The following is a 72,089-nucleotide window of genomic DNA, read 5'->3' on the forward strand; positions in this document are numbered from 1 at the left end:
TGTGTGGCCCAATTTTTGGAAAAAAGGGAGACTCCGCTTGGAGTAACCCTTGCTTACATTGTTTTTAAAAATGATCCAAGATGAACAGAGCTGGGATCAGGAAAGACTTTGCTACCTACCCTGGGGTCATCCTGGGGACGGTTAAGTATGGCGAATTTTTGAATGTGCTTGATGCAAATCTAGCTGTGAAGTGTACAACTGGGGCAAAAGTGCTGCCACTGAAGTGGTGGGTGTGTGTGTGGCCCAATTTTTGGAAAAAAAGGGAGACTCCGCTTGGAGTAACCCTTGCTTGCTGTGTTTTTTAAAAGGAGCTAAGATGAACAAGTCATGGTTCAGCAAAGACTTTGCTACCTACCCCGGGGTCATCCTGGGGATGGTTAAGTATGGCGTATTTTTGAATGTGCTTGATGCAAATCTAGCTGTGAAGTGTACAACTGGGGCACAAGTGCTGCCACTGAAGTGGTGGGTGTGTGTGTGGCCCAATTTTTGGAAAAAAGGGAGACTCCGCTTGGAGTCACCTTGCAGTGTTTTACATGATTTTAGAAGGGTGTGCCATGCCTATATCTGTGTCTCCTCCTCTTTTTCCTTGTCCAACTCTTTTGTTTTCGCATGAGTATATGTCTTTGTCACTTTCTCATGTGTTTGTGTTGTGAGTTGTTTGTCACCTTTTGGATACATTTGAGGGTGTTTTCTAGGTGTTTTTCTGTGTTTCTGATTGCCTGCCATTGTTTTCTATGCGGTTCGAGTACGGTTCGTCGAACCGAACTCGAACGAGACCTCCGTTCGGCGAACCGACCTCGAGCCGAACCGGGACCGGTTCGCTCATTTTTAATGGGGACCACAATCCGGAGATTAAAAACATTTGTGGCAGGGATACGGTAGGAGTGCACGCGGTATACTCACCCTAGGATGTGTCATGGGAGCAAACTCCTTCCGGGTCACGCTTTTCCCTTCCGGAGCCGACAATTCAATATTTATTGTTTTGCCCGCCCACCGGCGCTTGCATTTGGTTGCAGCTAGACACACCCGTTCCTGTCACACGTTGTAACGCCTGCCTGGATCAACAGACTCAGACAGGCTGTAATGGACAGTCTAGGGGGAAGCCCCTCACCAAGCTGGACCTCCAGAACCCTGAAACCCTTTAACCCCTATACAGGGATTTGGAATTGCACAGGGTACTGGAGATTTCTACCTGTGGAAGGCTGCAGTCCGAGAGAGTAGTCGTCAGGCAGGGTCAAACCAGGAATAGCAGAACAGAGACAGAATCGGCAGGCAAAGACGTAAACAGAAAACGTAGCAGTGGTCAGATCCGGGTCAGGCAGCGAGGTACAAAAACAGCAGGCAGAAGGGTAGTCAGGAAACACGCAGAAATCACAGGAATCAAAATACAAACAGCACATGAGCCAGGAGTACAGAACTATCTCTGGCAGTGGTCATGTGACAGGAGGGGGAATAAGAAGGGTGTGGTGTCTTCCCATTGGCTTTAGCTGAATGCTGGCAACTTCAGCTGGAAGACACTTGCCACCCACAGTCAGCCAGCAGTACTGCAGATCCCAAGATAACCCAGCCCAGTGGATGATCAGAGCCTGCGCCCACCGGTGCCGCTGGCATCGACTCCTCTCCCATCACCAGCACCATCCACAGCATGAACACGGCGTCGCCTGGCGATCGGAGCAGAAGTCGCTGGAGCAGACTCCGGCGGTGACGTAACACTGTGAACAGCTGTGCCGGTGATGCTCTGTCAGACTTGTACAAGTCTGACATGTCATAAGCTGGCACAGCCTGTCGCTCTCTGAGCATGAGCGTGCATGTACACAGAAACACATGCACGCTCCTGTCAGAAGTGTGCGGCTGTGTTGGTGATGCGCTGTCAGACTCGTACAAGTCTGACATGACATTAGCTGGCACAGCCTGTGCTCTCTGAGCATGAGTGTGCATGTACACATAAAAGTTGAAATACTCATGTACACATAAACACATGCTGGCTCCAGTCAGAAGTGTGCGTGGCTGTGTCGGTGATGTGGCTTTTTTTTTATTATTTAAATAAATAATTTTTAAAAAAAACAAGTGCGGTCTCCCCTAATTTTCATCCCAGCCATACTACTACTGGCTGGGGGCTGGTATTCCAGCCCGCAGCTGCCTGGTATTGCTGCAACTATTAGATGTGACAATCCCGTTATATCAGCTCTTCTCGATTGCCCTGGAGCAGTGCCAATTGCAGTAATAAGGTGTTAATAGCAGCGCAAAGCTGCTACAAAACCCTAGGTCAGTGATGGCACAGGCGTCTATGAGATACCTGCATCACACTTACCTGTAAATTAATGTAAAGAAACACAAACAGAGAAAAATCCTTTATTTGGAAAAAAAATACAAAAACAGACACCCACCTTCACCTCTTTATTAACCCACAACAGCCTACAGATCTGGTGTAATTCACATGAGGTCCCACGCCGCTTCAGCTCTGCTACATAACCAGCGACCATAGAGCACGACCGCAGGCTATGCAGACAATGACAGCCGCAATGACTGCACAGCAGGCAGATACTATCACAGGCTGGGGGCACGTCCGCCTGCAACCAATCACAGATGAGAGGACAGCCGGTGGGCGGGGAAAACATGGAAAGCTGTATGTATACGATCCACAGTACAGGAAGTGAATGCACGACCCAGAAGCAGTGTGCCGCCATGACACCAAGTCTCGATAAGTATGAAACGCTGTTTTATTTCTGTTTTTCTTTATTTTTCAATTATTTTCCCCAGGACTTTTACAGTTCGGATCTGCTCAGCCCTATTCATTAACAATATGATAGGGAAATAAAACACACTCCAGAGAGTTTAGCTTTTTGTTAAAAGATGTGTATGTAACATCCTGGGGTCGAGGGGGTTAATCCGACTTGTCGTCGGGCCGGGGATGCAGATCCTCTTCGCCGTCATAGAGTGGTCTGGCCCAGTTTTGTGATCCTGAGGCATACAGGGTTGGGAAGGTGAGGGTGATGGGAAGGATGGAGGTGATGAAGGATAGGGTGATGGTGAGGAAGGTCTCTTATCGTGATGCCACCTGCGGTGCGAGGCCAAGAAATAGCCACTGCTGTTTTTGCTGTCCTCTGGGGTAGATGTCACTGCAGTTAGTGTGGTCTTGCTTCCTGCAGGTTAAGCTAAGCACCAGGAATATGATGATGGTAGAGGGGAGTAATACGTTGGGGGTGCAGGACTGAGGGCAATGACAAGAACTGGACGACACAGGTTGGAGTCTCCTTTTACCTTTTACTTGCACTCGGTGTAGTCCAGGAGATAATGGCCCGGTCAGCCTGGAAGCAGCAAGGGGGTTTTCTCTCTGCCTGGTAGTTGTAAGCCTTCTTCTGTGTGCAAGTGTAGGTCATTGTGGCCTGAAGTTGCACAGCTTCCCTCTTTCTTTGTGTGTTTGTAGCTTCCGTCTGACGGATAGCGCGGGCAGGTAAGGGGGCCCACTCTGTAGCAGTGGCCCCGGGCTCTTTCTTGCCACTTCGCCTCCAGATTTCAGATGGGCCAGAAGAGGTAGAATCCTCTGCCCTCCAGCGTTACTAATCGGTCATTAGCACCCAGCAGTCTGGGATGCCGGTATCCCGCTCTATGTGCTGGGCAGCAGATCTCAGACAGCGTCTGTTCTCTTTGCTTTGTACTACTGTTCTGAGGTCTGGCTTCCTGTTGATCCCTAGTCCCTCCTCCAAGTCAGTATGTCCAGAGAGGCTCCCTTCAACACAGGTTATGAGCTCCCCCTACTGGCCCGGAGGAGGAAGTGGAGTTGAATGTTAGTGTACCTGGCAGAGATTTCCCCACTGTTTCCAAGAATGGCATTGCTCCCAGTGAGGAGAACAACACCACTGTGGCTCCCAGGACTACTGGGGTGCCACAAGTAAACTGATTTAGTGATAAGACAATAGATCATTTATACATGGAGTCTATTAAAGCACACCAATCACCAGGATTTTCCTATATAACCTAAAGCCAGTGCTATCTTGGCACTATCATGCTGATTCTTTACATACCTTTAGTTGTCAGCTAGGATGTTTAGATTTTGAAACACAAGCAAGTAAAGTTTGTAAAGTGAGAATCTTTTTGAATGACAGCAGCTGCCTGTCAGCTGATAGCTGTGGTGGATATTCACAGTGATTCCCACCCCCTTGCCGGTCCGTCCTCCCCCTGTTATTTATGCTAATTCAATTATAGAATAATTTTGCTAAGTGACTTGAAGAACCTGTGCTGATGTCATACCCGCATGACCAGTAGGTGCGGGGCCTCAGTCAACATAGCTGATACCAGGAAACAACATTATTTTTCTCTTGGCTGAGGCCCCACCCCTTGTGGTCACATGGGTAAGACATCAGCACAGGTCCTTCTTGTCATTTAGTAGACCAATTCTATAATAGACTATAGACTTATTTGAAAAGGATCTGTGACTGGATCAATTTTTGCTCTTTTTTTGATCTCGCTTCTCCCCTGATTATTAATTTTTTTATTTTTATTTTTTTTTACATTTGCTATATGGTTCTAGAGATATGGAACTTCTTATTTAATGCTATTTTTTCTTGTCTGTACCTTTGGGGAATAGTTCACATGATTTTCTTTGGCCATGTTGTTAGACATCTTGGCAATTTTGCCCCCTGAGCTCGGCCCACTTGTTAAGACCATAAAATATAGCAGCAAACAAAAAGGACCATATCTCTAACAATATTTGATGGATTTAAAAAAAAAAAAAAATCTGAATAGTCAGAGAGCAGTGGGAATATAACAGGAGCAAAAAGTGTCCACCTTTGACCGGATGACAGGTCCGCTTTAGAGCTATATTTACTTACTGGCTGTCCCATGTAAAAGTAAATTCATTACTAGTACCACATATTCGTAGCGTTCTACTTTTATAAATAGTTCCATAATCAATCTTATTATTTTTCACTATATAAAACAAATTAACTACACAAAATGTAACTATTTTTGAACTTCCTATTAGCTACCATCTTTTCTATTAGCTATTAAAAGGCATCAATTTTAAACTTGTCTATTAAAAGGCTAAATTAGTATCTTATTCAGTTTTTATTTATTAACATAACGGTCTCTCTCCTATCACCTTCCCAAAATACAAATAATCTGTACTCAAATGTGGCATTGGCTCAGCCATTTGTCTCCCTTGCCTAAAGCAGCTCTCCATGGCCTTGTAATTTAAAAGAGATTCCCTCCTCTAACAAAGAAGTGACTAATATAATTTAACTGCGGTGTCTCTTTCTTCCTAATCTATATAAAGTGAAAGCTGCACACCAAATTCAGAGAAATATGAACAAGCATAACTGCTTTATAATACATAAGGAATGAAAAATACAATTAGCCATATGAAAAATTGAAAAAATTGAAATGTGACATTGCATAACTGCTGAGGATTGTTTGAAAAAAGAGATATTTAGCTAATGTATTGATCAATTCATTACTGCCCCATTCATTGCAAATGTGAACAGGGTTCTAGCTAAAAAATACACCATCTATATAAATAAGAGACTACCGTGAAGTGGGTGTGGGGCAGTAATGAATTGATCAATACATTAGCTAAATATCTCATTTTTTTTTTCAAATAATCCTCAGCAGTAATGCAATGTCATATTTAATTTTTTTCAATTTTTCATATGGCTAATTGTATTTTTCATTACTTATGTATTATAAAGCAGTTGTGCTTGTTGATATTTCTCTGAATTTGGTGTGCAGCTTTCACTTCATATAGATTGTGTATTTTTTGGCTAGCACCCTGTTCACATTTACAATGGTGTTCCAGCAGTCTTTTTGATTGTTATGTAACTTTTTCTGTCTGAGAAACCAGTCCCGCCCTTTAGCCATGTTTGTTCAATTTCCTATATAGCCAGTTCCCTGGCTTCCTATACACAAGCAGGTTTTAACTGCATATTAGAGATGAGCGAACCGGTCCCGGTTCGGCTCGAGGCCGGTTCGCCGAACGGGGGTCCCGTTCGAGTTCGGTTCGTCGAACGTTCGACGAACCGAACTCGAACGTATAGGCTAGAATGGGAGGCAATCACAAACACATAAAAATGCATTATAAATGTACACAAACAGTTAATAAACATTGCCATAACACTTACCGGTCCTCGCGATCCCTTCTGCACTCTGTCTCCTGCCGCTATTCCATCCGATGATCGCTGAATCCTCCCGGTGACCTGCACTGCCAGCAGAGAAGCAGGACCTATCGTGACGTCAAAATAGCCATGTGACCAGTCACGTGGCTATTATCTCATTGGCTACAGACTGGTCACATGACTATGACACGTCATGTAGGACCTGCGAGTGCATCTCTCCGGTACACGGTGCACATATGTGTATCGCCGTGTACCGGCGACATGCTCTAGCACACGGTCGACTCCCCGTTCCGTTAGGGACCGGCTGACACAGCCGGTCATTAACGGAGATCACCGTTGCCATAGCAACGCAGTTAGCGGTGACGTCACCGCTAACCGCGGCTCCGGGAGCACCGTTGCTATGGTAACGCGTCTGTCAGCGTTACCGCTAGCAGCCAGCAGTGATCACTCACGGAGTGAAGGCTGCACGCTGCTTCCCGATTGTAGTGAGCATTGTAGTTAGGATGGAGGTTCCCCAGCCCCAAGTGATGCCCCTCACTACAATCGTCACTACTACTACACTAGAAAGAAAGAAGACAGAAGAGCAGGATCGTGGAGGGCTGACAGGGGTAATAAAGATGGAGTCTCTAATGTGTCTGTGTATTTATTTCTATTAAAGTATTTTTTCTCTGTGTGGTGTCTTTTTTTAACCCTTTATTGGAGATTCTTAATGGCCGGGTCAAACGTGCCTGACATTAAGAATCTCTGGCTTAATACTGGCTGGTAAAACAAAGCCAGTATTAACTCATGATTACCCAACAAGCCACCCAGCTCCAGGGCTGTTGGAAGAGTTGGATACAGCGCCAGATGATGGCGCTTCTATGAGAGCGCCATTTTCTGGGACGGCTGCGGACTGAAATCCGCAGCAGAGGCGCCCACAAACCTCGGGCTAACCTGTGCTGCGGATTCCAATCCCCAGCTGCCTAGTTGTACCCGGCTGGACACAAAAATAGGGCGAAGCCCACGTCATTTGTTTTTTAATTATTTCATGAAATAAGTGAAATAATTAAAAAAAACGGGCTTCCCTATATTTTTGGTTCCCAGCCGGGTACAAATAGGCAACTGGGGGTTGGAGGCAGCCCGTGGCTGCCAGCTGTACCTGGCTAGCATACAAAAATATGGCAAAGCCCACGTCATTTTTTTGGTGGGCAAAAAACTTCTGCATACAGTCCTGGATGGAGTATGCTGAGCCTTGTAGTTCTGCAGCTGCTGTCTGCTCTTCTCCATACAGACAGACAGCAGCTGCAGAACTACAAGGCTCAGCATACTCCATCCAGGACTGTATGCAGAAGTTTTTTGCCCCCTGAAAAAATTATGTGGCTTCGCCATATTTTTGTATGCTAGCCAGGTACAGCAGGCAGGTACGGCTGCCCCCAACCCCCAGTTGCCTATTTGTACCCGGCTGGGAACCAAAAATAAAGGGAAGCCCTTTTTTTATTATTTCATGAATTTCATGAAATAATTAGAAAACAAATGACGTAGGCTTTGCCCCATTTTTGTGTCCAGCCAGGTACAACTAGGCAGCTGGGATTGGAATCCGCACCACCGGTTGGCCTGAGCTTTCTGGGCCCCACTGCTGCGAATTGCAGTCTGCAGCCACCTCAGAAAATGGCATTTTCATAGAAGCGCCATCTTCTGGCGCTGTATCCAACTCTTCCAGTACCTGCCTGCTATACCTGGCTAGCATACAAAAATATGGCGAAGCTCACGTCCTTTTTTTGTAGCTTTTTGGCAAAAAAAAAAAAAAATGCTTCCCTGGATTTTCCATTGCCAGTGAAGGTAACACCAAGCAGTGGGGGTTAGCAGCCAGTAGCTGCTTGGATTACCCTTAGCTAGCAATACAAAAAATGCAGTGGGAGCTAACATATATTTTTTTTAATTATTTATTTAAATAACTAAAAATAAAATGGGCTTCCCTGTATTTTGATTGCTGGACATCACAGTGCTGTAAAAATAAATCTTTAAAAAAATGACGTAGCGCTCCGCGGTATTTTTGATTCTCAGCGCAGATAAAGCAGACAGCTATGGGTTGCCACCCCCATCTGCCTGCCGTTACCTTGGTTGGCAATCAAAATACAGGGTAGCCCATTAATTTTTTCTATTTAAAAAATAGTTAAAAAAAAAAAATTACGTTGGGTCCCCCCATTTTTGATAGCCAGCTAGGGTAAAGCAGACGGCTGTAGCCTGAAAACCACAGCTGGCAGCTTTACCGTGGTTGGGGATCCAATGTGGAGGTCCCCTCAGGCTCTTTTTTATAATTATTTTATAAATATTAATAATTACACAATAAAAGTAGGGGACCCCCCAAATTGGATCACCAGCCAAGGTAAAGCGGACAGCTGTGGTCTGGTATTCTCAGGGTGGGAAGGTCCATAGTTATTGGGCCTTCACAGCCTAAAAATAGCAGGCCGCAGGCACCCCAGACGTGGCGCATCCACTAGATGCGCCAATCCTGGCGCTTCACCCCAGCTCATCCCGTGCCCTGGTGCAGTGGCAAACGGGGTAATAAATCGGGTTGATACTAGCTGTAAAGTCACCTGAGATCAAGCCCAGCAGTTTGTGATGTCATGGCGTCTATTAGATACCCAACATCATAAACTGTCAGTACTAACAAAAACAAAAAATCGACAAAAGAAATTTATTTGAAAAAACAGTCCCCAAAACATTTCCTCTTTCACCAATTTATTGTAAGAAAAAAAATAAAGGGGTCCCACGACGACTCTGGACCATCTAGAATATGGGGGGAGACACTCAGGGAACGTATCCCCCATTTTCTAGGAGTGCGGACCCTTCATGTGAGGAGTGTGGGTGCAATGAATCTGCACTCACTCTCCCCGGGTCCACAGCAGCAGAGTCCATGTCGTAATGGTTGCTACCAAAGCTGCAATGCCCTGCTCATGAGGTAAGGGCATGCCTAATCAGGAGAACTACTGTAGAGGAAGCTCTGCTCACTGGTATATAGGTGCTCAGAGGTAATAATAGATAAAATTAGTGAGTAACCTCGGCACTCTATATCTCCCAGACTAAGTCAGTAAGTCACAACGGATAGTAATGCAAAATCACTCTTTATTGGTCCGTATTAAGAAAATTTTTTTTTCATAAGCATATATGTTTTTGTCCAAAACAAGTTACAAATGACGTTTCGGCCTGAGCCTTCGTCAGATTGGACTTATCTGCATGTAATCATGAAAAATGACAATAATCAGTATCACATAAGAGTGAGAGAACAATAACATAAACTCGAACAATGTAGAGGTACAATTGGGATGCAGCAAAAAAATTGCAACACAGCAAGAAATGAAACACATGATACAAATGTCATAATACAGTACAAGGACAATATAGTAATGACAAATATGGGGTCAGAGTAGACTTAGACAGCTCTGGTACGAAAGAGATGTCAATCATAAAGTAACATGTGCAGTAGGTGTAGAGCTACACTATGCATGGCAGAGCTAATGGGTAGACCGACCATAGAAAAAGTAGAGAAAAAGTGGAGAAAAAGTGGAGAATAAGTGGAACATAAGAGGAGAAAAAGTGGAGAAAAAGTGGAGAAAAAAGTGGAGAAAAAGTGGAGAAAAAGTGGAGAAAAAGTGGAGAAAAAGTGGAGATTAAGAGGAGAAAAAGTGGAGAAAAAAGTGGAGAAAAGGTGGAGAAAAAGTGGAGAAAAAGTGGAGAAAAAGTGGAGAAAAAGTGGAGATTAAGAGGAGAAAAAGTGGAGAAAAAAGTGGAGAAAAAGTGGAGAAAAAGTGGAGCATAAGTGGAGAAAAAGTGGAGAAAAAGTGGAGAAAAAGTGGAGCATAAGAGGAGAAAAAGTGGAGAAAAAAGTGGAGAAAAAGTGGAGCATAAGAGGAGAAAAAGTGGAGAAAAAGTGGAGAAAAAGTGGAGCATAAGAGGAGAAAAAGTGGAGATTAAGAGGAGAAAAAGTGGAGAAAAAGTGGAGCATAAGAGGAGAAAAAGTGGAGAAAAAGTGGAGAAAAAGTGGAGAAAAAGTGGAGAAAAAGTGGAGCATAAGAGGAGAAAAAGTGGAGAAAAAAGTGGAGAAAAAGTGGAGAAAAAGTGGAGCATAAGAGGAGAAAAAGTGGAGAAAAAGTGGAGAAAAAGTGGAGCATAAGAGGAGAAAAAGTGGAGAAAAAGTGGAGAAAAAGTGGAGAAAAAGTGGAGCATAAGAGGAGAAAAAGTGGAGAAAAAGTGGAGAAAAAGTGGAGCATAAGAGGAGAAAAAGTGGAGAAAAAAGTGGAGAAAAAGTGGAGAAAAAGTGGAGCATAAGAGGAGAAAAAGTGGAGAAAAAGTGGAGAAAAAGTGGAGCATAAGAGGAGAAAAAGTGGAGAAAAAGTGGAGAAAAAGTGGAGCATAAGAGGAGAAAAAGTGGAGAAAAAGTGGAGAAAAAAGTGGAGAAAAAGTGGAGAAAAAGTGGAGAAAAAGTGGAGCATAAGAGGAGAAAAAAAGGAGAAAAAAGTGGAGAAAACGTGGAGAAAACGTGGAGAAAAAGTGGAGAAAAAGTGGAGAAAAAGTGGAGCATAAGAGGAGAAAAAGTGGAGAAAAAGTGGAGAAAAAGTGGAGAAAAAGTGGAGATTAAGAGGAGAAAAAGTGGAGAAAAAGTGGAGCATAAGAGGAGAAAAAGTGGAGAAAAAAGTGGAGAAAACGTGGAGAAAAAGTGGAGAAAAAGTGGAGAAAAAGTGGAGCATAAGAGGAGAAAAAGTGGAGATTAAGAGGAGAAAAAGTGGAGAAAAAGTGGAGAAAAAGTGGAGAAAAAGTGGAGAAAAAGTGGAGAAAAAGTGGAGCATAAGAGGAGAAAAAGTGGAGAAAAAAGTGGAGAAAAAGTGGAGAAAAAGTGGAGAAAAAGTGGAGATTAAGAGGAGAAAAAGTGGAGCATAAGAGGAGAAAAAGTGGAGAAAAAAGTGGAGAAAAAGTGGAGAAAGTGGAGAAAAAAATGGAGAAAAAGTTGAGAAAAAGTGGAGAAAAAGTGGAGAATAAGAGGAGAAAAAGTGGAGAAAAAGTGGAGAAAAAGTGGAGAATAAGAGGAGAAAAAGTGGAGAATAAGTGGAGAAAAAAATGGAGAAAAAGTGGAGAAAAAGTGGAGAGAAAGTGGAGAAAAAAATGGAGAAAAAGTGGAACACCCTTTGGTACCTTTCATGTGGCACTAAGGGGTGCTTAGCTTTGTATTTAGCCAAAAAAATGAAAAAAAAATGACATAGGGTTCCCCCTAGTTTTGTAGCCAGCTAGGGTAAAGCAGACGGCTGCAGCCTGCAGACCACAGCTGGCAACCTCACCTTGGCTGGTAATCCAAAACTGAGGGCACCCCACGCTGTTATTTTAAATTAAATAAATAATTAAAAAAAAAAACACGGGGTCCCCCAAAATTGGATCACCAGCCAAGGTAAAGCAGACAGCTGGGGCCTGATATTCTCAGACTAGGGAGGTCCATGGTTATTGGAATCTCCCCAGCCTAAAAATAGCAGGCCGCAGCCGCCCCAGAAGTGGCGCATCCATTAGATGCGCCAATCCTGGTGCTTCGCCCCAGCTGATCCCGCGCCCTGGTGCGGTGGCAAACGGGGTAATATTTGGGGTTAATACCAGATGTGTAATGTCACCTGGCATCAAGCCCTGGGGTTGGTGAGGTCAGGCGTCTATCAGATACCCGACATCACCAACCCAGTCAGTAATAAAAAAAAAATACACGACAAACACATTTTTATTTGAAAAAACACTCCCCAAAACATTCCCTCTTTAACCAATTTATTAGATTGAAAAACAAATCCAGGTCTGGTGTAATCCAAGGGGTTGCCATGACGATGCACACTGTCCCAGTCAATGAAGAGAAGGATGTTCCCCATTGGCTGGGAGAGCAGTGCAGTGACCTGAGCTAACATCAATGGGTCAGCCCAGGTCACTGCAGGGGGGTGACAAGTGCTGCTGTCAGTGAGGTACATTACCTGCGCTGATCTCCAGCACACTGACAGCCCCTGTCACTGAGGTCAATGACCGGCGCCTTCACATCAAGTATCGCGAGAGGTCCGTGACGTCACCGCCAGTGTCAGTCTCGGGTCGGAAGCGATAGGTGATGTGACAAGCGGCGGCCATGGAGGACAGTGACAGCGCTGAGGTCGGGATGGCGGGACTTCATCACCGCAGGTAAGCCGAGCGAGCGAGCGGGCGGGCGGGCGGGGGGGGGGTGGGGGGGGTGGATGTGTGTGTGTGTGTGTGTTTGTGTATGTGTATGTATGTGTACATGCCGCGGGCAGGAGGGGGTGGAGCGAGCTGAGCGGGAAAGTGTGGGCTTCCTGCACGTAACTAAGATAAACATCGGGTTACTAACCAAAGCGCTTTGCTTGGATACCCGATGTTTATCTTGGTTACCAGCTTGTGGCAGGCTGCCAGCGATGGCTCCTGCTCACTGTAGCTGTAAAAAGCCCTGCTTTTTGCTGCTAGAACCGTTCTCGAACGTATCTAGAACTATCGAGCTTTTAGCAAAAAGCTCGAGTTCTAGTTCGATCTCGAACAGCCCAAAAATCTCTCGAGCCTAGAACTGGAGAACCACGAACCACGAACCACGCTCAACTCTACTGCATATAGAGGTACCATTTGGTTAGGGACCCCATAAATAAGATATTACCGTGAAGTGGTAATAGAGCAGTAATAAATTGATCAATACATTAGCTAAATATCTCTTTTTTTCAAATAATCCTCAGCAGTTACGCAATGTCAAATTTCAATTTTTTCAATTTTTCATATGGCTAATTGTATTTTTCATTCCTTATGTATTATAAAGCAGTTAGGCTTGTTCATGTTTCTCTGAATTTTGTGTGCAGCTTTCACTTTATACAGATTGTGTATTTTTTAGCCAGCACCCTGTTCACATTTGCAATGGTGTTCCAGCAGTCTTTTTGATTGTTATGCCTCTTCCTAAGGCTGAGGCCACAAATGAGATTACTGTATGTCCTCGCATAACACTCGGGAGCTGAGTGTCATGTGACTTTCATGTGACTGTGGTCCCATTGTGCGATCAGACCACAGCTGCAGAGGGGGTGGGGCGATGCTGCGGAGGGGAGGGCCATCTCTGCGGAGAAGAGGGAAAGATTTATCTCCCTATCTCCTCCGTTGCCAGCTATTGCGATTCTCGCACAGCACTCGAATTACACCAGTGCAATGTGAGTGCAGTGCAATGTTTTTCTCACCCCAAAGACTTGAATGGGTGTGAGAGAAACAGGATCGCATTTATAGCACCCCTGAAGCCATCAGGAGCTATAGGGCACTGCATCCCAACCAGGATGCAGGGCCTACCCCCAGGGACCCAGAAGACCAGTGCCGGTAACAGCAAAACATTTAATTTAATCCCTGTTTTTCCCCATGCCCAAAGACTGGTGACAGGCTAGGGTTGGACCCAATGGATGGCCACCTAGTGGTGGAGCCGATTCAGTCCACTAGACGACAACCAGCAGGGAGGGGTCAGACTGTCAGTAAGTGGAAGTTAGAGGAGACGGACGTAACCGTACTGACAGGAGAGTGTAACGATGACCTGAGGGCCCAGGGGTGTGGTTGCCGGTGGAGTACAGTGGAGTACTCCCAGAACCATAGCACAAATGTGATACAGAGCCCTAAGTCTGGCAAAAGCTCCAGGCAGACCTGATAAAATCTGCACCATGATGGGACCATCAGGACCTCACTGACCGTGAAGTCCGGGGGCACCAGCAGTGATGGGAGAACTAGGGACCAGAACAGAGCACTGACCCTACAGGTTTGAAACTGCCCGCTGTACGGACTACAGACTGAAGAGACAACCGGGAGGGGACCCCCAGACGCTCCAAGCCACGGGGACACACTAATTAGAGACGGGTGCAGGGGAAAGAAGCCACCAGGTCATCACACCGGCACTGGAACTAAGGGGACCAGTGGTGAGGACCAACCTTCATCGGGTTGCCAGCCTTTACAACACCTTTCCAACACCGTGAGTAAAGAGACCAGTTGCACTGCAATTCCTTGTGTGGCCTAAATTCTTTCCGCGCCCAGAAACATCATCTATCCCGTGGGGCCTGGCCCTACTTGCGGAGGGCCCAATATCCAGGTTGCTACTAACACCAGCCCCAGTGAGAAACTGTGCAGCGGCAGCTCCACTAAAATAGCAGGAACCCGCAAGTGGTGTCACAACAAAAACTCTCTTAACAATTCCCTGTAAATACCCCTTTTTAAAGCAACCCCCATGGTCACGGAACTGGGCAATGGCCACCCAGTGAACTCTCGCAACGTAACCAGTTCCTGGACCAAATACCCATAGCTCTGGGGTGAGTCACATTACACTCACAGCATGCTGTGACAGTTTTCTTGGTCTGATTAGGGCTGAGAAAATTATCGCTCATTGAAACGGGCCCATAGAGTAATATTGGTCTGAGTGTAATGCGATTTTTTTTTATCACATTCCACTCACTCCGATTTTCTCGCCGAGTGTCCTAGGCCTAAATCTATCACTATGTCCAAAAACATGTTACTTATCTGCAAGATATTTGTTTTTGTAAAATTAGCAGGAAGACAACACAGCTGTGTGCAAATGCTGCGGTTTTTTTCTGCACTTTTGAGTGCAAACCTGAAGTATTTGCTGTTGCCAGCAAAGTAAGAGAATATCCTGATGTCTCATGCACATATTGAATATAATAATAATAATATTTATTCATTTATATAGCGCTGTTAATTCCACAGTGGGTACACATACAATGGCAACACTGTCCCCATTGGGGCTCACAATATAGGTTCCCTGTGAGTAGGTTTTTGGAGTGTGGGAGGAAACTGAAGTTCGCGGAGGAAACCCATGCAAACACGGGGAGAACATACAATCTCATTGCAGATGGTGTCCTTAGTGGGATTTGAACCCAGGACCCTAGCACTGCAAGACTCCAGTGCTAACCACTGAGCCACTGAGCCACCATGCCACCCCAGAATTTTCTCTTTGCAGAATAACTGAGATTTAAATTTGCAACATGTCAATTTTTGCAGTGTTTTTGCTGCAGATGTCACACATTCTAATGAATGGAAAAACTATGCGCCAAAAACACATGGCAAAAAATGTGTGTTTTTGCAGCTGTATCTTTCCTGCCATGAGATACAGAAATGGTGCAGAAATTGTGATGGGCGAATACTAAAATATTCATGTTCTGATTATTTGTCTTGGATATTTTGTACAATGGGTGTATTCATCACAAAGAACTAATCTAATGCAAGTCAATTGGAACCTCGAATAATTTTCCATCAGACCCTCCTAGGATGTCTGGCGAGGCTGTAAAAATGCTGAAATGCATGGAAACATGTTAAAATAGAATTTTCACTAAAAATGGACTGGAAACAGCATAGGAAAGATGCCTGGATGCATCTCTGAAATACAGGTCACTTGTGGGAACAATGTTATCAGAGTATTACGCCACTTTCACGTGCGGACCCCATCTATTTGTAATTACTAGCACAGGTAAAGTAGACAGCTGTTGGCTGCAGCCCTCAGCTGTGCTTCATCTTGGTTGGTCATCAAAAATAGAGGCTCCCCCATGATGCTCTTTTTTTTATTACTAAAATAAATAATTAAAAAAGCGACATGGGCTCCTTCCCAGTTTTTACACCCAGTTCAGATAAAGCAGACAGCTGGGGACTGGTTTTCTCAAGCTCTGAAGGTCCATGGTTAATGAGCCCTCAATAGCTAAAAATAGTAAACTGCCACCCGCCCACAATTGGTGCATCCCTTAGATGTGCAAATTGTGATACTTTATTCAGCTCATCCTGATTGCCTCAGTGCGGTGGAAATCAGGGAAAATATGGGGCTGATGTCAACTGTAATTTATCAAAGATCACAGCTGCCATAAAGCCCTGGGTTGGTAATGGAAAGGTGTCTTTAAGCCCCCCCATTACCAACTCTGTAAGTAAAAAGAAAACAAAACACAAAAAAACTTTATTTTAAATAATAATTAAAAAACACAGTCCTTTTTCATCAATTTATTAACAACCAAAACACCCCCGCAGGTCCGACATAATCCATGCAATGTCCCACAACGATCACTACTCTGCTAAATCCAAAAGTTGCAGTGATTGAAAATGCAACCCATCAATGCAGCTCCTGTGACACACATCGGAGGACCCAGCTGTGAAAAGTGATGACGTCAGCAATGTCATAAAATTTCGCAGACGGGTTCCCATGCTACCAAATATTACCACCAGTGAATCAAATGTGGGTGGGGAATAAAATAAAAAAAAAAGATAAAGCGTTTCCCCTAATTTTGATAACCAGCGCAGGTAAAGTAAACAACTGCAGGCTGGAGCCCTCAGCTGTCTGCTTTACCTTGGTTGGTATGAGGTCACCTTATTTTTGATAACCAGCCAAGGTAAAGCAAACAGGTGTGGGCTGGTTTTATCAGGCTGGGAAGGCCCATGCTTTTGCTCTTCCCAGCCTAAACATAGTAGCCCGCATCTGCCCAAACAGTGGCGCATTCACTAGCATTTGCCCTGCTCTTCCCGATTACCCTGGTTCGTTGGCAATTAGAGTAATACTTATGAGGTTAATGTCGGCTGTGAAGTGACAGCTGGCATTAAGGCTAGGGGATAGCAATGGATAGGAAACTATTAGACATCCCCATTACTAAAAAAAAGTTGTTGTTTTTTTTTAAATAAAAACTCCCCCACACTCCAATGTTCACCAATTTATTTAAAACAATTTTCCCATGAAACTTCGACATAATCCAACTGTTGTATAAAGACTCCTCCACACTCCCTTTTTCACCAATTTATTAATTCAAAATAAATCCTGGAAGTTCCAGTGCAATCCAATGCAGTAAAGTCCCACAATGCCCATCGATTTCTATGAAGCTTGAGAAATTCCAGGTCTGCAGCTGAGCAGCAGTGACCTATTACGATTATAGTGACAACAAATATGTTCATGTTATTTACTGATTTGTAATGTTTATTGTGAAGTTACATCCTATGTCAACATTCATGATATTTTTTGCAAATACCTTTTTAGAACACTAGATAAAATACCCAAGTCTATCATCTACTGGTTGTATATCCTCGATAAGCTGTATGATAAGAATTCTAAATATAAAAAAATGATTAAGCTTAAAGGGCTTATCCAGGACTAATTAATTGTTTTACCGACTACCTACAGTTGAAACCAGAGGTTTACATACACTAAAAAGACACATATGTATATTTTTCTCACTATCTGACATGAAATCTGAATAAACCTTTCCCATTTTAGGTCAGTTAGGAACCAAAATTTTTTATATTAGCAATATGCCAGAATATTGAGACAGAATATTTCAAGGCATTTTTATTACTTTCTGCTATGTCAAAAGTTTACATACATTTCATTAGTATTTGGTACTATTGCCCGTAAACTCTATGATTTGGTTCAAACATTATGGATATCCTTCCACAAGCTTCTCACAATAGTTGGTAGGAATTTGGGCCCATCCCTCCTGACACAACTGGTGTAACTGAGCCATGTTTATAGGTCGCCTTGCTCGTGACAGCCTTTTCAGCTTTGCACATAAATTTTAAATAGCATTAAGGTCAGGGTTTTGTGATGGCCACACCAAAACATTGCCTTTGCTATCCTTCAGACACTTTGTAGCTAATTTGGCAGTATGCTTTGTGCCATTGTCCATTTGGAAGACCCATTTCTGCCCAAGCTTTTAGTTCCTGGCTGATGTCTTGAGATGTTGCTTCAGTATTGCCACATAATCTTTGTTTCTCATGCCATCTATTTTGTGAAGTGCACCAGTCCCTCCTGCACCAATAAAACACCACAACATGGTGCTGCCACCACCATGTTACACAGTTGGGATGGTGTTCTTAAGCTTCAAGCTTCTCTCTTTTTCCTCCAAACATAACGATGGTCATTATGGACAAACAGTTCAACTTAAGTTTTCTCAGACCACAGGTCATTGTTCCTGTGTGCATTTGTAAACATTAATATTGCTTTTTAATGTTTCTTTTGGCTTCTTTCTAGCAGAGTGGCCTTTTCAGCCCATGGTGATACAGTACTCGTTTCACTGTGGATAATGATATAATCTTAGCAGTTTCCACCAGAATCTTCACATGTTTTTTTAATTTTGTTCTTGGTTTGATATGCACATGTCTGACCAGAGCATGTTCATCTCTGGTACACAGAAAAAATCTCCTACCTTATTATTATTGCACCCAAGGATGAACCAGACTTGAGAAAGCCCACAATTTTTTTTCCTGATATCTTGGATGATTTCTTTTGACTTTCCCATGATGCTACATAAAGAAGCAGTGTGTTTCAGGTATGCATTAATATACATCTACAGGTATGTCTCTAATTAACTCAGATGTTGCTAATAAACCTATCGGAAGCTTCCAAAGACATGACATCATCATATGGCCTGCCCCATATTGTTTAAAGGCATAGTACTTTTAGGGGTACTTTGCACACTACGACATCGCAGGTGCGATGTCAGTGGGGTCATGTCGAAGGTGACGCACTTCCTGCATCGCTCTCGGCATCGTAGTGTGTAAATCCTAGATGATCCGATTAACGAGCGCAAAATCCTCATAATCGTATCATCGGTGTAGCGTCGGCGAATTCCATAATTACACTGACGCGACGGTCCGATGTTGTTCCTCTCTCCTGCGGCAGCACACATCGCTGTGTGTGAAGTCGCAGGAGCGAGGACATCTCCTACCTGCGTCACCGCAGCTCACGTCAGCTATGCGGAAGGACGGAGGTGGGCGGGATGTTTACATCCCGCTCATCTCCGCCCCTCCGCTCCTATTGGCCGCCTGCCGTGTGACGTCGCAGTGACTCCGCATGACCCGCCCCCTTAATACGGAGGCGGGTCGCCGGTCAGAGCAACATCGCACGGCAGGTGAGTGCATGTGAAGCAGCCGTAGCAATAATATTCGCTACGGCAGCTATCCCAATGATATCGCAGCTGTGACGGGGGCGGAGACTATCGCGCTTGGCATCGCAGCATCGGCATGCGATGTCGCAGCGTGCAAAGTACCCCTTAGTATATGTAAACGTTTCACTCTTCAGAACGTAATAAAAATGCCTTAAAACTTTCTCTCTCCCATTATTCTGGCATTTGGCAAATATAAATAATTTTGGTTCCTAATTGTTCTAAAACATGAAAGGTTTACTCTGATTTTATGTCATGTCAAGTAATGAGAAAAACATGCATATATGACCTTTTAGATAGTGTATGTAAACTTATAGTTTCAATTGTACCTGTTCTACCCAAACCCGGCTCAGAGAGGTCACTGACATCTCCTACCTGTGATTCAGCTGCTCCACATCAATAGAGCAGCTCTTTCTCTTCTCAGCTGCTCTGTCAATGGGGCATGATTGCCAACTTCATGCTGATTGACTGGAGGAAGCCGGTTATCTATCAACAAGATGTAGGCATCCATGCACTGTCAACAAAGCAAAGCAAAAGAGAAGCTGCTCCTCTTTCAATGTGACTTCAGTGGAACCTGATGAATCTTTGGAAGGAGTGGATCATCACTTCTCTGTGTCGGCAACTACCTGTCTGTTAGTTCTTAGGGGTATTTTACACGCTGTGACATCGCTAGCAATTGCTAGCGATGTTGCGTGCGATAACACCCACCCCTGTCGTGTGTGCAATATTGTGTGAATGCTGCCGTAGTGAACATTATCGCTACGGCAGCGTCATACGCACATACCTGTGCAGCGACGTCGCTGTGACCGCCGAACAATCCCTCATTCAAGAGGAAGGGGCGTTCGGCGTCATAGCGACGTCACTGCCGCGTCACTAAGCGGCCGGCCAATAGAAGCGGAGGGGCGGAGATGAGCAGGACGTAACATCCCGCCCACCTCCTTCCTTCCGCATTGCCGGTGGAGGCAGGTAAGGAGATGTTCGTCGCTCCCGCGGTGTAACATATAGCAACATACATAGTATCGGTGGCAGCAGCGATATTAAGGAAATGAACGACGTGTCAACGATCACCATTTTGGAACAATGTTGCGATCGTTGATAGTCGCTCATTAGTGTTACACGCTGCGATGTCGCTACTGACGCCGGATGTGCGTCACTAACGACGTGACCCCGACGATATATCAGTAGCGATGTCACAGCATGTAAAGTACCCCTTAGGCTCATAGAAAACCTAAAATGTTGACCACCAATCAAAGAAAGAGACCATAATAACAAAAGAACAACCAGGTTGTTGCTCAGTGGTAAATTAATGCCTATAAAACTACCCAGAAGAAAATCCAAATGATTTTAAATCAAAATAAATCTTTATTACAAAAAAATACACAAATACACAGCATTTTAGAATGTAGAAATAAGTATATGGCACATGAAAAAATTGATAGTCATACAGTATGCACAGCTGCCAGCGTAAATTCTAAACCGTCATAGGTAATTATTATATGGAAGTTGACAGTGTGCAAAAAATATTTACAATCACCCAATAGTGGGAATAATGAACATATCAGATATTACCTGTGCCAAAAAATGAATGGTGAAACCTACATCTACATAGTAAGATGACATAGGCATAATATGACAGCAATGTGAAACAATGTAAAAATCAATAAGATGGCAGATGAATAAAAAATAATAGATATGTCAGGAAAGACCTGATACAAAAGTAGCTAAACTGCCAAATACCAATAGATGATTGTACCACATTGCTACATACTAATAAAACCTTACCAATGAGACACCCTGACGCGTTTCGCCGTGGCTTTTTCCAAGGGCACATATATGATATATATATATATATATATATATATATATATATATATATATCATAGTAAAAAAATTAAATAGTTCTAGATAACCCCTCTAAGAGATACAGCACATCTATTGTCAGCTGTTTTGGGTGCATAAATTATGAAAATATTAAAATATAATCAAACTTTTAAAAATTATTTTATATATTGCAGCCCCGAAATGCACAGATGATTAGCTGGGTCTGAGTTCTGAGACCCCCATCTCTAAAACCGTAGGGAAAAAACACTTTTATAATTCTCACTCATCTTTTGCCTATCCAATCGTACACTGCTATTCTCTCACTCATGCCTCAATTGAGGATTTCTGCTCCATACTTTGACTTGTCAGTGTTGTTCTCAAGACCCAGAGCTCCCCCAATCAACAGTGGTTTTTAGAGGTGTCAACCTATTAAGAGACTTTAAAGTTTAGCTACACTTTAAGCAAAGTAATTAAACACAAAGCGCAAGAGTCTTTAAATTTACCAAAATATAGAAATACCCCATAGACACCGTGATACAAATGTATAAAACATTTTATTTTATAGTGCACAGGGTATTACAGTACATACAAATTAACAATCATGAAAAACCAGATTGAGTAGGTGAAGGAAGAGGGGAGACCCCCACGTGACCCAGGAAATATATCAAAGTTGTGTCGGACCTGCTGAACCAAATGATTACAGAACTTATTGTGGCAACCTGATGACCATAAGGATGATCCTATATAGGGGCAAAACCATCCACTGGGCAGCTGATACCAGAACCCATGGCCTGGGCCTATGGCCTTAAATCAGGTCATAACTCAAAGGGCCTATATGTGGAGCTGCACAATGGACGGAAAACCTACTAAGGCACTGTTATCACTCAATACCAATTTACAAGGAAAAAAGGTAAAAAGTGCCCAAGCAGTATCATGTAAGTCAATCATTAATGAGGCATACAGGCTTACCACAAACAGTTAAAGCGTCCGAAAATCCTGGAGGGCACGTGGGGACCGACGTCCCGACACGTGTTTCGTCACAATGCTTCGTCGGGGGACGATGATAAAAAGAGTGCCAGGAATGGAGCTTAAGAAGGGAGCCTAATTGGTAACACGCCTCCATTACACCACGCGCACCTGAAGTGAATAGCCGCTGCAGACCGCGCCGTGGCTCGGTATCGGCGGCCGGAAGTCAACGGAGCGAGAACTTCCGGTGACGTCACTATGCGATACTTCCGGTTCTCCGCCGCAACAGACGTTGCCACGGACGCGAATCAACAAGCGGAACCCACTGCAGTGCTGGGTAAGATGGAGCTGCCCCTGTAGAGATAACAGTCCCACCCCCATCAATAGCAGTGTGGTATATAGTACATGTAAACATTATTAAATCTGTACAGAATCACATAATGACATCATCAGTGGAATACATATTATAAAGTACATACATATCAAAAAATTCTTTTGTTTATGTACAGAGAAAAAGAGAAGAATAGATAAAATGAGAAAGCAGACGTCTGCAAAGAAATGGAGAATAAAGAAGAAGATAGACCAAATGTAGGCATAAATATATCACCCACAATTCCAAATATTACATGTCCATGTATATCGCAGTTCCATGGCCTCCCAATTATAGGTACTGCAAACATATGCGAATCTCCATTTCTTCCAGGCCAGGATTGGTAACAAAACCCGCATGAAGGGGACACTTAGACGGGAAAGGTGGGGGGGGGGGGGGGGCGGCTAAGGAGGAAGGTTCATGACAAGAAGGTCCCTTAAAGCAAAACAAAGAAAAAGACACACTGTTAAAAGAGTCATAAGACCACCAATATATACAGCATGAAAAGAATAACACTTAAAATCCCAAGAATCATAGAAGACACATAGGGGGCTACGCAGCAATTCACGCCTCTGTTGCTCAGCCAGGGTGGACCCAAAACACCCTGAGGGCGAAAATTCGAGTTTCATTAACTACACCTGGGAGGGATCCAGCCTCCCTCCTATTTCCCCCCAGTCGGATTCACCCAAGATATCAAAATGATGGGGATAAGAGTGATGGTTACAAAAAAGGGGCGAATGAAAGACGTTCATTCAGCCCATCTGGTGCCTGAGTACCTAAAACAAAGATCCAACGGCACTCCATCTGTGCAAGCCGTTTTTTGAGGTCCCCGCCCCGAATTCCCAGATGTACCCTATCAATGCCCCGGACCTGGAGGGATGCAGGATCACAATTGTGAGCCTCCCTAAAATGTCTCGGGATCGTTTTTAGGGATTCAGGGTTGGTGGCCTCTTTGGCCGCCAGAACGTCACGCACGTGCTCCCTCGTGCGAATACGGAGCTCACGTGAGGTCAAACCAACATATATCTTATTACAGCCACACGTGGCGTAATATACTACGCCAGATGTGCTGCAAGAGATATATGTCCGAATGGAAAACTCCCTCTTTCCGTCCGCTGAGCAGAAGGTTGTGGCCCGAATGATGTTCTGGCAGCCGCGGCAGCTACCACAAGGGTAGCAGCCGACACGTTGGGGACCACATCCAAACAGGGGAGTACTCTTGGCCACATAGTGACTATGCACCAATGTATCCCTGAGACTCCTCCCCCTCCTTGCCGTCATCAGGGGGCGTTCCGGCAAATAGCCACGGAGAGAGGGCTCAGTAAGGAGAATGGCCCAATGTTTATTTAGTACAGCCCTGATTTGGTCCCACTGTCGGCAATAGGTGGAAATTAATCTTGCCACTGGACTAGATGTGGATTTTGTAATTGCATTCCCAGCTAGCAGCTGGTCCCGCTGGGAATATTTGGCACGCTGATAGCCTTTTTTGATGGATCTCTGGCTATACCCCCTCATCACGAACCTCTCCCTCATATCCCCTGATTCCGATTCAAATCTCTCATCCGACGAGCACAGCCTGCGTAAGCGCAGGAACTGGCCCGTCGGAATGGCATTCACCGTCGACCTGGGGTGACCCGAGTTGGCGTGGAGGAGGGAATTAACTGACGTAGTTTTCCGGAAGATGGTAGTGGCAACAGCCCCGCTAGATTCCACCGAGATTCGAATGTCCAAAAATTCGATCGTCCTTGGTCCGACCTGATGAGTTAAATAGATGTTATAGCTGTTGGAGTTAAGTTGACGCACAAAATCCTCCAGCCCAGAACCGGTTCCCCCCCAGACGACCAATATGTCGTCAATATAGCGCAGCCAGCACTGCGCATGGGAGCTCGCCGGCACGCCGTCCCCGAAAACCTCCCTCTCCCAAAATCCGAGAAAGAGGTTTGCGTAAGACGGCGCGCAGGCCGCCCCCATCGCAGTGCCGCGCCGCTGGAGGAAGAACCGGTCCCGGAACACAAAGAAATTGTGCGTCAACATAAACTCCAACAGCTCCATGATGAGGGCGGACAAGGACCCATCGAGACTACTCGAATCCAGGTAGAATCGCACAGCGGCCAGACCATCCCGATGACAAATGCTGGAATATAGGGCCTCCACATCCATCGTTACCAAAATCGCCCCCTCCTCCAAGATAAGACCCTCCAATCTCCTTAGGACGTCCGCAGTGTCCCTGACATGAGAGGGCAGCGTTTCCACCAAGGGGTGCAGGTAGTGTTCAATAAATTTGCATGTGACGTCGCACAGCCCTCCCATGCCAGAGACAATGGGACGCCCGGGAGGTGTCTTTGGGTTTTTGTGAATCTTGGGGAGGAGGTAAAAAGTTGGAACGACAGGTGTTTTTACTAGGAGGCCCTCATAGATTTTTTTAGGGATAATCCCCTCCTCAAATGCCCTCAGTAGAATCCGCTCCAGGTCACTAGTGAAGCCACGAACGGGGTTATGATGGAGAGGTTCATATGCCTCCCGATCCCTCAACTGTCGCCATGCCTCCCTCTCATACAACTCCACTGGCCAAATTACAACATTCCCGCCCTTGTCGGCGGGTTTGATTACCACCCCATCCAATAGTTCAATCTCCCGTAGTGCTTTTTGTTGTTGTTTAGTAAGATTGTTTCTACCCCCTCTACATGGGAGTTGCTGAATATCTTTAGACACTAATTCACAGAAAATCTGGATCGGGGGGCATAGAGACAAGGGCGGAAATGTGGTAGACCTTGGCATGGTGTGACGTGGAAAATTACCTGATTGGTGGCAGGCCGACTCCTCCTCTAGCTCCTCCAGCGCAGCAATAGCCTCCTGTTCCCGAATGGAAATGCTGGGTTCCCCTGTGGCTCTTTTAGAATGCAGTTTATGTAGCACCAGCTTCCGTAGGAACAAATGGAGGTCCTTAATTACTGAAAAGAGATTGAAGTTAGCCTGGGGCACAAATGACAGCCCTAACTTCAAAAACTCCCCCGTCTGTGTGGGAGTGAGGACATGCTTGGATAAGTTGATTACCTCCATCTGTCCATCACCTCCTTTTTTCCGAGCCAGAGGAGGGGCCGACCGTCCACCACCCAGCGCCAAGGTCTGTTGATTCCGAGCCTGGACCGATCTAGTGTTCGGTCTGAAATTTCTGGTGATATCAGATGCAGTGTCTTCCTCCAATGAGGACATGGATGAGGCCGACATGGAGACAGACGAGGCCTGATGCTTCTTCTTTTTATTGGGGAAGGACATACCTCGCCAGCGGTACACCTGACCATTTTTATAGTCCGTGACGTCCCGTTGGTATTTCTTCGTCTTAGTACTCAGAATCTCCTTTTCCCACTTAGTAAATTCTTTATCAAGTGAATCGTTGTATTTAGACAACTCCTCAGGGGTAAGTTCAGAGTCAAGGTTGGCCTGAACGTCTGCTATCTCTTTCTCCAGCTCGTTAATGGATTTCTCATTAAGCTCGATAAGGAGCTGCATGAAAATCCTGGAGCAGTTGGACGCGGCCTCCTCCCACTTTGTCTTAACTGTCTCATCTGAGACCACAAACGAAGGGAAGACCCTGACTCGTAATCCCCTGGGGACTAGTCCCCTGTCAAGGTATCTTTTCATGAAGGCCACGTTCCACCACAATCGTGTCTTCCTGTTTAACATGGTTTTAAGACTATTCATGCGGTCCATGGTGGACCTAGAACTCGTAGTTATTAACTCCTCCCCTCCAGCTTCAAATACTCTATCCAGTTGGGTTTCCCACGTTTTTTCGCGGGCTTTATAATCCATAGAGACCTGGAATGAACCTGTGATGAACCACAGAAAAACAGTCATATATAACATAAAAATCCAGATATTATAGGCAACAACTCGGAGATACATATTAAACACAAAGCGCAAGAGTCTTTAAATTTACCAAAATATAGAAATACCCCATAGACACCGTGATACAAATGTATAAAACATTTTATTTTATAGTGCACAGGGTATTACAGTACATACAAATTAACAATCATGAAAAACCAGATTGAGTAGGTGAAGGAAGAGGGGAGACCCCCACGTGACCCAGGAAATATATCAAAGTTGTGTCGGACCTGCTGAACCAAATGATTACAGAACTTATTGTGGCAACCTGATGACCATAAGGATGATCCTATATAGGGGCAAAACCATCCACTGGGCAGCTGATACCAGAACCCATGGCCTGGGCCTATGGCCTTAAATCAGGTCATAACTCAAAGGGCCTATATGTGGAGCTGCACAATGGACGGAAAACCTACTAAGGCACTGTTATCACTCAATACCAATTTACAAGGAAAAAAGGTAAAAAGTGCCCAAGCAGTATCATGTAAGTCAATCATTAATGAGGCATACAGGCTTACCACAAACAGTTAAAGCGTCCGAAAATCCTGGAGGGCACGTGGGGACCGACGTCCCGACACGTGTTTCGTCACAATGCTTCGTCGGGGGACGATGATAAAAAGAGTGCCAGGAATGGAGCTTAAGAAGGGAGCCTAATTGGTAACACGCCTCCATTACACCACGCGCACCTGAAGTGAATAGCCGCTGCAGACCGCGCCGTGGCTCGGTATCGGCGGCCGGAAGTCAACGGAGCGAGAACTTCCGGTGACGTCACTATGCGATACTTCCGGTTCTCCGTCGCAACAGACGTTGCCACGGACGCGAATCAACAAGCGGAACCCACTGCAGTGCTGGGTAAGATGGAGCTGCCCCTGTAGAGATAACAGTCCCACCCCCATCAATAGCAGTGTGGTATATAGTACATGTAAACATTATTAAATCTGTACAGAATCACATAATGACATCATCAGTGGAATACATATTATAAAGTACATACATATCAAAAAATTCTTTTGTTTATGTACAGAGAAAAAGAGAAGAATAGATAAAATGAGAAAGCAGACGTCTGCAAAGAAATGGAGAATAAAGAAGAAGATAGACCAAATGTAGGCATAAATATATCACCCACAATTCCAAATATTACATGTCCATGTATATCGCAGTTCCATGGCCTCCCAATTATAGGTACTGCAAACATATGCGAATCTCCATTTCTTCCAGGCCAGGATTGGTAACAAAACCCGCATGAAGGGGACACTTAGACGGGAAAGGTGGGGGGGGGGGGCGGCTAAGGAGGAAGGTTCATGACAAGAAGGTCCCTTAAGGCAAAACAAAGAAAAAGACACACTGTTAAAAGAGTCATAAGACCACCAATATATACAGCATGAAAAGAATAACACTTAAAATCCCAAGAATCATAGAAGACACATAGGGGGCTACGCAGCAATTCACGCCTCTGTTGCTCAGCCAGGGTGGACCCAAAACACCCTGAGGGCGAAAATTCGAGTTTCATTAACTACACCTGGGAGGGATCCAGCCTCCCTCCTATTTCCCCCCAGTCGGATTCACCCAAGATATCAAAATGATGGGGATAAGAGTGATGGTTACAAAAAAGGGGCGAATGAAAGACGTTCATTCAGCCCATCTGGTGCCTGAGTACCTAAAACAAAGATCCAACGGCACTCCATCTGTGCAAGCCGTTTTTTGAGGTCCCCGCCCCGAATTCCCAGATGTACCCTATCAATGCCCCGGACCTGGAGGGATGCAGGATCACAATTGTGAGCCTCCCTAAAATGTCTCGGGATCGTTTTTAGGGATTCAGGGTTGGTGGCCTCTTTGGCCGCCAGAACGTCATGCACGTGCTCCCTCGTGCGAATACGGAGCTCACGTGAGGTCAAACCGACATATATCTTATTACAGCCACACGTGGCGTAATATACTACGCCAGATGTGCTGCAAGAGATATATGTCCGAATGGAAAACTCCCTCTTTCCGTCCGCTGAGCAGAAGGTTGTGGCCCGAATGATGTTCTGGCAGCCGCGGCAGCTACCACAAGGGTAGCAGCCGACACGTTGGGGACCACATCCAAACAGGGGAGTACTCTTGGCCACATAGTGACTATGCACCAATGTATCCCTGAGACTCCTCCCCCTCCTTGCCGTCATCAGGGGGCGTTCCGGCAAATAGCCACGGAGAGAGGGCTCAGTAAGGAGAATGGCCCAATGTTTATTTAGTACAGCCCTGATTTGGTCCCACTGTCGGCAATAGGTGGAAATGAATCTTGCCACTGGACTAGATGTGGATTTTGTAATTGCATTCCCAGCTAGCAGCTGGTCCCGCTGGGAATATTTGGCACGCTGATAGCCTTTTTTGATGGATCTCTGGCTATACCCCCTCATCACGAACCTCTCCCTCATATCCCCTGATTCCGATTCAAATCTCTCATCCGACGAGCACAGCCTGCGTAAGCGCAGGAACTGGCCCGTCGGAATGGCATTCACCGTCGACCTGGGGTGACCCGAGTTGGCGTGGAGGAGGGAATTAACTGACGTAGTTTTCCGGAAGATGGTAGTGGCAACAGCCCCGCTAGATTCCACCGAGATTCGAATGTCCAAAAATTCGATCGTCCTTGGTCCGACCTGATGAGTTAAATAGATGTTATAGCTGTTGGAGTTAAGTTGACGCACAAAATCCTCCAGCCCAGAACCGGTTCCCCCCCAGACGACCAATATGTCGTCAATATAGCGCAGCCAGCACTGCGCATGGGAGCTCGCCGGCACGCCGTCCCCGAAAACCTCCCTCTCCCAAAAGTTAAGCAAAGTGCAGCAATTTATTTCTAATATATGTAAAATGAAAACCATGTAAAGTATATGTACTTTAATATGAGTCACTAAAAGTGTAACGATGTAGACTGCTTGTGAAGAATGGTTACAGTTATTATAAAATTGAAGTTTTGTAAAGAAGTCTTCTTTGTCTTCTACCAATTAATACTCTGTATAAGAGTTGGGGGAATTTATTAAGTGGAATTGACTTCTACTAGAATTTTACAAAAATCTGTATTCTCCATAGGGTAGATTTTTTTGCAATTCAATTAATGTCAATTCAGCAAAATGTTGGTCAGTTGGGACAAGGATGGGCACATTATTACAAGATGGGGACCAGGATGGTGCGCATTACTACAGGATGGGGAAAGGATGGGCACATTACTACAGGATGGAGACATTACTATAGGATGGGCACAATACTATAGGATTCGGAAAGGATGGGAACATTACTATAGGATGAGGCACATTACTACAAGGGGACAAGGATTAAGACATTACTATAGGATTGGGAGAAGAATGGGCACATTACTACAGGATTGGTGACCACAATTGGGGACATTACTAAAAGGTGAGGACCAGGATGGAAACTTAACTAAAAGATAAGGACTAGGATGGGAACATTACTAAACGATGTTGACCAAAATTACTATATGGTACTAATTATAAAACTACATTACTTACAAAAATGGGATAAAATGTAAAAAAAAATCAAAATAAACCATGAACTTTTATTTTCCACCAAAAATGTTTTATATATATATATATATATATATATATATATATATATATATATATATACATATTTAAACAAAAAAGTGCACATTTGTTATAATAAATGAGGGAAAAATGTTCAAAACCAGTGATCCAATGCTGTATAGAAAACAAAGATGTGATACCAATAAAAATGTTAGTTTATCCTGAAAAGAATGCTGCCCCCCCAAGTTATTTTTTTTCTATGTGTGGCCCATATACCCACCCCTGCTCTAGGGTCTAACCAAATCAAAAGCATAATAAGGGACATTCTATTCACAAATGACTGCTAATCGAGTTTCCCAGTAATATATGTGTTATTTGCCAAATTTTAATATTGACATATTCACTCATCTCTGTATCTTCTAATGCTAGGTGTTCATAGAAATTTGCATGGTTTATGTTACTGCCATTGTTCTAAATTACATTGGATTACTCCTAAAAATATTATAAACTGTCAGATAACTAAAAACTGTGGGCATAAACAAAATTCAAAAGTAGAAACATATCATTCAGCATTTGTAATACAATAATGCACTCAAATGGGGAGGAAATCAGCAAAGTGCTATGTAGGCAGCAGTGTGGCTTAACTTCAGCTTGAAAAGCGCTTAAATAGCAAATTTACTCTCAGAACATAACAGCAGATGGGAATGGGGTGAGATTTATTATACATGAAGCACTACAGTACCTCAAGTACTAAACCTTGCCTCAGGGATGTACTAAAGGAAGCTTTGCTGCAAACCTTTTTGAATGGAGACAGCGTGATTTCTGCTAAGTAAAGTATATACCAGCTAGATTACCAAATAGTAACATAAGTAATAATGCAACATACAACTGGATGACAAATTGTTGATTTACATCTGACAATCATAATAGACCAGTTTTATCTGACCCTTTAAAGGAAATTTCTGTTGTATGGAAAGTAAGCTTGTTGAAATGTTTGACTACTTTCTAATAGTTTGACCTTGACTCTTCAAAAATTATATAAAAATGTGGTGACTTTTGCCACTTTCACGCCGTCCTGATGTACCAAAGTAGAAGAAGCATTTGTAAAAAAAACCCCAAAAACTAAACGATTGTACAATATGTTCATTTTCATAATGAGGCATAGAGAATTATGTATAGATAGGATGGATGTATAAATAAGATTAGTATATACAGACAGACAGACAGTATACACAGACAGACAGTATACATAGACAGTTTACACAGACATAGAGTATAGACAGACAGATAGTATGCACAGACAGTATACAAAGACAGACAGTACACACAGGCAGACGGAGAGTATAGACAGAAAGTATAGACAGACAGTATAAACAGTATACATAGACAGTATTCACAGACAGACAGTATACACAGAAAGATAGTTTACACAGACAGTTCATATAGACAGACAGATAGTATACACAGATACTATAGACAGACAGTATACACAGACAGATAGTATAGACAGACAGTATACACAGATAATATACACAGACAGTGTACACAGAGAGAATACACAGACAGACAATATACAGTCATATGAAAAAGTTTGGGCACCCCTATTAATGTTAACCTTTTTTCTTTATAACAATTTGGGTTTTTGCAACAGCTATTTCAGTTTCATATATCTAATAACTGATGGACTGAGTAATATTTGTGGATTGAAATGAGGTTTATTGTAATAACAGAAAATGTGCAATCCGCATTTAAACAAAATTTGACAGGTGCAAAAGTATGGGCACCCTTATCAATTTCTTGATTTGAACACTCCTAACTACTTTTTACTGACTTACTAAAGCACTAAATTGGTTTTATAACCTCATTGAGCTTTGAACTTCATAGGCAGGTGTATCCAATCATGAGAAAAGGTATTTAAGGTGGCCACTTGCAAGTTGTTCTCCTATTTGAATCTCCTATGAAGAGTGGCATCATGGGCTCCTCAAAACAACTCTCAAATGATCTGAAAACAAAGATTATTCAACATAGTTGTTCAGGGGAAGGATACAAAAAATTGTCTCAGAGATTTAAACTGTCAGTTTCCACTGTAAGGAACATAGTAAGTAAATGGAAGAACACAGGTACAGTTCTTGTTAAGCCCAGAAGTGGCGCCCATAGTTTTGCACTGATCAAATTTTGTTTAAATGCGGATTGCACATTTTCTGTTATTACAATAAACCTCATTTCCATCCAGAAATATTACTCAGTCCATCAGTTATTAGATATATGAAACTGAAATAGCTGTTGAAAAAACCCAAATTGTTATAAAGAAAAAAGGTTAACATTAATAGGGGTGCCCAAACTTTTTCATATGACTGTACACAGACAGACAGTATTGACAGACAGATACTATACACAGGCAGTGAACACAGACAGATAGTATGCACAGACAGACAGATAGTATAGACCAGACCTGGGCAAGGGGCGGCCGGCAGGCCGATCACTAATGAGGGCAATCTGACCTGTTGTCCGGAGCACCAGGCTCCGGGAGGCCCATGGTCAGAATGCCCTCATCACACGCTGCATGCCGGGCAGGGAACAGAGGACAGATCCTGCAGCGCTGCAGTGCAGGCAGCGGAACGCAGGAATCTCTCCTCTGTTCCCTGCCCGACACTTTTCTTTGTGACACACGTGCGCCCTGATATCGTCAGTACAGCGCGCGTGTGTCATTTGAAAAGTTCCCACCCGGCAGGAGAAGAAGCTGCAGCAGCCGGGGCCCGTACGGAGAGAAGCAGCAGCAGGGGCCTCCTAGGAAAACAGCATCGGCGCAGCCTGGGCATGTGAAAGTGAAGCTGCTCAGCGGGGGGCTCGTACAGAGGAAGGGACAATAAGAAGAGAGAGGTGAGTGGTTACTAGTAACCTGCGGGGACAATGGGGGCGGGGGGGAAGGGGGGTAACTGTTGACAAATATTTGGGGTGTAGTGTTGTAGTATATGGGAATGTAGTTTTACAAGTATGGTATATGGGGGGTATAGTGGTGTAGTATATAGTGGTGTAGTTTTATAGGGGTGTAGTGGTGTAGTATAATACAGGTGTATATAGGGGTGTAGTATAATACTACAGCCCTATATACACCTGTATTATACTACACCCCTATATACACCTGTATTATACTACACCCTATATACACCTTTATTATACTACACCCCTATATACACCTGTATTATACTACACCCCTATATACACCTGTATTATACTACACCCCTATATACACCTGTATTATACTACACCCCTATATACACCTGTATAATACAGGTGTATATAGGGGTGTAGTGGTGTAGTATAATACAGGTGTATATAGGGGTGTAGTGGTGTAGTATAATACAGGTGTATATAGGGGTGTAGTGGTGTAGTATAATACAGGTGTATATAGGGGTGTAGTGGTGTAGTATAATACAGGTGTATATAGGGATGTAGTATAATACAGGTGTATATAAGGGTGTAGTGGTGTAGTATAATACAGGTGTATATAGGGGTGTAGTGGTGGAGTATAATACAGGTGTATATAGGAGTGTAGTATAATACAGGTGTATATAGGGGTGTAGTGGTGTAGTATAATACAGGTGTATATAGGGGTGTAGTGGTGTAGTATAATACAGGTGTATATAGGGGTGTTGTGGTGTAGTATAATACAAGTGTAGTATATAGGGGTGTAGTGATGTAGGTTATCACAGTTGTAGTATATAGTGATGTAGTGCTGCAGTTTATTACAGGTGTAGTATATAGTGATGTAGTATATTACAGGTGTATATAGGGGTGTAGTAATGTAGTATATAGTGGTATAGTATATAGAGGTGTAGTTCATTAGAGGTGTAGTGTATAGGGATGTATATTACAGGTGTAGTATGCAGCGGGTGTAGTGATGTAGGATATGGGGATTGTGTGTGTATGTATACAGTATGTGTATATATATATATATTATATACACACACAGTATATATATGCGTGTTCGTGTGTGTATGTATATATGTATATATATATATATATATATATATATATATATATATATATACATATATGTATATATATATATATATATATATATATATATATATATAATATAGAACCGAGTTAATTATATTAGTCCGGCCCTCTAAAACCATCCCACTTACGGCAGCATCGCCTATCAGCATATTCTATGCTTCCAATGCTCAGGATCGTGTGCGTGGGGAGAAATATTCATGGCCTTAATCCGTGGCTAGCACATTGCAGTACTGGGACCCAACAGTGACCTGTCAGGCTCAGGCGTGTGGTTGCCGGCAGAGTATGGTGGAGTACTCGTGAAACTATAACACCAGCGGGGTGCAGAGCCTTAGGTCAGGAAAACGCTCCATTACCTGATGAAGACAGCAATCAGCTGCTGAAACGCGTAGTGGCCATAAGAGGGTTTTTAAACTAAATAAAAGGTTTGTAATTTTAAAATCCTTCCTGTCTTCCTGTTCCCTAGCACTCCTATCTGACCCCTACGCCGTTATTTTCACATACATTATCCCCTTGAGGGATTAACGGCAGGAGCAGCTTTGGGAGCGGCAAGTTTCTACAACAATTACCAGGACCCACGATTGCTGTGACACCGGATTGCTCTGACTGCATAGAACCTGCGGTGACGCACCTCCGAGTGCCCGCGGTCACGTGACAAACCTTGAAGGACTCGCTCCACTCTGTTCCCTGGGATTTTAGACAGCTCCAGGCATCAGCGGGACCCCGTGGATCATTTACTGCAACAACCGAGGTTGTGCACGGGTGCACAACCATTTGAGGTGAGCAGCCTCCAGGCATTACCATAATCCCCCTCACTACCCACCGGGTGCTACTTAGCGCATCTCCCTCTCTCCTTTGTTACTTAGGAACACGCTCCAGGCAGACCTGATAAAATCTGCATGGTGAGGGGACCATCCAGGACCTCACCGACCATAGAGTCCGGGGCACAGCAGTGATGGGAGAACAAGGGGACCGGGAACTGAAAACCGGCCCAACAGAGTTCAAGCTGCCTGCCATACGGACCAGAACTGAGAGACAACAAGAAGGGGACCCCCAGACACTCCAAGCCACGGGGACCCACCAACTAGAGACAGGTGCACGGGAAGAAAGCAACCAGGTCACCACACAGGCACTGGAACTAAGGGGACCAGTGGTGAGGCCCAGCCTCCAATGGGTTGCAAGCATCAACATTGTGAGTAAAGAACCAGTTAAACTGCAATCCCTTGTGTGGTTTACCTTCTTTCTGCGCCCCGGCATTGTTAACAGACTTTAACATTAAACACCATCATTTATCCCCTGGGGCCTAGCCCTACTTGCGGAGGTCCACAACATCCAGGCTGCCATTAACATCAGCCCTAGCAGTGAGAGACTGTGCAGCGGCAGCTCCATCCATATAGCCGCAACCCGCAAGTGGCGTCATAACAAAAACTTTATTATAATCCCTGTAAATACTCCCATTTAAAAGCGACCCCCAGGGTCACTGAACCGGGCACCGGCCATTACACCCGTGACACTTCCCAGTGAAACCAGGCCCGGGACTGAGTACCCCAAAGCCCTGGGGTGTGACACGTGCCCTCCGACACACATCTATCTGAAACAGGAACTAGGGCCAGTGTGCCCCCTTCACCCCCGAGCCTAGTTGCAGTGGCGAACTCTGCGACCGTGGTAGTTACACCCCTGGCCACTACTATATTTGGATAGCAACACCCAAAAGGTGAGAGGGACAGGAAAAATTAATAAATGAAAACACTTGCTGTCCAAAAGGAATGAAACTAGAAAACAGATAATACATAACCAGGATTTATCTGTGGCTCAGAGGAGAACGAAGCAAATCACACAACACAGGCTCACCAGTTCAAATCCCTTGGCATAACAGTAACCCCCCTTCTATGAGAGGCCACTGGACCCACTGAGAGCCCCATCCTCTGACGCCGCTGACAGTGCTCTCTTACCAGATGACCTGCATGCAGATCTCCCCCATTAACCCAGTTTTGCTTGTAAATGGACTCCGTCAACATGTTTCTCCAATGTAATCAGAAAACAGCATGATACAAGAGTTAAGGTCCAGTCACACTAAGCAACTTACCAGCGATCCCAACAACGATAGGGATCGCTGGTAAGTTGCTAGGAGGTTGCTGGTGAGATGTCACACTGCAACGCTCCAGCGATCCCACCAGCAACCTGACCTGGCAGGGATCGCTGGAGCGTGGCTACACAAGTTGCTGGTGAGCTCACCAGCAACCAGTGACAAGCCCCCAGCGCCGCGTGGAAGCTGCTGCGCTTGGTAACTAAAGGTAAATATCGGGTAACCAACCCGATATTTACCTTGGTTACCACCGCACGGAGCTACACGTGCAGAGAGCAGGGAGCAGCGCACACTGAGCGCTGGCTCCCTGCTCTCGTAGTTACAGCACACATCAGGTTAATTACACGATGTGTGCTGCAGCTAAATGTGCACAGAGCAGGGAGCAGCGCACACTGCTTAGCGCTGGCTCCTTGCTCTCCTAGTTACAGCACACATGGGGTTAATTTCCCGATGTGTGCTGCAGCTAAATGTGCACAGAGCAGGGAGCAGCGCACACTGCTTAGCGCTGGCTCCTTGCTCTCCTAGTTACAGCACACATCGGGTTAATTAACCCGATGTGTCCTGCAGCTACATGTGCACACAGCAGGAGCCGGCAGCACAGGCAGTGAGAGCGGCGGAGGCTGGTATCAAAGGTAAATATCGGGTAACCAAGGACAGGGCTTCTTGGTTACCCGATGTTTACATTGGTTACCAGCCTCCACAGAAGCCGGCTCCCTGCTGCCTGCACATTTAGTTGTTGCTGTCTCGCTGTCACACACAGCAATCTGTGCTTCACAGCGGGACAGCAACAACTAAAAAATGGCCCAGGACATTCAGCAACAACCAACGACCTCACAGCAGGGGCCAGGTTGTTGCTGGATGTCACACACAGCAACATCGCTAGCAACGTCACAAAAGTTGTTCGTTAGCAGCGATGTTGCTAGCGATGTTGCTTAGTGTGACGGGGCCTTTAGAGAATTCAGCCCTATGTGTCTTATCTCAGTCTTTTTTTTGTTTACCTGCAATGTTAGTTTAAGCCTCTTATCTTTATCGTTAGTGGGTCTCATTTGGCATATGAGGTCTAGTCCGACTCTGCCCCTTCTGTGAATAGCAATTTCTGTCTTTGGAAATATACATTGAAAGCCTGGTGTAGGGGGATTACTCTCCCAGCACTGCTAAATATAAAATCTAAAATCTTTCACTGCTGAAACTTATTTAAGTGATACATCATTGAACTCAGGGCCTCTTTGCCTACATTATGCTGCTCTTGAATGAGGTAGCCCAAATATGCTAAAAGATTCATTTTAACTAGGTACTGCAGTTGGCATCCAATACGTCTAGAACCCAGAACTAACTCTACCTCATACTCAAAATCCACCTCAGTTATGTTCCATGAATCAGTCATCTCCTTAAATTTTTTAAGTACAGAAAATTGGAAGGAAGTATTGATCCTCCATACTACCAGGAGTTGGAGATTGACCTTTATAGGATTAAAGCGGGCTTTACACGCTGCAATCTCACTAGCGAGATCACAAGCGATCGTACCCACCCCCGTCGGTTGTGCTACATGGGCATATCGCTGCCCATGTCGCACAACCTCGCTTACCCCCGTCACACGGACTTACCTGCCCTGCGACGTCACTCTGGCCAGCGAACCACCTCCTTCCTAAGGGGGCATGTCAAGCGGCGTCACAGCGACATCACACAGCAGGCGGCCAATAGAAGCGGAGGGGCGGAGATGAGCGGGACGTAAACATCCCGCCCACCTCCTTCCTTTCGCATTGCCGATGGAGGCAGGTAAGGAGATGTTCCTCGCTCCTGCGGTGTCACACATAGCGATGTGTGCTGCCGCAGGAACGATGAACAACATCGCTAATGAGAAAAAAATGATTTTTGTTTCAGGACGACCTCTCCGCGGCAAACGATTTTGGCTGCTTTTGCGTTCGTTTAAGGTCGCACATAAGTGTTACACGCTGTGATATCGTTAATGAAGCCGGATGTGCGTCACAAACAACGTGACCCCGACGATAATTCATTAACGATATCATAGCGTGTAAAGCCCGCTTAAGGACTTAAATTACCTTACATGGACCCAAAAATTTGGGAACAAATTTGCTACATGGCACTTTGAGATGTAATTTTTTTCAGGACAACCACACAAATTATCTTACCATAAAGGCAGGAGCACTCCTACGTCTGCGGTTTGCAGTTCCCTTGGCCTTGTCACAAGTTACCAAAAAAACATTTTCAACCTCCCTTCAGATCTTAATCATACAGAAAGAAACATTTCTCCGTCTGTGGTACAGATGACTGCAAACCAGAAACATTTCTAAAAACTGGATGAAAAGTTCAACAGCAAAAAAAGCAAGGTACCTGTAGATATAGAGTTATGGTTATTTGGAGCAAACTCAGTAAGAGGCAAAAATTCCACCCAGTCCTCCTAATTAGATAAAACAAAATATTTTAAATGCTGTTTTATCTTTTGCTTCAATTGTTGCGTGCGGGGGCCGCTGCCGGGGGCCTGCTCGGATCCGGGTTCGCTGCTGCGGCTCGAGTGGTGATTAGACCCGTCCTCACAACCGTCGGAAAGGGGATATTAACAGGGGAGGTTGTCTGTGACACCACCCGTGGGTTGCAATGAAAGATGTTGGCACCGCCGCTGCCTGTTGATGTGGCACCCGGGGCTGATGGAGCGGGGGCAGCAAGATGGGATCCCCTCCACGGGTAGGGGATGTGTAGTCCTGGGGCCCTGGGATGGAACACGGGAGTGATAGCTGCTGGAGGTGGCGCGACGGGCCGGCCGGGGGATAGTGGTGTACTCACAGTTCAATAACTTCACACAAGTCCAGTAGTAAACCAAGTTGTCAGTGGCCAGCCGCCTTTGCAGGGTGCATTCGGGTCCCGCACCCAGGTTGATGAGCAGATAACCCTTCCTCCTGCACTTCATGTTTCCTTCTCTTTTGGACAACTTCGCTTGGAATGGAGAAGTCCAATCCCGTTTCTATTTGTGTTGGGAGCTGTGGCCCGCGAAAGCTGACCCTAGGGATTTTAGTGGGTTCTTGGCGGACACCCTATCTCCCGTGTTGGGCTTCCGTTTCTCTCTATCTAGGCAGTAAATTGGGACAATGTCTGGAACCTTGTCCCCGGCTGGTTAATTGGAGAGGGGCTTGCAACCTTCCTTGCCCTAGGGTCCAGGCACCTCGACTGTGCACGGCCTCCGTACCGGATTCCCGCTGTCAGTACCGGCGGGCTACAAACCTGTGCAGGTCCACTTTAGGTCTCCCGCGACCGGATCTCTGTCGCCTGTGGCTCTGCTTAACGTCTGCCACCTAGCCAAGTAGTCCAGGTGCTACGACCCCCGACTGCACTACAGTCAGCTCTCCACACTTCAACTCAACTCAACACTGAACTTGATCTTTACTTCAAACTGACTGACCGTCTGACTTGTTCCCCGCCTCTGACACCTCAAGTTAACTGTTGTTTTCCCGCCACTGACTCCTCAAGACCACTAGGTGGGCGTTCTCATCCACCTGATCCCGCCCACTGGTGTGTCCTAGTTATCAAGAGGAGGTGACCAGGGTTTTATGGCTGTGTGTTGCCTAGGTGTGGGTTGTGATGGTAACAAGGAGGATGTGAACTATTTGTGACTACCTGGTTTTGCCAGGGCGTCACACATCCTCCCTGCTTGTCCATTCATTTTGGGATAATAACTTGAGGAGAATAAGAGATAAATACCCAATTTGGAGCAAAACCTACATAAAAAGCTAGCCAATAACAGAACCCCTCTATCAGTAATAATGCTCTTTGGAACACCATGTACAATAATATAACAATATGTGAGATGACCAACATAGTTAAACTCTTAGCTATTGACAATTTTTGAAAAGGAGCCAAATTAATCATTTTGGTTAAACAGTCTACCACCACCCACACAATAGTATTACCACCAGAATTAGGCAGGTTAGTGACTGCCAAGAGGCTATAGTCCTGGCAAAAACTGCATTTATAGACATATTTATCAACATACTTACAAGCATTCTGCCTTCAAATTAAACTAAAAATTGCTGTCCAAGTGGCAGAAAAACCTGGATGCCCAGCCAACAGAGAATCATGCATTTTGATAAGAAGATCTGTGTGTAAAGAGGAAGGTGCATAAAGTTTGTTCAGGGGCAAGCCCTCTTGTGCACTATCCTAACAATCCTGAATGCACTTTCTGAGATCAATCCCCAAGGCACCCACCACCATCCCCCCTTCACTAAGAATTTTTAGATGATTTTTGTCCCTCAATTCCAGAACAAATCTATGTGACAAAGCATCAGCCTTCACATTCTTTTTAATCCAGGGAAAAAAAGTCACTTACAAATTAAAACAAGAAAAAAAGGCACACCGGGCCTGTCTGTTATTTAAGCAATTTGCGGCATCATCATACAGTAGATTTTTATGATCTTTAATGGAGCATTACCTAATGTCTAGCCCCTCCAACCAATGTCTCCATTTCTCAAATGCTTTCCTAACTGCCAGAAGTTCTTAGTCACCTATATTATAGTTACAATTTGCTTGTGAGAATTTATAAGAAAAAACCCAAATGGATGAAGGATGAACCCTTCTTTTGTGAAAGGACAACACCTATTACCCTTAAATGTGTCTACCTCATGCACAAAAAGCAAATCAAACTTGGGTTGGCTCAGGGCCAGAGCCTTTGAGAAGGTTGTCTTAAGAGCAGCAAAAGCATTGACAGCCTAATTAGACCAGGAGGAAAAGTCAGTACATTTCTTGGTCATATCAGTAAGAGGCTTAGCTATGACTGAAAAGTGCTTAAATGGCATCTGTCAGCAGGTTTTTGCTACCTCATCTGAGAGCAGCATGGTGTAGGCAAAGATATCCTGAATCTATTGATGTAAACACAAAAACACAGTTTGATATAAGAGATGCAGGGTTGTAATCAGAATGTTAACTCTTACAGCATGCTGTCTTCAGGTTATATAGAAAAAACCTTCTGACAGATTCCCTTTAATGAACTTTTGTTAGCAGTTAGCAAATAATCTAAGTCTCTGCAATACTCTAAAGTTAGTCAGTTGAACCCAATAAATTATTGCTTGTAGCTTAACAGGATCCATCCAAAACCGTGATGCCAGACAAGTAAGAGATTGTGTGCCCCTCTCAGATCAATTGTAGAAAACTATTTGGCTCCAAATAGTTGACTAAACAGGTCAGGTATACGAGGTAAAGAATAAAGATTACGGATTGTGACCTTATTAATCGTTCTAAAAATCAAAGCATGGACGTACGCCTCCATCCATTTTCTTGGCAAAGAAAATCCCATAGCTACAGAAGAAGTGGATAGCTACATATGTCCTTGGGTAGGCTCTTTTGGATATACTCTTTCAAAGCATCTATTTCTGGAAGAGAGAGGTTAAACAAACAAGACTTAGGCATTTTGGCACCTGGTTTGAAATCAATTGCACAATTACCGTATATCACCCGTGCAGAGGAACAACTTCTCACTCAGTCTCATAAAATACATCCTGAAAATCCTGATGAATTCAGGATGATGAAATCTCACAGACGCCGAGGACTTGGTTAAGCAGCTAGAAGAACAAAAGTTCCCCCAACATGTAATCTCTTGAGTCCCCAAATTGATGATAGGATTGTATTTAACCAACCAGGGCAGGCCCACTAACAGTTTAGCAGGAAAAGAAGGAAGAACCATGAGTGAAATAGATTCTATTTGTAACTCTCCCACTTTCATGCACAATTCTCGACCTTTGAAGTAACAGGACTTTGAGCAAAGGGAGAATTATCACCTGTTGTACAAAAGGAATAACACAAGCACAACAGATAATAAGAAACAAGGGTTAAACAGAACCTACTGTGGCTGAGAGGAGAAAGAAGCAAAACACAACACAGGATTGCCGGTTATAATCACGAGGCATAACAGCCACATACAGAAATACACAAATTTACACTCGTTGACAATGAGGTTACAGATGGTTGTCTGAGGAATATTTAGCCATGCTGAATGCACTTGAGGTTAAAGATCTGCTGTTTTTTTTGTGCTTTGCTGCTTACTTTTGTATTGTTAATAACATGACATAAAAGGGTCTAACCAGGGACATCCTTCATTGAGCTGGGGGTGCCAACCTTCATGGACAGATAGAATTATTTTTCCTATGAGGCCAATGTAAGGCATTATAGAACAAAATCCTTCTTGATCAGTCATACTCCTTCCCAGCAAGGGATTTAGTATATTCCTGGACATTCATTTTGTTATATATATATATATATATATATATATATATATATATATATATATATATATATATATATATATATATATATATATATATATATATATGTATATATATAAAAAAAAAAATATATATATATATATATATATATATATATATATATACAGTGCCTACAAGTAGTATTCAACCCCCTGCAGATTTAGCAGGTTTGATAAGATGCAAATAAGTTAGAGCCTGCAAACTTCAAACAAGAGCAGGATTTATTAACAGATGCATAAATCTTACAAACCAACAAGTTATGTTGCTCAGTTAAATTTTAATAAATTTTCAACATAAAAGTGTGGGTCAATTATTATTCAACCCCTAGGTTTAATATTTTGTGGAATAACCCTTGTTTGCAATTACAGCTAATAATCGTCTTTTATAAGACCTGATCAGGCCGGCACAGGTCTCTGGAGTTATCTTGGCCCACTCCTCCATGCAGATCTTCTCCAAGTTATCTAGGTTCTTTGGGTGTCTCATGTGGACTTTAATCTTGAGCTCCTTCCACAAGTTTTCAATTGGGTTAAGGTCAGGAGACTGACTAGGCCACTGCAACACCTTGATTTTTTCCCTCTTGAACCAGGCCTTGGTTTTCTTGGCTGTGTGCTTTGGGTCGTTGTCTTGTTGGAAGATGAAATGACGACCCATCTTAAGATCCTTGATGGAGGAGCGGAGGTTCTTGGCCAAAATCTCCAGGTAGGCCGTGCTATCCATCTTCCCATGGATGCGGACCAGATGGCCAGGCCCCTTGGCTGAGAAACAGCCCCACAGCATGATGCTGCCACCACCATGCTTGACTGTAGGGATTGTATTCTTGGGGTCGTATGCAGTGCCATCCAGTCTCCAAATGTCACGTGTGTGGTTGGCACCAAAGATCTCGATCTTGGTCTCATCAGACCAGAGAACCTTGAACCAGTCTGTCTCAGAGTCCTCCAAGTGATCATGAGCAAACTGTAGACGAGCCTTGACATGACGCTTTGAAAGTAAAGGTACCTTACGGGCTCGTCTGGAACGGAGACCATTGCGGTGGAGTACGTTACTTATGGTATTGACTGAAACCAATGTCCCCACTGCCATGAGATCTTCCCGGTGCTCCTTCCTTGTTGTCCTTGGGTTAGCCTTGACTCTTCGGACAAGCCTGGCCTCGGCACGGGTGGAAACTTTCAAAGGCTGTCCAGGCCGTGGAAGGCTAACAGTAGTTCCATAAGCCTTCCACTTCCGGATGATGCTCCCAACAGTGGAGACAGGTAGACCCAACTCCTTGTAAAGGGTTTTGTACCCCTTGCCAGCCTTGTGACCCTCCACGATCTTGTCTCTGATGGCCTTGGAATGCTCCTTTGTCTTTCCCATGTTGACCAAGTATGAGTGCTGTTCACAAGTTTGGGGAGGGTCTTAATTAGTCAAAAAAGGCTGGAAAAAGAGATAGTTAATCCAAACATGTGAAGCTCATTGTTCTTTGTGCCTGAAATACTTCTTAATACTTTAGGGGAACCAAACAGAATTCTTGTGGTTTGAGGGGTTGATTAATAAATGACCCTCTGAATAAACTTTTCACAATTTAAAAAAAAAATAAAAAAATAAATAACATTCTTTTTTGCTGCAGTGCATTTCACACTTCCAGGCTGATCTACAGTCCAAATGTCACAATGTCAAGTTAATTCCGAATGTGTAAACCTGCAAAATCTGCAGGGGGTTGAATACTACTTGTAGGCACTGTATATATACATATTGTATATTATATATATATATATATATATATATATATATATATATATATATATATATGTATTTATAATCTCTTTTTTAATGCGTACCTAAAATAAATTAAGTTTTAATTGGATTATTTTCTCTGTAAGCTATTTCTACTTAGCTAGTACGCTATACAATGTTTTTCTGTGATACTCAGCTCCCCGGCATTTGCAAAGAAAATGATATTCTAAATGTACTAGATGGGAGATGCTGTACAGGGTGCAGAACCACTTTTAGGTCACAGTAGCATGAGAAACATAGAGAAATATCTGTACCACTGGTTCCACCACCAGGTCAATATAATTCTGAGCTGGTTACCCTACATTTTGTCCTAGATGCTATTGGAGTACCCCAGGGAGTCGGGGAAGATACTTGACACTGGGCCGGTGAGGATCAAGGGATGTCACGGGTGACCCTGCCCGGTTTCATGACTCTGAGGTGTCCACTGAGAAGGTGGGGAATAAGGATAAGAATGGAGGATGGTGGAGGTTGATTTTGTGATGCCACCTACGGTATGCAGCCAAGGAATTAGCCGCCGCTGCTGTCGCTGTCCTCCAGGGCTGCTAGTAGTAGCAGCTAAGATGTTTCAGCTCCCCACAGGTGGAGCGGGCTCCGGGGAGAATGATGAAGGGAGTAGCAATGGTGGGCGCTGAGGTGCAAGGCGGCAGCGCTGGGAAGGACAGGCAGACACGGTCTCTGTGGGTTTCAGGTATTTTACTCAGATTTCCTTAAGTAACCCGGTTGCCACTTCCAAAACACTGGCAACTGCTGTGATGGGCCCCAGCCAATCACGAGCAGTTCAAGGTCACCGCCGGTGTTCCCACTGTGAGTCCTTTTTGGTCGAGGGCCCTCCAATCCCGGTATATGTGGAATATGGAAATGGTCATGGGTGTTTCCTGCACTCAACGTAGACCCTGGAATCCCTTGTGGCTGTGGAGAACCCGGGCTGAGCTGGATGCCCCAAGCCACAGTCCTATGGCGCTCTCAGAAGTGTGAGGTAGAAGAGAGTAGACCGAGGTCCCAGTGTGTATCTCACCCCAAGCAGTGCCCAGGGCTAACTAACTATGTGTGAAGATGCTCCTTCCCTTTTCCCCAAGTGGTGCCCACCCCTCAGTGACCGGGAAAGTCCCATGCTTCGTGATGGCCACCTCCTTTCAACCCCAGGCCATCCCCCAGTGGGATGGCACCTAACTGTTTGTGGTGTGTAAATGTGAGAATCACCAGCGATTAACCTCTCCGTACCCGGCATAAGTACTACATCTTAAAGGAGAAGCAGTACCCTGTGGCGAATGAAGCCTCCGGGCCGCTACACTATGATAGCTGCGGTAGATATTTATTTTATTTTCATATGTTTAGATTTCCCTTATAGGCTAGCCACAATTTAATTTAAAACTCCATGGATTATACTTCTGTATTCAGTTTACATCTGAATTTGGTGAAAATTGTACAGATAGGAAAGTTTACATTTTGACATTGAGCCATAGGTTTCAATTTAAATAATGTCCACCATGTGTGTACTCAACACAAAAAAAGGCAAGGACTGCTGAAATGGTTATGCTGGGCATGTACTTATAGGATCATTTATTAAAGAAAAAAAAATTAAGTACAACTATTCATAAAATATATAAAATAAATTCAGATAGACAATTCCAAATGCACTAAATATATTAGGAAGCATGAATCTTTTAATGAATTAGGCTTATTTCTTGCCAACTACTCTCTCCAATTTCATAAGAGCAAAATCTGTCATTATTAATAAATGTGGGTCTTTATTCTTGCTCTCTCCTTCTCTTACTTCACTTTGCCCTTTCATCTCTAATACATATATACATATATAGTTGCTAATCTTTGATATATTTTTTTTAGCTAAATGAGATTAATTTGCTTACTTTATAGTTATATTAAATATAAATGAAACATTTATAAAAAAGGAAAATAAATTCACCAGAATTAGACAGGTTTTTTTTTTTATGCAATATAGAATAATTTGGTTGGTTAAAAAGAAATTGGCTCCCAAGAGTTTACTTCACTCAATTTAGAAACCCTTGTTATTGGCATTAGCTAGGAGTCATGCCAAGTGTCTTACAATGACTAATAAAAATGTAAGCTTGAAAATCAAATGTTAGCATTTGTTCTTTTTGCAATTTCCTTTTTAATTTTACTTTAAAACATTTGTAGAAAACTTTTTTGTGCACACTTACAGTTGAACCCTACCATATTTAATGTTATACAGTATATTACCACAATACCTATCTATCTGGTGATCCAACTAAGTGTCACTATGATATTTCTTTTCTGGTATTGTCCAACAATATAGTATATAAAGTGGAGAAAGTATTTGAGACATTGCCGATTTTGCAAGCTTTCCCACCCTCAAAGAATGGAGAAATCTGTAATTTTCACCAAGGTACACTTCATCTGTAACTGAAAAAAAAATCCAGAAAATCATATTGTCTCATGCTTATTTTATTCATTTGCATTTGGTTGCATGAAATACATATTTGATCACTTACCAACCAGCAAGAATTCTGGCTCTCACAGACGTGTTATTTTTTCTTTAAAAAATCCTTCTTACTCTGCACTCATTATCTCTATTTATTGCACCTGTTTGAACCCATTACCCGTATAGTATAACAGACACTTGTCAACAAAATCAATGACAATCCAATCTCTACATCATGCCCAAAATAAAAGAGCTGTCTAAGGACACCAGGGACAAAATTGTAGACCTGCACAAGCTGGGATGGGCTACAGGACAATAGTCAAGCAGCTTGGTGAGAAGGCAACAATTTTGACGCAATTATTAGAAAAGAGAAGATAACAAGATGACTGTTATTCTTACTTGGTCTGTGGCTTCATGCAAGATCTCACATCTTGGGGTAAAGGTGATTCTGAGAAAGGTCAGGAATCAGCCCAGAACTTCATGGCAGGACCTGGTCAATGATCCGAAGAGAGCTGAGACAACAGTTTCAAAGATTACAGTTAGCAAAACACTATGCCATCATGGATTAAACTCATACAGGTCACACAAGATCCTCCTGATAATGCCAGCAAATGTGTAGGCCCATCTGAAGTTTGCAATGGGCATCTGGATGGAAGAGAAATGTGGACAGATGAGACCAAAATAGAACTTTTTGGTATCTACTCCACTTGTCATGTTTGAAGGAAGAAAAAAGATGAGCACAACCTCAACAATACTGTCCCACACATGAAGCATGGGGGTGAACATCATACTTTATGGGGGGGGTCTGCAAAAGGGACAAACAACAAAACTCTGTACTGAAGCGAGGATGGATGAGCTCATGTATAGCAAGTTCTTTCCCTCAGTAAGTGCATTGAAAATGGGTTGTGGCTAGGTCTTCCAGAATGACAATATCTTAAAACACACAGCCAGTACATCAAAGAAGTGGCTCTGTAAGAAATATTTCAATGTCCTGTAGTGGCGTAGCCAGTCTTCAAACCTGAACCCAATAGAAAATCTTTGGCGAGAGCTGAATCTCAATGTTGCCCAGTGACAGCCCAGAAACCTGAAAGATCTTTAGAAGATCTGTATTGAGGAGTGGGTCAAAATGCATGTTGCAGTGTGTTCAAGCATAACCAATAGGCCAATAACTACAGGAAATGTCTGACCTCTATAGATGCAAACAAAAATGTGTGTACTAAATATTAAGTTTGGTTTTTGCATTGTATCAAATACATTTTTATTGCAATAAAATGCAAATTCATTATTTAAAAATCATACAACGTGATTTTCTGGATTTTAGGGGGATTCTGTCTGTCACTGTTGAAGTGCACCCACGATAAAAATTACAGACCTCTTCCTTATTTTTACGATGGAAAACCGGCAGAGTATCAAATACTTATTTTCCTCACTATTAGCTCAATCCTAGATTGGGTTAATCAGTGCATTTAATTCATTAAGCATCTATATCATAGAAATAACCAATACTATCATTATACAGTGGGTACGGAAGGTATTCAGACCCCTTTAAATTTTTAACTCTTTGTTTCATTGCAGCCATTTGGTAAATTCAAAAAAGTTCTTTTTTTTTCTCATTAATGTACACACTGCACCTCATCTTGACAAAAAAATCCCCAGAAGTTTAGAAATGTTTACAAATTTATTAAAGAAGAAAAATTCAAATATCACATGGTAATAAGTATTCAGACCCCTTGCTCAGTATTGAGTAGAAGCACCCTTTTGAGCTAGTAAAGCCATGAGTCTTCTTGGGAATGGAGCAACAAGTTTTTCACACCTGGATTTGGGGATCCTCTGCCATTCTTCCTTGCAGATCCTCTCCAGTTTCGTCAGGTTAGATGGTAAATGTTGGTGGACAGCCCTTTTCAGGTTTCTCCAGAAATGCTCAATTGAGTTTAGGTCTGGGCCAGTCGAGAATGGTCACAGAGTTGTTCTAAAGCCACTCCTTTATTATTTTAGCTGTGTGCTTAGGGACATTGTCTTGTTGGAAAGTGAAACTTTGGCCAAGTCTGATGTCCAGAGCACTTTGGAAAAGGTTTTCTTTCAGTATATCTCTGTACTTAAGGCTACTTTACACGCTGCGATATCGGTCCCGATATTGCTAGCGTGGGTACCGCCCCCATCTGTTGTGCGACACGGGCAAATCGCTGCCCGTGCCGCACAACATCGCGCAGACGCGTCACACATACTTACCTGCCAGGCGACGTCGCTGTGACCGGCGAACCGCCTCCTTTCTAAGGGGGCGGTCCGTGCGGCGTCACAGCGACGTCACTGAGCGGCCGCCCAATAGAAGGGGAGGAGATGAGTGGCCGGAACATTCCGCCCACCTCCTTCCTCATAGCGGCCGGGAGGCAGGTAAGGAGAGGTTCCTCATTCCTGCGGCGTCACACATAGCGATGTGTGCTGCCGCAGGAGCGACGAACTACATCGTTACTGCTGCAGTAACGATAATCAAGAATGGACCCCCATGTCACCGATGAGCGATTTTGCACGTTTTTGCAACGATGCAAAATCGCTCATTGGTGTCACACGCAGCAACATCGTTAATGCGGCCGGATGTGCGTCACAAATTCCGTGACCCCAACGACTCCGCATTAGCGATGTCGCAGCGTGTAAAGCCCCCTTTAGCCTCATTCATCTTTTCTTCAGTTGCAACCAGTCAACCTTTCCCTGCAGGGAAAAAAGAATCCATTAGCATGTTTCTGCCACCACCATGTTTCGCTGTTGGGATTGTATTGGGCAGGTGATGTGCAGTGCCTGGTTTTCTCCACACATACCGCTTAGAATTATCACCAAAAAGTTCCAAAAAGTTCTATCTTAGGGGTACTTTGCACACTAAGACATCGCAGGTGCGATGTCGGTGGTGTCATGTCGAAAGTGACGCACTTCCGGCGTCGCTCTCGACATCATAGTGTGTAAAGCCTAGATGATATGATTAACGAGCGCAAAAGCGTCGTAATCGTATCATCGGTGTAGCGTCGGCGAAAACCATAATTACCTTGCTGCGACAGTCCGATGTTGTTCCTCGTTCCTGCAGCAGCACACATCGCTGTGTGTGAAGTCGCAGGAGCGAGGATCTCCTACCTGCATCCCGGCCGGCAATTCGGAAGGAAGGAGGTGGGCGGGATGTTTACATCCTGCTGATCTCCACCCCTCCGCTGCTATTGGCCGCCTGTCGTGTGACGTCGCTATGATGCCGCACGACCCGCCCCCTTAATAAGGAGGCGGATCGCCGGCCAGACCGACGTCGCAGGACAGGTGAGTGCATGTGAAGCTGCCGTAGCGATAATGTTCGCTACGCCAGCTATCACCATGATATTCCATCTGCGACGGGGGCGGGGACTATCGCACTCGGCATCGCAGCATCGGCTTGCAATGTCGCAGCGTGCAAAGTACCCCTTAGTCTCATCAGACCAGAGAATCTTATTTCTCATAGTCTGGGAGTTCTTCATGTGTTTTTTTTGCAAACTCTATGTAGACTTTCATATGTCTTGCACTGAGGAGAGGCTTCTGTCATGCCACTCTGCCATAAAGGCCCAACTGGTGGAGGGCTGCAGTGATAGCTGACTTTGTGGAACTTTCTCCTATCTTCCTACTGCATCTCTGGAGCTCAGCCACAGTGATTTTGGGGTTCTTCTTTACCTCTCTCACCAAGGCTCATTTCCCAAGATTGCTCAGTTTGACTGGATGGCCAGGTCTAGGAAGAGTTCTGGTGGCCCCAAACTTCTTCCATTTAAGGATTATGGAGGACACTGTGCTGTTAGGAACCTTGAGTACTGCAGAAATTCTTTTGTAACCTTAGCCAGATCTGTGCCTTGCCACAATTTTGTCTCTGAGCTCCTTGGGCAGTTCCTTTGACCTCATGATTCTCATTTGGTCTGACATGCAATGTGAGCTGGGATGTCTTCTATAGACAGGTGTGAGTCTTTCCAAATCAAGTCCTATCAGTTTATTTAAACACATCTGGACTCCAATGAAGGAGGAGAACCATCTCAAGGAGGACAACAAGGAAATGGACAGCATGTGACTTAAATATGAGAGTCTGAGCAAAGGGTCTGAATACTTATGACCATGTGATATTTCAGTTTTTCTTGTTTATTAAGTTTGAAAAAAATTCTACATTTCTGTTTTTTTCTGTCAAGATGGGGGATGAAGTGCAGAGTGTACATTAATGAGAAAAAAAAATTACTTTTTTGAATTTACTAAATGGCTGCAATGAAACAAAGAGTGAAAAACATTTAATTGTTCTGAATACATTCAACACCCACTCTATGTTCCTATAATATTATGGCCATTCACTATTATTTCTTTCTGACTTTTTTTGTTCTTATTTTCTGTGTATTAATTTTAATGTCCGTTATACCTTAGCATTATGATATGGCATAACAAAAACTATTTTTTTTAAGTGTGATATGTTATTATACTTAGAAATTAGACTGGAATTTCTGCACAATTGTATCATATGCCTTTTATAAATAATTGCAGTAGATTAAAGATTTGCTGTCTATTTTCTACACTACAAGCTTTTTTAAACTTTATAAATGAATTAAGTGACCTTTAAAAATCAGACATGAAAAGCATATAGATTCAAAGAGAACCTACTGAACTGCAAACCATGGGGTGATCTCTATTTTATAGAATATGCAACACATTTATTATTGATGCCTATATTCCTGTTTTAATGAACACACAGAGATTTTTTTAAATGTTTTTACAGTTTTTCTTATAAAACAGTGCAGAGCTTATTAAAAGTGTGGTCTGGGAAGGTTCACTTCCACAACAGGAGAAAAGCGATCTTGATGACATGACATCTTTACATACCTGCAAGTAGTACATAATTTAAAGAAAGAGAAAGGGAAGACTATTTTGTAGTACTGTAGCAAAAGCATCCAGGCAAAGAGCTCTACCTAGCAGTGTTTGAAGACACTCTAGCTAACCTCACAACTTTGAGAGGTTCCTCAAGTGTTTCAGGTGAGCAATGATTTAAACAAGTTTCGTAGCTGAAGAAGACAGATCTGAAGGATGGTAAACTTTAAAGTAGAAAAAGGATGACTAAATTTATAGGGATATGGCCAAGGTAAACAAAGAGGTTTTTAACTAGTAATGAGTGGAGCTGTGAATGTTCGGCTTTGCCAGGTTCGGACAGAATTTAAACCAAAGTTCTGTTTGGGAACCAAACTTGACCCCGGACAGAACCACATATAAGCCATGGGAAACTTGAACTTGTGTGCTGTAAAATAGCTGTAAAATGGTTGTAGTAAGTAGAGATGAGCTACCCCCCTAGAGTTCGAGTTCGGTTCGGTTTGTCGAATGTTAGATGAACCCCTTCGAACCCCATTGAAAACAAATGGCAGGCAAACACAAACACATAAAAACACATTGCCATAACACTTCCAGGTCCCCGCGACGCGTCCTGCACTCTGTCTCCCGACGCTTTTTTTTCCGATAATCGCTGCATCCTCCCGGTAACCAGCACTGATGATAGAACCTTCCATGACGTCAAAATAGCATGTGACCAGTCACATGTGTATTATCTCATTGACTACAGACTGGTCACATAGCTAGACATCATGCAAGGTCCTGTCAGTGCATCTCTCCAGTACGCGGTGCTCATTTGTGCATCTCCGTGTACCGGCGAGATGCTCTGGCACATGGTCGGCTTCCCCGTTCCTGCATGTGGGCGCTCTTTACAGTGTCAGCCCACATGCAAGGACTGGCTGCCACAGCTGATGAATTGCTGCACTGGGAATCACGTGATCGAAGCACCGTTGCTATAGTAACCCACCTGTCAGCGGTGACGTCACCGCTTACAGCCCGCAGCCTCTACTCCCTCTCACTGAGTGACTATACTGCACGGGGAGCAGCAGCGTCTTCCTCCCATGCAGTGCTGTCTGATGTAGCAGAGCTGCATGGGTTGAAGGAGAAAGAACACAGAAGACCATGATCGTGGTGGGATGAGAGGGAGTAATAAACATGGAGTCCCTAAGTGTGTCTGTGTATTTATTTCTATTAAAGTATTTTTTCTCTGTCTTGTCTTTTTTTTAACCCTTTATTGGAGATTCTTAATGGCCGGGTCAAACTTGCCTGACATTAAGAATCTCTGGCTTAATACTAGCTAGTAAAGCAAAGCAAGTATTAACTCATTAGTACCCAGCAAGCCACCCGGCTTCAGGGCTGCTGAAAGAGTTGTATCCGGCTGGGAACCAAAAATAAAGGGAAGCCCTTTTTTTTATTATTTCATGAATTTCATAAAATAATTAGAAAACAAATGACGTAGGCTTCGCCATATTTTTGTGTCCAGCCAGGTACAACTAGGCATCTGGGGATTGGAACCAAGCTTTCTGGGCACCCCTGCTGTGAATTGCAGTCCACAGCCGCCCCAGAAAATGGTGCTTTCATAGAAGCGCCATCTTCTGGCGCTGTATCCAACTCTTCCAGCTGCCCTGGTGACGGGTTGCTCGCTGGGTAATAATGGGGTTAGGGCTAGCTGTATATTATCAGCTGGCCCTAAGCCCGAAATTCATGGTATCACGCCAATATTAGACATGGCCAGCATGAATTTCTAGTACAGATAAAAAAAAACACAACACACAGAAAAATATTTTTATTAGAAATAAAACACAACACAATTAGTGACTCCATCTTTATTGAAATAAAGAACCCCCCTCCGCAGTAATCCTGGGTCAAGGGTCCCGCGCCGTCCAATCCAGATCCAATATCATCTGATCGGTTTGCTGGAAGGCAAAGCGATCAGATGATATGTCAGGTTCAAGGGCCTGAATCCCATGACACAGCAGCTGATTGTCTAAACGGCTTTTATACAATCAGCTGATGCATCAGTGCAAAATAAACAAACAAATTACACACTTCTGTGCAGACTCCTGTCTGACAGCAGCAGCTGATAGTTTAGCCGGACAGGCGGTAAATAGCCGGCCTCACCGCTCGACTTTTAGTTTCAGCTGATTCCGTCAGGTGACCGCATCAGCTGGTCATCGCCAGGTCTGAGAGAGAGAAAACAGAGAGAAAAGAGAGAGAAAAGAGAAGAGAGAGAAAAAAGAGAGAAAAGAGAGAAAAGAGAAGGGAGAGTGTGAGAGAGAGAGAGAGAGAAGAGAGAGAGGGAACAGGAGAGAAGAGAGAGAGAGAAGAGAAGAGAGAGAGGAGAGAGAAGAGAGAGGGAGCGAGAGAGAGAAAGAGAGAGAGAGAGAGAAAGAGAGAGGAGAGAGAGAGAACAAGAGTGAGAGAGAACAAGAGAGAGAAAGAAATAGAAGAGAGAGAGAAGAGAGAGAAGAGTGAGAGGAGAGAGAGGAGAGAGAGGAGAGAGAGAAGAGTGAGAGGAGAGAGGAGCAATTGAGAGAAAGAGAGAGAAAGAGAGAGAGAACAAGAGAGAGAAAGAAATAGAAGAGAGAGAAGACAGAGAAGAGAGAGGAGATAGAGAGAAGAGAGGAGAGAGGAGAGAGAGGAGAAAGTGAGAGAGAGAGAGAACAAGAGAGAGAGAACAAGAGAGAGAAGAGGAGAGAAGAGAGAGAGGAGAGAGAGGAGAGAGCAATGCAGCCTCATTCCGTGACCTGCTCCGATTTTAGAGGTGTGGTCCGCGGCTCACAGCTGATGTCCGTCTCCTCCCCTCAGTGCATAATTAAATTAAATTAAATTATAATTATAAATAAATAATAATTATAATTTAAAAATAAATCAAATTCTTTACCAGGGCGGCCGGGACTTGAACTCATGCTTCCTAGGCAGTAGCTCTAACCATTGAGCCACTGCCTCTAATGAGAAACATAGGAAGATTTGGTTATCTTGACCTCTGCATTGCAGAGTGAAGTCTCCAGTGACAGCGTGGCTCACTTAAGGTGCTGCATGGAGAGGACACAGATTGCTCGTGTTCTACGGGGCTTCCTGTCATCTTCATGTAGCAGAGCTGACAGTGTCGTGTGGATTACTTCGGACCTGGATTGTTGTTTGGGGATTAATAAAAAGGTAAATGAGGTGTTATTTTGTCTTTTATTCCAAATAAAGGATTTTTCGTTGTGTGTGTTTCTTTACTTTCACTTACAGGTTAATCATGGAAGGTGTCTCAGGGAGGAGCTTGTCATGATTAACCCCGTTATTACCTCGATTGCCACTGCACCAGGGCAATTCAGGATGAGCTGGATAGAGTCCCGGGACTGCCGCATCTAATGGATGTGGCAATTCCAGGCGGCTGCTGGGTGATATTGTTAGGGTGGGGGGCTCCCCATAACGTGGCGCTCTCCATCCTGACAATACCAGCCTCCAACCGTGTGGCTTTATCCTGGATGATATCAAAATTGGGGGGAACCGCATTTTTTTTTTTTTTAATTATTTATTTATTTTACTGCATGATATAGACCCGCCCGCCGGTGACTCTGATTGGTTGCAGTGAGACAGCTGTCACTCATCGTGGGGGCGTGTCTGACTGCAACCAATCATGGGCACCGGTGGGTGGGGAAGGCATGGAATACCTGATTGAATAATGAAGCGGCAGCCATTTTCAAAAGAGGAAATGCCGCCGGAGATTTGTGACAGTCGTGCAGCGAGGCGCCTGGATCGTTGAGTAGGAAAGAGAGAGGGATTGTGCTGGGGATGCAGGACGCATGCAGATACGCAACGTGCGCACATACTTACTGTGAAAAGCCACGCTTTTGGTGATCGAACCGTTCTCGAACGTAACTCGAACTGCCGAACTTTAAGCAAATCGTTTGAGTTCGTAGAACGACTCGAACACCCCCCAAAATCACTCAAAGATGAAATTGTCGAATCTCGAACATCGCTCAACTCTAGTAGTAAGGGCTAGGCGGTTGCATATTGAAGCAAAATGAGAATAAGAGGAGGGCAATTGACCTGCAAACAAATGTGGATATCGAAATAACTGAATGGGAGTCTGTCATGAGGATTTGGCTTCCCCATCTGAGAGAAGCATAATGTTGAGACAGAGACCCTAATTCCAGAGATGTGTCACTTACTGAGCTGTTTGCTGTCATTTTGATAAAATCAATGTTTTCTCTGCTGCAGATCCAGCAGTTATACAAAGCTCATGAATATGCTGGACTAGCTGGCAGCAGGCCAGGGAGTCCTGAAATGATAATTTTCTACTGATTAAAAAGTGATTTTATCAAAACTACACTAAGTAGCCAAGTAAGGGAAACATCGCTGAAATCAGGATTTCTGCCGCTACATTATGCTACTCTCGGATTAGATGTTAAAAACCTGGTGACAGACTCCCTTTTTTTGGTTGGTTTTGGCACCATAGCAATCATGGTTGCATAAAAAGTAAATGAATAAAATAAAATTTGTAAGTGTATCCCCACAGAGACTGCTTTCACAGTCCCACTTCAGAACAACAATTCACAAAGATGTCCCTACATAGTCTGTATTCAGAGTTTACCCCCAAGATTGTTAGAGTTCCCCCACTGAGCAACAATTCTCAATAAGACTTAAACAAAATCTGCTTTCCCAGTTCACCCACATAGTTAAGATTATTAAAGTTCCCATACAGAGAAACAATTCTTAAAAAGGCCAAACAGACCATTTTCCCAGTTCACCCACTCAACTAAGATCCTTAAAATTCCACCACAGAACAATAATTGTAAAAAAGGCCCCAACAAAGTCTGTTTTCCTAGTTTACCCACACAGTTAAGTTTGTAAGAGTTGCCCTACAGAGCAACAAGTCACAAAAATGCTCTTACAAAGCCTGCTTTCAGACTTTCAGAGTTTACACACACAGTCAAGTTTGTTAGAGTCCCCCCACTAATCAACAATTTTCAAAAAGGCACCAACAGTCTGTTTTCTCAGTTCATCCACATAGTCAACATTGTTAAGGCTGCTTTACATGGTACGACCGATTGTGCAATTTCACAATCGATCGTACCCGCCCCCGTCCTTTTTGCGTCACGGGCAAATCGCTGCCCGTGTCGCACAAAGTCAGTAACCCCCGTCACACATACTTACCTCTCGTGCGACCTCGCTGTGGGCGGCGAACGTCCACTTCCTGGAGTGGGAGGGACGTTCGGCGTCACAGCGACGTCACACGGCCGCCGGCCAATGGAAGCGGAGGGGCGGAGATGAGCAGGATGTAAACATCTCGCCCACCTCCTTCCTTCCACATAGAGCCGGCGGCGGCCGCGGGAGGCAGGTGAGCTGCTCATCGCTCCCGTGGTGTCACACGGAGCGGCGTGTGCTACCACGGAAACGATGAGCAACTAAATTAAACGATATTATGGAACCTAGCGAGCAGTACACGACTCACGATTTGTGAGCGATACTGCGTCGCTAGGAGGTGTCACACAGGCCGGCATCGCCAGCGATGCCGGATGTGCATCACAAAAACCGTGACCCCGACGATCTATCGCACGATAGATTGTCTGGTGTAAAGCAGCCTTTAGAGTTCCCTCAACAAAGTAAGAATTTTCAAAAAGCCCCCACAGACCCTGTTTTCCTAGTTCACACAACCAAGATTCCTAAAGGTGCTTTACACGCTGCGACATTGCTAACGATATATATTGTCGGGGTCACGGTGTTTGTGACGCACATCCGGCGTCGTTAGTGACATCGCAGCATGTGACAGCTAGGAGCGACGATCAACGATCGTAAAAACGTCAAAAATCGTTGATCGTTGACACGTCGCTCCTTTTCATAATATCTTTGGTGGTGCATGCCACTGGTTGTTCGTTGTTCCTGCGGCATCACACATCGCTACGTGTGACAACGCAGGAACGACGAACATCTCCTTACCTGCGTCCACCGGCAATGAGAAAGGAAGAAGGTGGGTGGGCTGTTCCGGCCGCTCATCTCCGCCCCTCCTCTGCTATTGGGCGGCCGCCTAGTGACGCTGCTGTGACGCCGAATGAACTGCCCCCTTAAAGGAGAGATTGTTTGGTGTCTCCAGCGACGTCGCTAAGTAGGTATGTGCATGTGACGCTGCCGTAGTGATATTGTTCGATCACGCCCATGACGAAACAGCGACGTGGGCGGGTGCTATCGCGCACAACATCGCTAGCTATCACTAGCGATGTCGCAGCGTGTAAAGCACCCTTTAGAATTCCACCACAGAGCAACAATTCTCAAAAAGGCCCAAACAAAGTCTGTTTTTCCAGTTCACCCACACACTCAAGATTGTTAGAGTTCCTTTACAGAGCAACAATACTCAAAAATTCCCCTACATAGCCTGTTTTCCCATTTAACTCACACAGTCGAGATTGTTAAGATTTCCTTCACAAAGCAACAATTTTCAAAAAGTCCTCTACATAGCCTGTTTTCACAGACCCCGTACAGAACCCACATTTTAACTCGAGTAGCATACACTTTAGCAGTTAAAAATCTTGTAGTTGGTTTGGGGTTTAAACTTGCGGTTTGATAGCTAGATTTGCCCCTGCCAGTTGCAGCCACTTTGCTCTAGGTGCCGCTCTGCTGTTAATTGAGTGCCCAAAGTGTTTAGTTTGAAACAATTATTGTTCAAAGCAGGCAATCACGGGTGAATTTTAAAGTTTGGAATAATGGAATATGACTTTGTTTCTATTTTGTTTGTTGCCGGTACTGGGACCATGATCAAGGCCTAAAACACACTTCCGCAAAAAAAACGTCTGTGTGACACGGTCCGTTTTTCGGGTCCGTGTTCCGTTTTTTTGGGGCGTTTTTCCGGTACGTATGGCATCCGTGTGATGGCGTATGCGAGCCGGGTGTACGTGTAAAATGTCCGTGTTTGTGTCTAAAATGCCCGTGTGGAATGTCCGTTTGTGTGTTGCACAATGTTGTTGATACATGTTGGCTGACAGCAGACAGAGTTGGGCAATGAGAATGAACTCAGGTGAACTTCATTCCCTTCATTAGCGGTGCGGAGCTGACAGGAGCGGATGTGTATTCTGCAGCTCCGGTCACCTTCATGCAGCACAGCTGGAAGCGACGCTGGACCATCCTGGAGTACGCCGGACATGGAGGGCTTTTTCGGGCTTCTTAAAGTGGTGAACCAGGGTATATGTTTGTGGGTTTTTTTTCTAATAAAGGATTGTTTGGGTGTGTGTGTTTATTTACTGTAATTTACAGATTAATCATGGAAGGTATCTCAGGGAGACGCATGACATGATTAATCTAGGACTTATTGGCAGCTATGGGCTGCCAAAAACTCCTTATTACCCCGATTTGCCAACGCACCAGGGCAAATCGGGAAGAGCCGGGTACAGTCCCAGAACTGTCGCATATAATGTATGCGGCAATTCTGGGCGGCTGCTGACTGATAGTGTTAGGCTGGGGGGCACCCCATAACGTGGAGCTCCCCATCCTGAGAATACCAGCCTGCAGTCGTATGGCTTTATCTGGCTGGTATTAAAATTGTGGGGGACCATCATCCGCACACTTCTGACAGTGTGACCAGCAGACATTTGCACTGTTTTCCCCGCCCACCGGCCGTCTTCTTGTCTGTGATTGGTTGCAGACAGCACGCCCCCAGCCTGTGATAGTGTCTACTCCAGTCATCGCGGCTCAGGCTACACTCAGAGCTGGCAGTCTTCTCTATGGCTGCTCGCTCTGACATGTAGCAGAGCTGGATGTGTCATCGAGGGACGTCGTGTGGATTACTGCAGGGAGTTGGGGGGTTAATAAAGTGGTAAAGGAGGGGATGTTTGTACTTTATTTCAAATAAAGTATTTTTCTCTGTGTCTGTGTTTATTTACATTCACTTACAGGTTTGTGTGATGCAGGTATCTGATAGACGCCTGTGCCATCACAAACCTAGGGTTTAGTAGCAGCTGTGTGTCACTATTAACCCCTGCTATTACCCCGATTGGCACCACATCACGCCACTGGGAAGAATCGGTATCGCACCGGGATTGTCACATCTAATAGATGCGGCAATACCGGGCGACTGCGGGCTGGAATACCAGCCCCCAGCTAGCGTTATCTTGTCTGGGGATGAAGATTAGGGGGGAACCGCACGTCGTGTTTTTTTAATTATTTATTGCAATTAAAAAAAAAAAAAAACAAGCTGCATGCAGTTTCACTGCAGTCACACATGCGAGGGACTCACATGAGTCTGCCATGGCAGCACCCAGCAAGACCTCGCTCGTGTGACTGGATACACAGCACAGATACAGCCCGACAGCTGGGGCTGCAGCCGCGAGCTATATCTGTACTGCTGATTGTTTATTTTTTACCACCATGCTGACCGGCAGACACTTGCACTGCTTTCCCCGCCCACCGGCCATCCTGGCGCCTGGGATTGGTTGCAGTCAGCTGACACGCTGCCAATCAGGGTGGGGGCGCGTCTTGTTGCAACTAATTACACGTGCCGGTGGGCGGGAATACAATGAATATTGAATTGTCGGCTCCGGAAGGGAATAGCGTGACCTGGAAGGTGTGTGCCGCCATGACAGCGCCTCGGCGAGTATGCCGTATTCGCTCCTACCCCCCAATCCCCTCCACAAATGTTTTTAACCTCCGGATTCCGGTCCTCATTGACTTATATGGGCACCGGATTCCGGAGTGGATCGGACTCTTTTTAAAATCTGGCAGTGATCCTCCGGTCCCCGATTTTTGGCTGTTCGATCAACTCTATTCGTGATTCCACCCGTGGTGTGTGGTAAGGTGGAGTACCACCGCTGCAGTTGGGAGTACCCGGTGGCGATGGTGTGGGCAGCCAGGTGTTTAACCCATCCACGGGTAGGGGGGGATGCCCCGGGACTCGGTGATGGTGACGGGGAGGTGCCATTGGGATGGTAAGGGTCACTTGTGTACTCACTCAGTCCAATAACGCTGACACCGACAACTGAGGTAAACCAACGTTCTGGACACCGCTGCTGCTTAGAGGGAGCATGCCTGGATCCCGGGCCCGTTGGTGTTGCCTGTTAGTCTGTGACCTTTGCCTTGGCACCTAGTCTTCTGTTTGGTCCCTTTAACCTGAAACTAATCAGGTCCCGCTCACCAGTATGGCTAACTGGGTGATCTTGCTCTCAGGGTTCATGCTTGGGATTTTCTGGACTGTGTAGTGGGAAAGTCCTATCCCCCCTTGTTGCGCTAGTACCCCGATTTTGAAGTTTGGGTAAAGAACGGATCTTGAAGGCTCTGTCCTCGTCGGGTAAATTGTCAGGATGCCTGAAGCTCCTTCCTGACCTAGAGTCTACGTACCCGTCGTGCCCTGGCCCCTGGCGTTACATTTGCACCAGGCAGTATTAAAGCAGTATTGCACCAGGCTATATTAAAGCTATTTTCAACTGTCAGTAGGAGGGCAGTTTTGCACCAGGCTATATTAGAGTTTTTTGCACCAGGCAGTATTAGAACTGTGTTGCACTAGGCTATATTAGAGCTGTGTGCACCAGACTATATTTCAGCTGTTTGCATCAGACGGTATAAGAGCATTATTGCACCGGGCTATATTAGAGCTGTTTGTTCCAGGTGGTATTAGAGCTGTTTACATCATGCGATATCAGATCTGTTTGCAACAGGCTGTATTGCAGTAATATTGCACCAAGCTAACTGTTTGCATCAGGCAGTATTAGAGCAGGTTTACGCCAGGCTATATTAAAGCTATTTGAACCAAATGGTATTAGGGCAGTATTGTACCAGTCTATATTAGAGCTGTTTGCACCAGGCAGTAATAGAGCAATATTGCACCAGGCTATATTAGAGCTGTTTGCACCAGGCAGTATTAAAACTGTATTACACTAGGCCAGTCATGGCGAACCTTTTACAGGCCGAGTGCCCAAACTGTAGCCCTAAACCCAATTTTTTTTCCGAAGTGCCAACCAATCCTATTATGTAAATAATTGATTTTAACCTTACCTTTGCTGTCTTCTCTTCAGCAGGGGGCATCACACTCATGTATGCTTACCACACATTGAAGCTGAGCCCCTGCCCTTTCCAGACACAGCAGTTGATCTTTCTGGAAAAAAACTGCAGCATATTAGACAGAGATTTTAGCATGGAATGCAATCAGAGGTCACCCTGTAATCCACATCTACATTTCAAAGTCTGAACATCTTGAAATCCCATAAAGACGTACGAGTTGCTCCCCTCCCCTTTCATTGGGTAGTTATATCCCCCTTCCTGGGCCACTTCTTGGTAAACATGCCCCCATCCTGATATATATTTCCTACATTCTGGTATATTTGTCCCCATCATGGCCCCATCCTGGTAAATATACCTCATCCTGGTAAATGTCCTCCATATTGGTAAATGTACCCCATTCTGGCATGTTCCCCCATACTGGTAAATGTACCCCATCCTGACATATTGCCCATCCTTGTAAATGTTCCCCCATCCCGGCATGTACCTCATTCCTGGTAAATGTCCTCCATCCTGGTAAATGTTCCCAATCCTGGTTAATTTACCCCCATCCAGGTAAATGTCCCCCTTCCTAGCATGTACCCCTAGCCTGGTAAATGTCCACCTTCCTGGCATGTTCCCCTTCCTGATAAATGTACCCTATCGTGGCATGTTTCCTCCATCCTGGCATGCATGTTTTCCTCCATCCTCGCATGTATGTTTTGCCCATCCTGGCATGCATGTTTCCTCCATCTTGGCATGCATGTTTTCCCCATCCTGGCATGCATGTTTTCCCCATCCTGGCATGCATGTTTTCCTCCATCCTGGCATGCATGTTTTCCTCCATCCTGGCATGCATGTTTTCCCCATCCTGGCATGCATGTTTCCCCATCCTGGCATGCATGTTTCCTCAATCTTGGCATGTATGTTTTCCCCATCGTGCCATGCATGTTTTCCTCCATCCTGGTATGCATGTTTCCTCCATCCTGGCATGCATATTTTCCCCATCCTGGCATGCATGTTTCCTCCATCTTGGCATGCATGTTTTCCCCATCCTGGCATGCATGTTTCCCCATCCTGACATGCATGTTTCCTCAATCTTGGCATGTATGTTTGCCCCATCCTGCCATGCATGTTTTCCTCCATCCTGGCATGCATGTTTCCTCCATCCTGGCATGCATATTTTCCCCATCCTGGCATGCATGTTTCCTCCATCTTGGCATGCATGTTTTCCCCATCCTGGCATGCATGTTTCCTCCATCTTGGCATGCATGTTTTCCCCATCCTGGCATGCATGTTTCCCCATCCTGACATGCATGTTTCCTCAATCCTGGCATGCATGTTTCCCCATCCTGACATGCATGCTTTCCTCCATCTTGGCATGCATGTTTTCCTCCTTCCTGGCATGCATGTTTTCCTCCATCCTGGCATGCATGTTTCCTCCATCTTGGCATGTATGTTTCCTCCATCCTGGCATGCATGTTTCTTCCATCTTGGCATGCATGTTTTCCTCCATCCTGCCATGCATGTTTTCCCCATCCTGTCATGCATGTTTCCTCCATCCTGGCATGCATGTTTTCCCCATCCTGGCATGCATGTTTCCTCCATCCTGGCATACATGTTTCCTCCATCTTGGCATGTATTTTTCCTCCATCCTGGCATGCATGTTTTCCTCCATCTTGGCATCCATGTTTTCCTCCATCCTGACATGCATGTTTACTCCATCTTGGCATGCATGTTTTCCTCCATCCTGGCATGCATGTTTCCTCCATCTTGGCATGTATGTTTCCTCCATCCTGGCATGCATGTTTTCCGCCATCTTGGCATCCATGTTTTCCTCCATCCTGGCATGCATGTTTCCTCCATCTTGGCATATCGTTGGCGTATAATTTTCCCCATCCTGGCATGCATGTTTCCTCCATCCTGGCATGCATGCTTTCCTCCATCTTGGCATGCATGTTTTCCTCCTTCCTGGCATGCATGTTTTCCTCCATCCTGGCATGCATGTTTCCTCCATCTTGGCATGTATGTTTCCTCCATCCTGGCATGCATGTTTCTTCCATCTTGGCATGCATGTTTTCCTCCATCCTGCCATGCATGTTTTCCCCATCCTGTCATGCATGTTTCCTCCATCCTGGCATGCATGTTTTCCCCATCCTGGCATGCATGTTTCCTCCATCCTGGCATACATGTTTCCTCCATCTTGGCATGTATGTTTCCTCCATCCTGGCATGCATGTTTTCCTCCATCTTGGCATCCATGTTTTCCTCCATCCTGACATGCATGTTTACTCCATCTTGGCATGCATGTTTTCCTCCATCCTGGCATGCATGTTTCCTCCATCTTGGCATGTATGTTTCCTCCATCCTGGCATGCATGTTTTCCGCCATCTTGGCATCCATGTTTTCCTCCATCCTGGCATGCATGTTTCCTCCATCTTGGCATATCGTTGGCGTATAATTTTCCCCATCCTGGCATGTATTGTTTCCCATCCTGGCATGCATTGTTCCCCATCCTGGCATGTATGTTTCCCCCCTATGCTGGCATGTATGCCTCCCCCCATGCTGGCATGCATGTTTCCCCCCCCCATGCTGGTATGTGTGTTTCCCCCCCATGCTGGCATGTGTGTTTCTCCCCCCCCCCGTGCTGGCATTTGTGTTTCTCCCCCCTCCTTGCTGGCACTTGTGTTTCTCCCCCCCCCCTTGCTGGCATGTGTGTTATCCCCCCCCCCTTGCTGGCATGTGCGGTCTCCCCCACCCCATGCTGGCATGTGTGTTCTCACCCACCCCATGCTGGCATATGTGTTCTCCCCCACCCCATGCTGGCATGTGCGTTCTCCCCCACCCCATGCTGGCATGTGCGTTCTCCCCCACCCCATGCTGGCATGTGCGTTCTCCCCCACCCCATGCTGGCATGTGCGTTCTCCCCCACCCCATGCTGGCATGTGCGTTCTCCCCCACCCTTTGCTGGCGCTGGCACTGGCCCCCCCATCCCCACCTTGGCACAGCCGCACACGAGTTATAAAAAAAAAACACAACATACAACTCACCTCCCCCTCTGCGCGCCGCTGAGTCCTCAGTTCCCACGCGGCCAGAAGACCTCATTACGCCGGCACCGCTCGCTGACGCTCCTCCGTCTCCTAGGTAACACACCTGCAGCCTGGGGAAGGAGGAGTGTCAGAGCGAGGAGAAATGTCTCCTCTGCTCCAACACAGCTTTGATCTGCCGGCGCGACTGCACCAACAGATCAAAGCGGCAGGATCAGGTGACAGCACGCGTGCCAGCAGAATGGGCTCTGCGTGCCTCTGGTGGCACGCGTGCCATAGGTTCGCCATCACTGCACTAGGCTATAATTGAGCTGTTTGCATCAGATGGTATTAGAGCCGGTTGAACCAGCTAGCATTAGAGCAGTATTACACCAGGTATTATTAAAGCAGTATTGCACCAGGCTATATTAGAGCTATTTGCACCAGGCGGTAATAAAGTAATATTGCACCAGGCTATATTAGAGCGATTTTGCACCAGGTTATATTAGAGCTGTGTTGCGCCCGGCTATATTAGAGCTGTGTTGCACCAGGCTATATTAGAGCTGTGTTACACCAGGCTATATTAGAGCAGTATTGTACCAGGCTATATTAGAGCTATTTGCACCAGGCGGTAATAAAGTAATATTGCACTAGGCTATATTAGAGCTATGTTGCACCAGGCTATATTAGAGCTGTGTTACACCAGGCTATATTAGAGCAGTATTGCACCAGGCTATATTAGAGCTGTGCTGCACCAGGCTATATTAGAGCTGTGTTGCAGCAGGCTATATTAGAGCTGTGTTGCACCAGGCTATATTAGAGCTGTGTGCACCAGGCTATATTAGAGCTGTGTGCATCGGGCTATATTAGAGCAGCGTTGCATTGTTACTCTTTTTGGGAACTCTGATAATCTTGGATATGTGGGTTAACTCTGAAAACGGGCTATGTAGGGGCTTTTTTAAAAAATGATGCTCTGTGGGGGAACTCTGCCTTTCTTGGCTGTGTGGGTCAACAGTGATAATAGGCTCTGTAGTGGTCTTTGTTAAATTGTTGCTCTGCCGCCAAACTCTGAAATCATACATCATATGTAACCATGACTATTATAATGACAGAACCCCTTAAAGTCAGTGACGAGGCTGGGGAGAGCTTGCACCAGGCCTCGCTACTGCATTTTCAATGCACACAGTTTAAGGCCCCTTTCACACGTCCGTGAAACACGTGCGTGTTTGTTCCGTTTCCGTATATACCGGAGACACAGACAAACATGCACCAATGTTAATCTATGATTGTGGTCACGCGTGCGTTATTTCATTATGTCCGTGTGTGCGTGTCCGTGATCCGTATGTGTTTGCGTTTTGCACGGATGCATGTCCGTTATTTGCACGGAGCACGCACACGTGGACACAATGAAAGTCTATGGGTATGTGCACACACGTTAGTAAACACGTATGCATCTACCTATAGTCCGTGTCCGTTTGATGTTTTTATTTCTAGTGATGTCGGCCATTCTTTCTATTTCTGTGTATGTCGGTCAATCTCCCTGAGTCCATCGGTCGGTCTCTCTGTCTCTCTGTCGGTCTCTCTGTCTGTCTGTCCCTCTCTCACAGTCTGTCGGTCAGTTTTCCCCCCTCTCTCATACTTACCGTTCCCCAATCACCGGCGCGGCGCTGCACGGCATTCACACTGCTGCGGCGGCTTTTACTATTTTGAAAAAGCCGGCCGTTCATTAAACAATCTCGTATTCCCTGCTTTCCCCGCCCACCGGCGCCTATGATTGGTTGCAGTGAGACACGCCCCCACGCTGAGTGACAGCTGTCTCACTGCACCCAATCACAGCAGCCGGTGGGCGTGTCTATACTGTGCAGTAAAACAAATAAATAAATAATTAAAAAAAAACGGTATGGGGAGCCCCCCACCCTGTCAATATCAGTCAGCAGCCGCCCAGAATTGCCGCATACATTAGATGCGACAGTTCTGGGACTGTACCCGGCTCTTCCCGATTTGCCCTGGTGCTTTGGCAAATCGGGGTAATAAGGAGTTAATGGCAGCCCATAGCTGCCACTAAATCCTAGATTAATCATGTCAGGCGTCTCCCCGAGATTCCTTTCATGAATAATCTGTAAGTTACAGTAAATAAACAAACACACCCAAAAAAATCCTTTATTAGAAATAAAAAACACAAACATATACCCTGGTTCAACAATTTAATCAGCCCGAAAAAGCCCTCCATGTCCGGCGGAATCCAGGATGGTCCAGCGTCGCATCCAGCTCTGCTGCATGGAGGTGACAGGAGCGGCAGCACACACCGCCGCTCCTGTCAGCTCCACGCAGCAAATGAAGAGTGCCGCGCGATCAGCTGAGCTGTCACTGAGGTTACCCGCTGTCACTGGATCCAGTGTTGACAGCGGGTAACCTCAGTGACAGCTCAGCTGATCGCGCGGCACTCTTCATTTGCCGTGTGGAGCTGACAGGAGCAGCTGTGTGTGCTGCCGCTCCTGTCACCTCCATGCAGCAGAGCTGGATGCGATGCTGGACCATCCTGGATTCCGCCGGACATGGAGGGCTTATTCGGGCTGATTAAATTGTTGAACCTGGGTATATGTTTGTGTTTTTTATTTCTAATAAAGGATTTTTTCGGGTGTGTGTTTATTTACTGTAATTTACAGATTAATCATGGAAGGTTTCTCGGGGAGACGCCTGACATGATTAATCTAGGACTTATTGGCAGCTATGGGCTGCCATTAACTCCTTATTACCCCGATTTGCCAACGCACCAGGGCAAATCGGGAAGAGCCGGGTACAGTCCCAGAACTGTCGCATCTAATGTATGCGGCAATTCTGGGCGGCTGCTGACTGATATTGTTAAGGTGGGGGGCTCCCCATAACGTGGAGCTCCCCATCCTGAGAATACCAGCCTTCAGCCGTATGGCTTTATCTCGCTGGTATTGAAATTGGGGGGGGACCGCACGCCGTTTTTTTTAATTATTTATTTTTTTGTTTTACTGCACAGTATAGACACGCCCACCGGCTGCTGTGATTGGGTGCAGTGAGACAGCTGTCACTCAGCGTGGGGGCGTGTGTCACTGCAACCAATCATAGGCGCCGGTGGGCGGGGAAAGCAGGGAATACGAGATTGTTTAATGAGCGGCTGGCTTTTTCAAAATAGTAAAAGCCGCAGCAGCAGTGTGAATGCCGTGCAGCGCCGCGCCAGTGATCGGGGATCGGTAAGTATGAGAGAGGGGGGGAACTTCAGTCACTCGGGGGATTAGCGGTCACCGGTGAATCCTTCACAGGTGACCGCTAATCAGTACTCGACACAGACAGAGCCGCGGTATGAGGATGAAGTCGGGTGAAGTTCACCCGAGTTCATTCTCATCGCGCAACTCTGTTGGCTGTCAGCCGACATTTATAAACGACATTGTGCATCACACACACGGACATTCCACACGGACATTCCACGTACACATACACGTTAATTCCACACGCACACACGGACATTCTACACACAAACACGGCTAGCATACGCAATTCACACAGATGCCACACGGACCATAAAAACGGACACAAAATCGGGATACGGACCCGAAAAACGGCCCGTAACACACGTGCGTGTTTTTCACGGAAGTGTGAAGTGGGCCTAAATAAACAGTTTTTTACCTTTTTTGTCTGTGCAGCAGTGCCACTTTTTTTTTATTAAATTTTTGCATATTACCGGGTTAGGCCCGTTTCACACGTCAGTGAAAAACAGTGACGTTTTTCACTGGCGTGTAAAACACGCACATGTCCCTGCGTGTGCCGTGATTCACGGCACACGTGGGTTGTCTAAGTGCAATCCGGGCTCCGTTCTCCGTGGCCCGTGATTGCACTTAGAAAACAACTCACCTGTGCGCGCTCCCGCTGTCCATGGGGCTGATCGCTCCCACGGTGCAGCATCCGGCCGGCTCAGAATATGCGCGACAATAATGAGCCGGCTCAGAAGCAGCAGGGAGAACGGGCTGCAGAGGACATCACTGGACGCCGGGTGAGTAAAAATGATTTTTTTTTTAAAAGTACGTTTTTTTCTGGCACATGTTTCACGGACCACACCAATGTGTGGTCCGTGGAACATCAGTGATGCCAGAAAAAAATGGACATGTCTCCGTGCGGCAATCACACACACGCAGGTATGCCGCACGGAGACACGTGCAGTGAAAAATCACTGACGTGTGAGCAGACCCATTCATTATAATGGGTCTGCGTATGTCAGTGATTCTGATGCGTTTTAAAAAAAGCACAAACGTCCCAGAATCACTGACGTGTGAAAGGGGCCTTAGTTTTACTTTATAGTGAACAAGACAAAAAAAAAAACCAAAACACTTTTTAGTAATTGCACTTTTTTTTAGCAATTTCACTGCACTTGGAATTTTTTTTCCCATTTTCCACTATAATACAGTTTGTGACAAAATGAATGGTGTCATTCAAAGATACAAATCATCCTACGAAAAAGAAAGCACTCCTAAGGCTATATTGACGGAAAAATAAAAAAGGGATGGCTCTTGGAAGAAAGGAAGGAAAAAATGAAAACGAGAAACAGAAAATCGATGAGTGGTGAAGGGGTTAAATTAATTCTGTGATGCCACGTTTATGACTCAGATTTCCAAATGCAAGCACTGTACATAATTAAATACAGTTACAATTATAAAGCAGTAAACAAATAAACACAATATAAACATATTATCCTAAAAGTTAAATCTATCTAAAAAGAAAAGATTCAAGATGTAAAATTGTATTATTTAATCCTAAAATGTTAACAGTTCTATTTATTGACAAGAAAGCAGACAGTTTCCCTAGATAGTAGTGCAGACTAATTATCCAAAATGCTTGTTTTAGGTGGAAAACAAAAGCAGGCTCATAAATAATTACAATTTTTGTAGAGATAAACAAAGAAAACACACTCTGTTCTCTCATTTGAGATTATTGCAAATGCCTCTGTCAATAAAACAATGGAGTGAATACAACACAACTAGAATATGTGAGGCCTGTTTTCCCTGCTAGGAGAATGGTGGAATTGATTGAAAATAAATTGCCGTACAAATGTAATCTTCACATAATTTTAGATCTACAAAATATTTTGTAAGTATATAAACTGGAAGAAAGTATGTACCGCATTTTTCGGACTATAAGACGCACCCTGGTTTTAGAGGAGTAAAATAGGAAAATAAAATTTTAAGCAAAAAATGTGATCATGACACACTGTTATGGGGCGAGGATCTGCTGCTGACACTATTATGGGGGTAACGTCCTTAAATTCTCTACTAAGGTACCCCAGCCTGGTAATGATCCTCCTGCCTTGTATATGATCCCCATCCTTGTATATATGTACCCCATCCTGGCATATGCCCTTATCCTGCTATATACTGGCATCCTGCTCTATACCCTCATCCTGCTATATACTGCCATCCTGGAATATGCCCTCTTCCTGCTATATACCCCCATCCTGCTATATACCCCAATTCATCCTGCTATATACCCACATCTATCCTGCTATATACCTCCATCCATACTGCTATATACCCCCATCCATCCTGCTATATACCCCCATCCAACATGCTATATACCCCCGTCCAACCTGCTATATGGCCCCATCCTGCTGTACGGCATGTATCCTGTGTCACACAAAAAACCCCCAAATGTTTATACTCACCTTTCCTTGCTCCATGCAGCATTGTTCCTCCTCCTGTCTGTGGCGGCAGCAGCGCCGTTGATCTGTGTGGAGCCATCACCTTTGTCTGCAGCATCGCTCCTCTTCCTGTCTGCCTATTAGCTGACCTGCATGGAGACTAGCGGCGCACACAGTGATGATGTCATCGCTGTGCTCACCGCTCACTACACAGATCAGCTGGCCGGCACAGACAGGAGGAGATCACTATGCTGCAGGGAAGTGACCGGAGAGTATACCGTAATATTCACTGCACCCCATGCTGATGATAATGCGCGGGGGCAGTGAATACAGCTGCACATGATCACTCCAGGCTGTAGTTGCCAGGCGTGATCATGCGCGCACCCCTCGCCCATCATCCCGCCCACCTGTCAGCGCCAGCTTCAGCGCTGAGCAATGATGGGCAGGAGGATGGGCGTGCATATGTAATGAGCGGGCCCACGTGCTCACGGCAGGCGCTGCTACAGCCTGCTCGTGCCCCCAATGACCCGCTCCACTGCAGCACCCTCATTCCCCGCAGCCACATTCAGACTATAAAACGCACCCCCCACTTTCCCCCTACATTTGGGAGAAAAAATTGCATCTTATAGTCCGAAAAATACGGTATGCTGTTTTATACACAAAAGTTACTTAAGGGAAAGTAAAACTCTTATCTTTGATATAATTTTGGAAGGGTTGGGATGGGAATTCAACAAGAATAGCATTTTCTTTTAGTGATGTATAATACTGTGCAAAAGTTTTATGTTGATGTGGGAAGAATGTATTTACTGTAAAATAGATGTAATAAGAGTAGAAATGAGTCAATCTGCTCAGATTTTAGTTTATCCAATCAAACATATTTTTACAGGAAAATTTAATTTGCAGCAGTTATTCTATGCAAATTGAATGAACGGGCACACGTAGACCCATTAAAATCAATGGGTCTGCGCTCACGTGCATGTTTTGCCATGGACCGTGTGTCCGTGTGGAGCATGCATGTGCCCGTGTGCTCCACACATAGACATGTCCGTTTTTCTCCGGCATCGCGGGTGTCACACAAACCGCACCCAGACTGCACGGATGTGATGCGTGTGAATTCAAATGTATTTCTATACTCAACATCTCCAGTGCTGCTGTCTCTGCCTCTGCTGTCACTTGCTTTCGACCCCCGCTCATTATGCTTACTGTGTATTCACTCCACTGCGGGCCGAACGCAGCAACAGCGGGGAGTCGGCAGTACCGGAGACAGTAGAACAGCACTACGGACAGCAATGACCAGTACAAGTGAGCAGAAAGTTCCTGTTCTCCGTGTGTTATCACGGATAACATAAACACGGCACATGGAGGGCAATACGCAACTTTGACACGTCCGTGAAAAACGTGCATGATTTTCACAGACGTGTGAAAGAGGCCTCATCCCAACAGTGCACACTGCGTGTACTCCCTCTGAACACCTCCTGCACCCACCTTTTAGATACTGGAAACATTCCAGCGGTGGTAACCGCTGACCAACCTTACATTTATTATTCATACCAGTATATAGTTCTTTGAATATACAACAGCTTTTTGAACATTCATCATATTACTTAAACATATATTCCTCTTTTGCACAAGCGACGGACATCACGTGCATTATTTGATGCTTTTGTAACTTCATATTCTATTTAACCCCCCTTGGCTTTTGTTGCCCTTGTCCCTTAGTGAGGATCAGCTGCTTTTGCACATCACTCTTGTAAAATTATCACTGACTATCATCCTACCTTCCATATCTACCTTTTGATACTACACTCTACAGTTTTGGTTCTATATCTTCAGATTTACCTTTCACCGTTCTACTCCAAACCTTTTTGTTTTTTGTCTGCATACACAACAGCTAGTTTCTACTGATGAAGGTCAACATTTTAACCAAAACATCTCTTTGATTGAACTACTTGCTGTTATTCATAAAGTCATCATTTTTCCAAAATGTTGGCGTGCCTGGTTCAATTATTTTGGTTCCAGTTCGTAGACACCAAATATGTATAGGTTTACTTTTATCTAAAGGGTAGAGATGAGCGAACCGGTCCCGGTTCGGCTCGAGGTCGGTTCGCCGAACGGAGGTCCCGTTCGAGTTCGGCTCGTCGAACGTTCGACGAACCGAACTCGAACTGCATAGGAAACAATGGCAGGCAATCACAAACACAGAAAAACACCTAGAAAACACCCTCAAAGGTGTCCAAAAGGTGACAAACAACTCAAACACATGGGAAAGTGACAAGGACATATACTCATGCGAAAACAAAACAGCTGGACAAGGAAAAAGAGGAGGACACACAGATATAGGCATGGCACGCCCTTCTAAAATCATGTAAAACACCGCAAGGTGACTCCAAGCGTAGTCTCCCTTTTTTCCAAAAATTGTGCCCCACAC

The sequence above is a fragment of the Anomaloglossus baeobatrachus genome, chromosome 2, assembly GCF_048569485.1.
Source record: "Anomaloglossus baeobatrachus isolate aAnoBae1 chromosome 2, aAnoBae1.hap1, whole genome shotgun sequence".
NCBI classification, from domain to species: Eukaryota; Metazoa; Chordata; class Amphibia; order Anura; family Aromobatidae; genus Anomaloglossus; species Anomaloglossus baeobatrachus.